This window comes from Oncorhynchus gorbuscha, linkage group LG10 (genome assembly GCF_021184085.1).
Source record: "Oncorhynchus gorbuscha isolate QuinsamMale2020 ecotype Even-year linkage group LG10, OgorEven_v1.0, whole genome shotgun sequence".
Classification (NCBI taxonomy): Eukaryota; Metazoa; Chordata; class Actinopteri; order Salmoniformes; family Salmonidae; genus Oncorhynchus; species Oncorhynchus gorbuscha.
This window is the reverse complement of record NC_060182.1, coordinates 24,245,985-24,306,932: the sequence shown is the minus strand read 5'-3', so window position 1 is coordinate 24,306,932 and position 60,948 is coordinate 24,245,985. Positions and strand designations below refer to the sequence as shown.

Here is a 60,948-nt window from a genome sequence, read left to right as displayed (position 1 = left end):
TACTTTTGTAGCTAGAGTCAAGTACTTTCTGTGGCACACATCAGAGTCAAATACTTTCTGTGGCACACATCAGAGTCAAGTACTTTCTGTGGCACACATCAGAGTCAAATACTTTCTATAGAACAAACTTCACGTAGGCAACCGAAATGAATAATGAATGTATGTGTTATATTAAACATAGAAGAGGGAGTAAAATATAGGCAAGCAATAAACCTTGCAGAACAACTACTAGTCGAATAAGAGATGGGAGAGGTGACACATTTTGGCAAAGAGATTTATTTATAGACTAATACACTTGAAACAAATAGCCAAACCGAAAACTGCAGACATTACTTGTGCCTGCCCGCGATCAAAATTACATCAAAAATAAAATGAAACGGAGCCTACGGTGATCAGACATCTCAACTAGCATGCAAGTTGCAACAATGAAGAATTGATGTGTGCGCGTTCACGTGAAGGGGGGAAGGGGGGGGGGATTCTGTCAGGGGGGATCTTTTCGATACCACACCTGAACTAAATAAATCAAATCTGAGAGGTGCTTGGGGGACTACATGTTTACTGTAGCCTTGTAAACCTTGCCATAGCGAACACTTCAAGAAAACAGAAATTCACTTTTAGTAAAACAATCATTTTTCAGTGTATTAATGTGGTGTTTCATTGTATTGCATCACACAGCTTTATTGTCCAGAGTTGCAATCAGGTTTATTGTGAGCTGCAATCAGTTGTTTTTAGCAGCGTTACAGTACAAGTTGTCTTGTTCCTCTCTTTAATCAGTGAGTTATCCAAAATGGAGCAATGCTCAAATGTAATTTCAGGTGAAGCAGTACATTTCATGTGATACTTGTGATAATTGATTAACTGAAAACTAGGCAAAGCTGAAAATTGTCTCTTGAATAATAGGTTTTAAAATCTATAACAATCGTCTGGTGTTTTAGGTGCAAAAATGTAACCATTAATTAGTAATTAGTTACTGTGTAGCTACTTGCAGTTCTACATTAAGAAATTAGTAATGTATCATTTTTTTCTGGGATAATAATGAATGATATTAGCAGGCACCACCTAGAGTCTGTAATGGTAAATCCCTTCAGAAAGACTCTCCCTTGCCAGATTTAACATCAAGGTCTGATGCAATGGACACAAATCCCTGTGGGAGAAAAAAACATCTGAATGAACCCAAAATACTGTCTTTTTTATACCTTTATTTAACTAGGAAGTCAGTTAAGAACTAATTCTTATTTTCATTGATGGCCTAGGAACAGTGGGTTAACTGCCTTGTTCAGGGACAGAACAACAGATTTTCACCTTGTCAGCTCGGGATTCAATCTTGCAACCTTTCAGTTACTAGTCCAATGCTCTAACCACTAGGCTACCTGCCGCCCCTAGTTCTGGCGTATCTCCCAGAACTACTTTGGTGAAAGTAAAGATACACATACACACTGTTAAATAGTTCATTAATGGTACCCAAACTATCTACACTGACCCTATCTGCACTGACCTTATGCACACTCACTAGACTATATACAGTGCCTTGCGAAAGTATTCGGCCCCCTTGAACTTTGCAACCTTTTGCCACATTTCAGGCTAAATGTCGTTCCACTTCATGATTGTGTCCCACTTGTTGTTGATTCTTTACAAAAAAATACAGTTTTATATCTTTATGTTTGAAGCCTGAAATGTGGCAAAAGGTCGCAAAGTTCAAGGGGGCTGAATACTTTCGCAAGGCACTGTATACACACACACACACACACACACACACACACACACACACACACACACACACACACACACACACACACACACACACACACACACACACACACACACACACACACACACACACACACACACACACACACACACACACACACACACACACACACACACACACACACACACACACACACACACTTTTACACTCATCATTTGCTGCTGCTACTCTGTTCTTTATTTTACTTTTATTATTATCTATCCTGATAACTAGTCACTTTACCCTGCTTTCAGGTACATATCTACCTCAAATACCTCGCACCTCTACACATTGATCTGGTACTGGTACTCTCTTTAAAAAAATGTTTTATTCCTCTTGTGTTACTATTTTATTTTTAAACTCTGCATTGTTGGGAAGGCAGCGTAAGCAAGTATTTCACAGTAAAGTCTACACCATTTGTATTCGGGGCATGTAACATAACATTTGATTTGACACACACTTACATACCCAAAATAATGTAGCCATAACTGGCAAATTAAACACATTTACAGATTTCCAACCTATACTAATTGAGGCTGGTTTAAAAGATACACTAATAGATCAAATCCAATCAAATTGTATTTGTTACATGCGCCGAATACAACAGGTGTAGTAGACCTTACCGTAAAAATGCTTATTTACAAGCCAACAATGCGGTCTTAAGAAAAATAAGAGTTAAGAATTTTTTTTCAAGTTTCTAAAAAATGATTAAAAGTAAACACAATAAAATAATACATGGTATCAGACCTGCTGGATCTTCAGCGCAGGGTTAACCAGATGGATGTGGTGCATGGTGGGTAAAACAATGCCCTCCTCCAGTTTGGCTGCAACAAACAAAAACCAGTAGTTTAGGGTAACTATTTCAGCCGTCCAGTCATTAGGTCTACACACAATGGTTTTGTACGTTAAAAAGTAATACCATGATGAAGTGTGGTTTGACAATGTGTATATGGTCAATATGAACATGAATAGGCCTACTGTAGTACTACTCTAGGATTGTATGCTCTTCTTCCCGCATACATTTCAGAACTTACCGTTCAGTTTAGCTAACACTGAAATCTTCATCCCCAGCTTCATAAACTTTTCCAGGGCTGCAGTCTGGAAAATAGTGATCGTTGTCAACATTTGGTAGTTCTTTATTTATCCATACAGTTTCCCAGATACAGATTCATCTTAGTCCTGGACTAACAAGCATGCCTAATGGAGAAACCGTCCCACAGCGTACTGAGGTTAAGCAGTGCACCATATCATTGTAAAGGTAATGCAGTGTCTTTGCATCCTACCTGGAATGTTCCCACTTCACTTGATGCAAGTGTCAGGGTAAAACTAGTAAATGGAGAGTTGTATTAATCAATTAATTTACAAATCAAATATATTTATTTAATTAAAGTGGAAGTGAAACTCCTCTTACTTGCTTAGTTCCACCACGCCTTTGAGTTTCTCTTCTGAAATGCGTATCATCCCACTACAAATGGAGTCCTGGAAGAGAAGAATTGATTGGAATTAACCCTGCACAGAATGCATTCTGAAAGTACATAATAACTGAAAAGGATTTACATGAACCCTGAATCAAAAAAGCTAACTCACAACATTGAGCTTGAACAGTGGGGTCCGTGAAGCATTTGGCTGGATGGCAAAGGCCTTAACAGCACCTGGAAATTCCATTGTCACCTTATCAGCCTGGAAGGAAAACATTGGAACGTCCCTGGCATACACCTGTAGTTCCATCAGCATGTTGGGGAAGAGCTTGGGAAGCTGAGGGGAATGAAATAGTGCATTTAGAAAGATTTTGTTCAAGGGCAAAACTACACTGTCCATACACACTCATTGACAGTTTATTAAGTACACCACCCCGTACACGAAAATGGATCGCTCCTACAGATAGTGATTCACGTGGCCTTGGCTTGCTATATAAAGCAGGCAGACAGGCATTGAGGCATTCAGTTACTGTTCGATTGAACGTTAGAATGGGCAAAACTAGTGACCTAAGCGACTTTGAGCGAGGTATGATCATGGGTTCCAGGCATGTCGGATCCAGTATTTCAGAAACGGCTGCTCTCCTGGGCTTTTTTCATGCACGACAGTGTCTAGGGTTTACAGAGAATGGTGCGACAAACAAAAAACATCCAGTCAGCAGCAGTCCTGTGGGTGAAAACAGCTCATTGATAAGAGAGGTCGAAGGAAAATGGCAAGAATGTGTGCAAGTTAACAGGCGGTATACAAACAGACATATAACGGCGCAGTACAACAGTGGTGTGCAGAACGGCATCTCGGAACGCAACAATCCATCGATCTTTGTCACAGATGGGCTATTAAATCAGACGACCACACAGGGTTCCACTCCTATCAGTTAAAAACAAGAAGAAGCAACTCCAGTGGGCACGCGATCACCAATGGACAGTTAAGAAGTGGAAAAACATTGCCTGATCTGACAAATCCCGGTTCCTTTTGCATCATGCTGATAGCAGTCAAGATTTGGCATAAGTTGCATGAGTCCATTGATCCATTTTGCCTGGTGTCAACGGTACAGGCTGGTGACGGTCGTTACTGATGTGGGGAATGTTTTCCTGGCACATGTTAGGTCCCTTCATACCAACTGAGCAACGATTGAATGCCACTGTGTATCTGAACATTGTTGCCTGACAAACCCAATAGAGCATCTTTGGGATGAGATGGAATGGGCCGTTTGCAGTATGAATGTACCGCTGTCCAGTCTGCAGCAACTGTGTGATGCCATCGCATCAGCATGGACCAACATCTCTGTGGAATGTTTCCGACAAGAATTCAGGCTGTTCTGGAGGCGAATGTGGGTCCGATCCGGTACTAAATTGGTGTAGCTAATAAACTGGCCACTGAATTCATTTTACCTTTGGCAACGGCCAAGGACTTTCTGGATGTTACCTGAGGGATGAGAGGCCCGAAGGAGGTTGTGTTGAGACGGAAAGGAGAGGTCTTGGGGATCTGAGATAAATAGAGGAAGTAAGGGGAAGGGTTAAATACGAAGGTTTCTCAACACTTTGCATACTTAGATTAAAAGGAGCGAAATGACTGTAGTTGACAGAAAAACAGACAGACAGACAGACAGACATGAACATTTGCACGCAAGCACACACACACACACACACACACACACACACACACACACACACACACACACACACACACACACACACACACACACACACACACACACACACACACACACACACACACACACACACACACACACACACACACACACACACACACACACACACCCCGAAGGAGGTTGTGTTGAGACGGAAAGGAGAGGTCTTGGGGATCTGAGATAAATAGAGGAAGTAAGGGGAAGGGTTGAATACGAAGGTTTCTCAAAAGTTTTCATACTTAGATTAAAAGGAGCGAAATGACTGTAGTTGACAGAAAAACAGACAGACAGGGGGCTGAATACTTTCGCAAGGCACTGTATATACACACACACACACACACACACACACACACACACACACACACACACACACACACACACACACACACACACACACACACACACACACACACACACACACACACACACACACACACACACACACACACACACACACACACACACACACACACACACACACACACACACACACACACACACACACACACACGTTTGTTTTACTGTCCTTGTGGGGACCAAACAATTGATTCCCATTAAATATCATATTTTCTCTAACCCCTAACCCTTAACCTAACCCCTAACCTTTACCATAATTCTAAACCTAACCCTAATTGTAACCCTAAACCTAACTTCTAAACCTAAAATAGCAATTTTCCTTCTTTTACTATCCTTGTAAGGACTTCTGTTCCCCACACACACACACCATGCTGTCGTTTATTTGGGCCTGCAGGAGTCCAGCGGAGAAGTAAGCATAGGAGGCGGAGTTGACAGTGAATTCAGACAGGCCCAGGGAGAGCATGTGGCCTTTGTCCTCTGCCAGATGAAAAGGCTCGGCCTTAAAAGGAGGATCTGTGTGACTCTGAACACTGTAGAATTCACCCTGGAACACAGAAATCAGTCAATCTGAGCAAGGATCTTGAGTTTAAAAAAAGACACCATTTATTACTGATGCAAAGTATGATACCCCCAGTCCCCACCCTATTTTCTTCATGTAACACAATCATATTGGGTTATGTTGTATCCATTCACATCAGGTAAAGCTACCTTCAAATCCAGACCAAGGCTAATAGAATCGACGAGGGGTGAGTTAGTGAGGGGGACGTCCAAAACTAGAGCAGAATTGACCTTGAAGGACACTGTAGTGAAAAAACAACACCATGAGCACCACAATACTGGTAGAAAGAATATTTGTGAAGCCTATTTTCTATCTTTGTCCTCCCTACTGCAATACCTTGCATTTCTGCTAGATGTCCCTCCAAATCGGTAACATGCTCTTCAACCAATGGGCAGATCTGGGTGCAGTGATATATATACATTATATGGTCATGCAGTCAGTTGAAAAACACCCCACATCATTTTAACATTTACTGGTATAAGGAATACAAATCATGAGTGAATCAATTTACTCACTCTTTCCTCAATTATAGCTTTAATGCGATGGTGGAAAAGGCTCACAAATGGCTGGAAGATCAAACTGTTAACAAAATGGTTACCAAATTATAATGATGATTATAAATCTCTTTCTTTCTCTCTCTCTCTCTAAATACATTTTGAAACATACCTGGCGCCTCCATGGAAATTGATTGATGCCTCGCCGACGTTGGCATCACAGTTTTTGCTGGAGATAGAAATGTGTCCACTCTGATCACTTCCTATCTGCACCACAGAAGTCACATCCACATTGAACACTGCCAGGTCAAATGAGCCACCATCGGTTCTGCAAACACAGAGAGTGGAACAAGACATAATGTTATTAGAAATTTGATTCGTTTTGAAGTCATTACAAAAGGAACAGGCTTCAAAGCTCAAATATTCTGATGTTAAAACAGGATGAGCCATTGAGAGAACTACTGTACTCATTCTTATCTGACTGGTCCCAGATATAATATGTTTGTTCTCTGTACAGATTTAGTGTATCAGTGTATCAGTTCCTGTTATACTGTCATCAGCAGTTGTGTTACCAGTAGTTGTGTTACCTTGTGTCACCAGTAGTTGTGTTACCAGTACATTTAACAAAGATTCTCCCTTTTCAGGAGACAGACATCAATAATGTACCTGACCCTCATAATCCAATAGCATGGAAAGATTAAAAGATGGAAAAATAGAAAAACAGGCACCAATCAGACAACAGAAACTGATCGCTGTCACTCACATGATGCCAAAACGTGTGTGCCAATTTCCACTCATTGAAATGCTGAGGCCACTGATCACAGCCTTGAGTCCCACGCCCTCATAGAAGTCCACTGAAGGCTCTGGAACATCACACCCAGACACTGAGATTCTAGAGAGAAGGATGGTGGAGACAGTCAATGTTGTGCACATTGTGTCAATAGCACTGTTTTAAATCATAGAACATCTTCGGAGACCATGTTATAATATTAGACCCAAACTCATTCTTGGTACTTTGCCACCAAAGGACAAAGCACAAAATGTCTGTAACAGGTTCTTTGACTAATGATGATTAAGTTAAACGTTATTCTGAGATTCTAAACAGTAATGGTTTACTTTAATTTCATAAATAAAAGCCACAACATGTACCCGTCAAGGACGTAGTGCACCGTTCCTATACCAATGTCAACACCACCTCTGACATCTGGTATGATCACACTACCTATCTTCTCCTGCATCCAATCAGCCCCAATGTGTGACCCTGGAGGATACAAGAATAAAGTAGCTGTTGAAATGCAATTTCTCTGGTTTGGTATTTTAACTCAAGACAATTGAGGAAATAGCATTTTCTTACCATATTGAAGTCCTTTATTTGTCAATATGGCCTTTATTGCAGGATTTTGTCCAAAAGCATGATTGGTAAGATTCAGCAGCAGTATTAGGAGGGATAACATGCTTAACACCCTATATGGAGAGACATACAGTGTTGTTCCTCTGAAATAGTACTGCTTTTATAAAATACCATAAACAACTTTTTTTCAACTATATCCAGCAAATCAGCAAATAAAGATAATTTTGTCAACATGATTTGCATAAGAGATACATACATACAGAGACTATAGATGTATGCATGTACAATAAAAGGAAGAATTTTACCTAGGTTGATTATTAGCTCTAGTGTAGATAGATGGCTGTAGGTCTGATTTGGGACTGTGCTCAAATCATGTGATATTTATATATAGTCTATTAGCTTCCTGTTTCATTGTAAAGTGAAACTGCCGAACACCTATCCCCTTTGGTGAGTGGTGCTGAGATATACTGTTGCTAAGTAGAGTGTGAAAAACAGGAAACATACTCTCCATGTCTGATGACTGTTAAACTTTTCTTTTGGTCTGCTTTATAATCTCCACGTTTTAATAGCAGTGCTTAGTAGAATCAGGAGAAGGCTCATAGCAAATACATTTTCCATGAAATAAGGCCTCCCTCTTTACTTGTTGTCTTCCTCCAGCTTGGAGTAAGCTAGCGCACTCCAGTCGAGATACAGTAGCAGATAGTTATCCAAATAATAACTGAACAAAATAATAGTGCGTCAACCCAGCGTCTAAATTGTGACATTTATTAGTCTTATTTATTAGGCTTCCAAAGAATATTATTTTTTAAACTATTTTTTTCCTCAACAGTCCCCGAAGGTTCCCATGGACCGGCTCCCAACCAACAAGACATGAAATATGAGTGATGAGTCTTTACTAATTAACGAAATGTTGTTTTATGTTTTTTTGTACATTATACCTTGAAGCTATTTCATCGCCCCCAGAAACCTCCTTTTACTCTCTGTTCCGGATGTTCTAAACGACCAATTCTCATAGCTTTTAGCCATACCCTTATCCTACTCCTCCTCTGTTCCTCTGGTGATATAGAGGTGAATCCAGGCCCTGCAGTGCCTAGCTCCACTCCTATTCCCGAGGCGCTCTCTTTTGATGACTTCTGTAACAGTAATAGCCTTGGCTTCATGCATGTCAACATTAGAAGCCTCCTCCCTAAGCTTGTTTTATTCACTGCTTTAGCACACTCTGCCAACCCGGATGTTCTAGCCATGTCTGAATCCTGGCTTAGGAAGACCACCAAAAATTCTGAAATCTCCATTCCGAACGACAACATTTTCAGACAAGATAGAACGGCCAAAGGGGGCGGTGTTGCAATCTACTGCAGAGATAGCCTGCAGAGTTCTGTCCTACTATCCAGGTCTGTACCAATTTTGAACTTCTAGTTTTAAAAATCCACTTCTCTAAAAACAAGTCTCTCACTGTTGCCACCTGCTATAGACCACCCTCTGCCCCCAGCTGTGCTCTGGACACCATATCTGAACTGATTGCCACGCATCTACCTTCAGAACCCCAGCCATCCTGCAATCTAAGCTTGATGCCCTCAATCTCACACAAATTATCAATGAACCTACCAGGTACCACCCCAAAGCCGTAAACACGGGCACCCTCATAGATATCATCCTAACCAACTTGGCCTCTAAATACACCTCTGCTGTTTTCAACCAAAATCTCTGCTATCACTGCCTCATTGCCTGCATCCGTAATGGGTCAGCGGTCAAACGACCTCCACTCATCACTGTCAAACGCTCTCTGAAACACTTCAGCGAGCAGGCCTTTCTAATCGACGTGGCCAGGGTATCCTGGAAGGACATTGACCTCATCCCATCAGTAGTGGATGCCTGTTTTTTTTTTTTAAATGCCTTCCTCACCATTTTAAATAAGCATGCCCCATCCAAGAAATTTAGAAACAGGAACAGGTATAGCCCCTGGTTCTCTCCAGACCTGACGACCCTTAACCAACACAAAAACATCCTATGGCATTCTGCATTAGCATCAAACAGCCCCCGTGATATGCAACTTTTCAGGGAAGCTAGAAACCAATACACACAGGCAGTTAGAAAAGCCAAGGCTAGCTTTTTCAAGCAGATATTTGCTTCCTGCAACACAAACTCAATAAAGTTCTGGGACACTGAAAAGTCCTTGGAGAATATGACCACCTCCTCGCAGCTGCCCACTGCACTGAGGATAGGAAACACTGTCACTACCGATAAATCCACTATAATTGAGAATTTCAATAAGCATTTTTCTACGGCTGGCCAAACTTTCCACCTGGCTACCCCTACCCCAGTCAACAGCACTGCACCCCCCACAGCAACTCGCCCAAGCCTTCCCCATTTCTCCTTCTCCCAAATCCAGTCAGCTGATGTTCTGAAAGAGCTGCAAAATCTGGACCCGTACAAATCAGCCGGGCTAGACAATCTGGACCCTTTCTTTCTAAAATGATCTGCCGAAATTATTGCAACCCCTATTACTAGCCTGTTCAACCTCTCTTTTTTGTCTTCTGAGATTCCCAAAGATTGGAAAGCAGCTGTGGTCATCCCCCTCTTCAAAGGGGGGGACACTCTTGACCCAAACTGCTACAGACCTATATCTATCCTACCCTGCCTTTCTAACGTCTTTGAAAGCCAAGTCAACAAACAGATTACCGACCATTTCGAATCCCACCATACCTTCTCCACTATGCAATCTGGTTTCAGAGCTGAATAGCCTCCAATACCCTACTCAATAAATTGGATGCAGTCTATCACAGTGCCATCCGTTTTGTCACCAAAGCCCCATATACTACCCACCACTGCGACCTGTACGCTCTCGTGGCTGGCTCTCGCTTCATACTCGTCGCCAAACCCTGCTAGTTAAAGTCCCCCCCTTATCTCACATCGCTGGTCACCATAGCAGCACCCACCTGTAGCACGCGCTCCAGCAGGTACAGTATATCTCTCTGGTCACCCCCAAAACCAATTCTTACTTTGACCGCCTCTCCTTCCAGTTCTCTGCTGCCAATGACTGGAACAAACTGCAAAAATCTCTGAAACTGGAAACACTTATTCCCCTCACTAGCTTTAAGCACCAGCTGTCAGAGCAGCTCACAGATTACTGCACCTGTACATAACCCATCTATAATTTAGCCCAAACAACTACCTCTCCCCCTACTGTATTTATTTATTTATTTTGCTCCTTTGCCCCCATTATTTCTATCTCTACTTTGTACATTCTTCCACTGCAAATCTACCATTCCAGTGTTTTACTTGCTATATTGTATTTACTTCGTAACCATTGCCTTTTTTGCCTTTACCTCCCTTATCTTACCTCATTTGCTCACATTGTATATAGACTCATTTTGCTGCTGTATTATTGACTGTATGTTTGTTTCACTCCATGTGTAACTCTGTTGTTGTACGTGTCGAACTGTTTTGCTTTATCTTGGCCAGGTCACAGTTGTAAATGAGAACTCATTCTCAACTTGCCTACCTGTTTAAATAAAAGTGAAATAAAAAACTCCTTGGAATGACTCCTTGGAATGACTCCTTGGGTATCCACTGCTGGCCCCTTATGAGAGCATCAGAAGTCCACTTTAACAAGCAACATGTGGGATCCATATCAAAACATCGGCATTCTGAGAAGAATTGTTATTTACTAGAACTTGAAAATCAGGAACTGAAAGAGGTGGGGAAGAATAATGCTATGATATATTTCAAAGAATATGAATTATGTTTGTGTTGTGATATTATGTTTGTATTGTTATATACACTGAGTGTACAAAACATTAAGAACACCTACTCTTTCCATGACATAGACTGACTAGGTGAATCCAGGTGAAAGATATGATCCCTTATTGATGTCACCTGCTAAATCCACTTCAATCAGTGTAGGTGAAGGGGAGGATTAAGCCTTGAGGCAATTGAGACATGGATTGTGTATGTGTGAAATGCAGAGGGTGAATGGGCAAGACAAAATATTTAAGTGCGTTTGAACGGGATATGGTAGTAGGGGCGCCTGGGGTATGGCACACAGTTGTGAGTGTGTCAAAAACGGCATTTGCTTTTTTTCATGCTCAACAGTTTCCTTGTGTATCAAGAATGGTCCACCACCCAAAGGATATCCAGCCAACTTTTCACAACTGTGGGAAGCATTGGAGTCAACATGGGATAGCATCCCTGTGGAAAGATTTCCATGCCTTGTAGAGTCCATTCCCAATGAATTGAGGCTGTTCTGAGGGCAAAAGGGGGTGCAACGCAATAGTAGGAAGGTGTTCCTAATGTTTTGTGCACTCAGTGTGTGTTTTATATATACACACACACATATATATCTATATACACACATATATATATACACATACATATATATATATATACACATACAATTAATATATATATATATATACACATACAATTAATATATATATATACATACATATATATATATATATACATATATATATATACATATATATATATATTAATTGTATGTATATATATATATATATATACACATATATGTATATATATACACATATGTGTATATATAAACATAAATTGTTTGTGTATATATATATATGTATATATGTATATGTATTTGCATATATATATATGTGTATGTATATGTATGTATATGTATGCATGTATATATATACACATACAATTAATATATATATATATACACATATATGTATATATATACACATATGTGTATATATAAACATATATATATATATATATATATATATATATATATATATATATATATATATATATATATAAATAAACTGTGGGAGCAATTATTAGGAAATGGAAGACATACAAGACCAATGATAATCTCCCTCGATCTGGGGCTCCACGCAAGATCTCACCCTGTGGTCACAATGATCACAAGAACGGTGAGCAAAAATTCCAGAACCACACGGGGGGACCTAGTGAATGACCTGCAGAGAGCTGGGACCAAAGTAACAAAGCCTACCATCAGTAACATACTACGCAGCCAGGGACTCAAATCCTGCAGTGCCAGACGTGTCCCTATGCTTAGGCCAGTACATGTCCAGGCCCGTCTGAAGTTTGCTGGAGAGCATTTGGATGATCCAGAAGAAGATTGGGAGAATGTCATATGGTCAGATGAAACCAAAATATAACTTTTTGGTAAAAACTCAACTCGTCGTGTTTGGAGGACAAAGAATGCTGAGTTGCATCCAAAGAACACCATACCTACTGTGAAGCATGGGGGTGGAAACATCATGCTTTGGGGCTGTTTTTCTGCAAAGGGACCAGGACGAATGATCCGTGTAAAGGAAAGAATGAATGGGGCCATGTATCGTGAGATTTTGAGTGAAAACCTCCTTCAATCATCAAGGGCATTGAAGATGAAATGTGGCTGGGTCTTTCAGCATGACAATGACAATGATCCCAAACACACTGCCCGGGCAACAAAGGAGTGGCTTCGTAAGAAGCATTTCAAGGTTACAAATCCTACATTGTGATTTTCTGGATTTTTTTTCTCATTTTGTCTGTCATAGTTGAAGTGTACCTATGATGAAAATTACAGGCCTCTCTCATCTTTTTAAGTGGGAGAACTTGCACAATTGGTGGCTGACTAAGTACTTTTTTTGCCCCACTGTATATACACATACAGAAATATATATACACTGCTCAAAAGGGAACACTAAAATAACACATCCTAGATCTGAATGAATGAAATATTCTTATTAAATACTTTTTTCTTTACATAGTTGAATGTGCTGACAACAGAATCACACAAAAATTATCAATGGAAATCAAATTTATCAACCCATGGAGGTCTGGATTTGGAGTCACACTCAAAATTAAAGTGAAAAACCACACTACAGGCTGATCCAACTTTGATGTAATGTCCTTAAAACAAGTCAAAATGAGGCTCAGTAGTGTGTGTGGCCTCCACACATGCACATTTGTGGCCTGCTGGAGGTCATTTTGCAGGGCTCTGGCAGTGCTCCTCCTGCTCCTCCTTGCACAAAGGCGGAAGTAGTGGTCCTGCTGCTGGGTTGTTGCCCTCCTACGGCCTCCTCCACTTCTCCTGATGTACTGGCCTGTCTCCTGGTAGCGCCTCCATGCTCTTGACACTACACTGACAGACACAGCAAACCTTCTTGCCACAGCTCGCATTAATGTGCCATCCTGGATGAGCTGCACTACCTGAGCCACTTGTGTGGGTTGTAGACTCCGTCTCATGCTACCACTAGAGTGAAAGCACCGCCAGCATTCAAAAGTGACTAAAACATCAGCCAGGAAGCATAGGAACTGAGAAGTGGTCTGTGGTCCCCACCTGCAGAACCACTCCTTTATTGGGGGTGTTTGCTAATTGCCTATAATTTCCACCTGTTGTCTATTCCATTTGCACAACAGCATGTGAAATGTATTGTCAGTTTGATTTCACAGAAGTGTAATTGACTTAAGTGTTGTTTAAGTGTTCCCTTTATTTTTTTGAGCAGTGATATATATATATATATATATATACACACACACACACACACACACATACACATATATATATATATATATACACACATACACATACATACACACACACAGTACCAGTCAAAAGTTTGGACACACCTACTCATTTCTCAATTTTTACTATTTTCTACATTCTATGAAATAACACATATGGAATCATATAGTAAACAAAATAGTGTTAAACAAATAAAAATCCTTTGCCTTGATAACAGCTTTGCACACTTGGCATTCTCTCAACCAGCTTCATGGAGAATGCTTTTCCAACAGACTTGCAGAAGTTCCCACATATACTGAGCACTTGTTGTCTGCTTTTCCTTCACTCTGCAGTCCAACTCATCCCAAACCTCATTTGAGGTGACAGGTGAGGGTGGAGGTCAGGTCATCTGATGCAGTACTCCGTCCCTCTCCTTGGTCAAATAGCCCTTACAAATCAAATCAAAATGTTATTTGTAACATGCGCCGAATACAACAGGTGTAGGTAGACCTTACATTGAAATGCTTACTTACAAGCCCTTAACCAACAATGCAGTTTTAAGAAAAATACCCAAAAATATAGGAACAAAAGCAACAAATAATTAAAGAGCAGCAGTAAAATACCAATAGAGGCTTTATACAGGGCAATGCAAATAGTCTGGGTAGCCATTTGATGAGACATTCAGGAGTCTTATGGCTTTGGGGTAGAACCTGTTAACCTCTATCGTCGAGCAATCCCATATCCGGGAGCGTAATCATTTAAACGTTTCCTATTCATGAAAATCGCAAATGAAATGAAATAAATATATTGAAACACAAGCTTAGGCTTTTGTTAACAACACTGTCATCTCAGATTTTCAAAATATTCTTGAACCAAAGCTACACAAGCATTTGTGTAAGAGTATTGATAGCCTAGCATAGCATTAAGCCTAGCATTCAGCAGGCAACATTTTCACTAAAACAAGAAAAGCATTGAAATAAAACTATTTACCTTTGAAGAACTTCGGATGTTTTCAATGACGAGACTCTCAGTTAGATAGCAAATGTTCATTTTTTCCAAAAAGATTATTTGTGTAAGAGAAATAGCTCCGTTTTGTTCATCACATTTGGCTAAGAAAGAAAAAACGAAGATGCAGTCACTTACAACGCCAAACTTTTTTCCAAATTAGCTCCATAATGTCGACAGAAACATGGCAAACGTTGTTTAGAATCAATCCTCAAGGTGTTTTTCACAATTCTATTCGATGAAAAATCATTCCTGGCAGTCGGTTTCTCATCAGAGGCAAACGGAAATATACTGCAGCTGGAGATTACGCAATAATTGCGACGGAGGACACCAAGCGACCACCTGGTAAATGTAGTCTCTTATGGTCAATCTTCCTATGATATGCCTACAAATACGTCACAATGCTGCAGACACCTTGTGGAAAAGGTAAGCCGACTCCTAGCTCCTCCACAGCCATATAAGGAGTCATTGCCATGAGGCGGTTTCAAAAAATGTGGCACTTCCTGATTGTATTTTTATCTGGGTTTTTTCTGTAACATCAGTTCTGTGGCACTCACAGACAATATCTTTGCAGTTTTGGAAACGTCAGAGTGTTTTCTTTCCAAAGCTGTAAATTATATGCATAGTTGAGCATCTTTTCATGACAAAATATCTTGTTTAAAACGGGAATGTTCTTCATCCAAAAATTAAAATAGCACCCCCTATATCCAAGAAATTAAGAAGCCTCTTGAACCTAGCCTTGGCGCTCTGGTACCGCTTGCCATGCGGTAGCAGAGAGAACAGTCTATTACTAGGGTTGGAGTCTTTGACAATTTTTAGAGCCGTCCTCTGACACTGCCTGGTATAGAGGTCCTGTATGGCAGGAAGCTTGGCCCAGTGATGTACTGGGCAGTACACACTACCCTCTGTAGTGCCTTGCGGTCGGAGGCCGAGCAGTTGCCATACCAGGCAGTGATGCAAACCGTCAGGATGCTTTCGATGGTGCAGCTGTAGAACCTTTTGGGGATCTGAGGACCCATGCCAAATCTTTTTAGTCTCCTGAGGGGAATAGGTTTTGTTGTGCCCTTTTCACGACTGTCTTGGTGTGCTTGGACCATGTTAATTTGTTGGTGATGTGGAAGGCAAGGAACTTGAAGCTCTCATCCTGCTCCACTACAGCCCAATTGAATGGGGGCGTGCTTGGTCCTCCTTTTCCTGTAGTCCACAATCATCTCCTTTGTCTTGATCACATTGAGGGAGAGGCATCCACAGCCGCGCCCTCAGAGCATGCGCAGACCAGCTGGCTGGTGTGTTTACGGACATATTAAAATCAATCCCTATCCCAGTCTGTTGTTCCCACATGCTTCAAGAGGGCCACCATTGTTCCTGTTCCCAAGAAAGCTAAGGTAACTGAGCTAAACGACTACCGCCCCGTAGCACTCACTTCTGTCATCATTAAGTGCTTTGAGAGACTAGTCAAGGACCATATCACCTAGTGGTGTGGGGGCTGTGCTTTGGCAAAGTGGGTATCCTTATATCCTTCCTATTTGGCCCTGTCCGGGGGTGTCCTTGGATGGGGCCACAGTGTCTCCTGACCCCTCCTGTCTCAGCCTCCAGTATTTATGCTGCAGTAGTTAGTGTCGGGGGGCTAGGGTCAGTTTGTTATATCTGGAGTACTTCTCCTGTCCTATTCGGTGTCCTGTGTGAATCTAAGTGTGCGTTCTCTAATTCTCTCCTTCTTTCTTTCTCTCTCTCGGAGGACCTGAGCCCTAGGACCATGCCCCAGGACTACCTGACATGATGACTCCTTGCTGTCCCCAGTCCACCTGGCCATGCTGCTGCTCCAGTTTCAACTGACCTGAGCCCTAGGACCATGCCCCGGGACTACCTGACATGATGACTCCTTGCTGTCCCCAGTCGACCTGGCCATGCTGCTGCTCCAGTTTCAACTGTTCTGCCTTACTATTATTCGACCATGCTGGTCATTTATGAACATTTGAACATCTTGGCCATGTTCTGTTATAATCTCCACCCGGCACAGCCAGAAGAGTACGGGCCACAGCACATATGCTCTCTCTAATTCTCTCTTTCTTTCTCTCTCTCGGAGGACCTGAGCCCTAGGACCGTGCCCCAGGACTACCTGACATGATGACTCCTTGCTGTCCCCGGTCCACCTGACTGTGCTGCTGCTCCAGTTTCAACTGTTCTGCCTTGTTATCATTCGACCATGCTGGTCATTTATGAACATTTGAACATCTTGGCCATGTTCTGTTATAATCTCCACCCGGCACAGCCAGAAGAGGACTGGCCACCCCTCATAGCCTGGTTCCTCTCTAGGTTTCTTCCTAGGTTTTGGCCTTTCTAGGGAGTTTTTCCTAGCCACCGTGCTTCTACACCTGCATTGCTTGCTGTTTGGGGTTTTAGACTGGGTTTCTGTACAGCACTTTGAGATATCAGCTGATGTACGAAGGGCTATATAAATAAATTTGATTTGATTGATTTGATCACCTCCACCCTACCTGACACCCTAGACCCACTCCAATTTGCTTACCGCCCAAATATGTCCACAGACGATGCAATCTCAACCACACTGCACACTGCCCTAACCCATCTGGACAAGAGGAATACCTATGTGAGAATGCTGTTAATCGACTACAGCTCTGCATTTAACACCATAGTGCCCTCCAAGCTCGTCATCAAGCTCGAGACCCTGGGTCTCGACCCCGCCCTGTGCAACAAGGTACTGGACTTCCTGACGGGCTGTCCCAGGTGGTGAGGGTAGGCAACAACATCTCCTCCCCGCTGATCCTCAACACTGGGGCCCCACAAGGGTGCGTTCTGAGCCCTCTCCTGTACTCCCTGTTCACCCACGACTGCGTGGCCACGCACGCCTCCAACTCAATCATCAAGTTTGCGGACGACACAACAGTGGTAGGCTTGATTACCAACAACGACGAGACGGCCTACAGGGAGGAGGTGAGGGCCCTCGGAGTGTGGTGTCAGGAAAATAACCTCACACTCAACGTCAACAAAACTAAGGAGATGATTGTGGACTTCAGGAAACAGCAGAGGGAACACCCCCCTATCCACATCGATGGAACAGTGGTGGAGAGGGTAGTAAGTTTTAAGTTCCTCGGCGTATACATCACAGACAAACTGAATTGGTCAACCCACACAGACAGCATCGTGAAGAAGGCAACTGCTCCGCCCACAACTGTAAGGCTCTCCAGAGGGTAGTGAGGTCTGCACAACGCATCACCGGGGGCAAACTACCTGCCCTCCAGGACACCTACACCACCCGATGTCACAGGAAGGCCATAAAGATCATCAAGGACAGAAACCACCCGAGCCACTGCCTGTTCACCCCGCTATCATCCAGAAGGCGAGGTCAGTACAGGTGCATCAAAGCTGGGACAGAGAGACTGAAAAACAGCTTCTATCTCAAGGCCATCAGACTGTTAAACAGCCACCACTAACATTGAGTGGCTGCTGCCAACACACTGACTCAACTCCAGCCACTTTAATAATGGGAATTGATGGGAAATGATGTAAAATATATCACTAGCCACTTTAAACAATGCTACCTAATATAATGTTCCCTACATTATTCATCTCATATGTATACGTATATACTGTACTCTATAATATCTACTGCATCCTTATGTAATACATGTATCACTAGCCACTTTAACTATGCCACTTTGTTTACATACTCATCTCATATGTATATACTGCACTCAATACCATCTACTGTATCTTGCCTATGCCGCTCTGTACCATCACTCATTCATATATCTTTATGTACACATTCTTTATCCCCTTACACTTGTAAGGGGTAGTAGTTAAGGTAGTAGTTTTGGAATTGTTAGCTAGATTACTTGTTGGTTATTACTGCATTGTCGGAACTAGAAGCACAAGCATTTCGCTACACTCGCACTAACATCTGCTAACCATGTGTATGTGACAAATAACATTTGATATGATTATTTGATTTGATAGGTTGCTGTCCTTGCACAACACGGTCAGGTGTCTGACCTCCTCCCTATAGGCTGTCTCAGCATTGTCAATGATCAGGCCTACCACTGTTGTGTCATCAGCAAACTTAATGATGGTGTTGGATTCGAGCCTGGCCGTGCAGTCATGAGTGAACAGGGAGTACAAGAGGGGACTGAGTACGCACCCCTGAGGGGCCCCCGTGATGAGGATCAGCATGGCGGTTGTGTTATTACCTACCCTTACCACCTGGGGGAGGCCCGTCAGGAAGTCCAGGATCCAGTTGCAGAGGGATGAGTTTAGTCCCAGGGTTCTTAGCTTAGTGATGAGCTGTAGTCAATGAATAGCATTCTCACATAGGTGTTCCTTTTGTCCAGGTGTGAAAGGGCAGTGTGGCGTGCAATAGAGATTGCATCATCTGTGGATCTGTTGGGGCGGTATGCAAATGGGGTTGGGTCTAGGGTTTCTGGGATAATGGTGTTGATGTGAGCCAAGACCAGCCTTTTCAAAGCACTTCATGGCTACATACGTGAGTGCTACGGGTCGGTAGTCAGTTAGGCAGGTTACCTTAGGGTTCTTGGGCACAGGGACTATGGTGGTCTGCTTGAAACATGTTGGTATTACAGACTCAGACAGGGAGAGGTTGAAAATGTCAGTGAAGACACTTGCTATTTGGTCAGCGCATGTTCAGACTACACGTCCTGGTAATCTGTCTGGTCCTGCGGCCTTGTCAATGTTGACCTGTTTAAAAGGTCTTACTCACATCGGCTGCGAAAAGTGTGACCACACATTAGTCCGGAACAGCTGATGCTCTCATGCATGTTTCAGTGTTACTTGCCTCGAAGCAAACATAGAAGTAATTTAGCTCGTCTGGTAGGCTTGTGTCACTGGGCAGCTCTCGGCAGTGTTTCCCTTTGTAGTCTGTAATAGTTTGCAAGCCCTGCCACATCCGACGAGCGTTGGAGCCGGTGTAGTACGATTTGATCTTAGTCCTGTTTTGACACTTTGCCTATTTGATTGATCATTGGAGGGCATAGCGGGATTTCCTATAAACTTCCGGGTTAGAGTCCCGTTCCTTGAAAGTGGAAGCTCTACCCTTTAGCTCAGTGCGGATGTTGCTGCCTGGAGGTGTGTTTTAGGTCCTTTTCCTGTTGACAAACAAATTATACTCCCACTAAGCGCAAACCAGATGGGATGGTGTATCGCTACAGATTGTTGTGGTAGCCATGTTGGTTAAGTGTGCTTTGAATTCTAAATAAATCACAGACAGTGTCACCAGCAAAGCACCGCCACACCATCACACCTCCTCCTCCATGTTTCACGTTGGGAACCAAACATGCGGAGATCATCCGTTCATCTACTCGGCATCTCACAAAGACACGGCAGTTGGAACCAAAAATCTCAAATTTGGACTCATCAGACCAATGGACAGATTTCCACCAGTCTAATGTCCATTGCTCTTGTTTCTTGACCCAAACAAGTCTCTTCTTTTTATTGGTATCCTTTAGTAGTGGATTATTTGCAGCAATTTGACCATGAAGGCCTGATTCACGCATTCTCCTCTTAACAGTTGATGTTGAGATGTGTCTGTTACTTGAACCCTGTGAAGCATTTATTTGGGTTGCAATCTGAGGTGCAGTTAACTATAATGACCTTATCCTCTGCAGCAGAGGTAACTCTGGGTCTTCCTTTCCTGTGGCAGTTCTCATGAGAGACAGTTTTTTCGACTGCACTTTTATATATATTTTTTAATTTAACTAGGCAAGTCAGTTAAGAACAAATTCTTATTTATAATAAACAGCCTACCCCGGCCAAACCCTAACCCTGACGACATTGGGCCAATTGGGCACCGCCCCACTTGAAGGAACTTTCAAAGGTCTTAATTTTTCGGATTGACTGACCTTCACGTCTTAAAGTGATGATGGACTGTCATTTCTATTTGCTTATTACAGCTGTTCTTGATATAATATGGACTTAGCCCTATTTGTAAAATACTATCTTGTCACAATACAACTGATTGGCTCAAACACATTAAGAAGGAGAGAAATTCCACAAATGAACTTTTAACAAGGCATACCTGTTAATTGAAATGCATTCCAGGTGACTACCTCATGACGCTGGTTGAGAGAATGCCAAGAGTGTGCAAAGCTGTCATCAAGGCAAAGGGTGGCTACTTTCAGGAATCTCAAATATATATAAAATATATTTTATTTAACACATTTTTGGTTACTACATGATTCCATATGTTTAATTTCATAGTTAAGATATATTCACTATTATTCTACAACGTAGAAAATAGTATAATAAAGAAAAACCCTGGAATGAGTGTGTGTCCAAACTTTTGACTGATACTGTATATATGTATATATTATTTGTACCTTTATTTTTGACAGTGCTCATATGTCTCTTGGGCTGGCTATATAATTATTAAGATAATTGGGAATTAGAATGTATGTGGAGTCTAAATTTATAGGCAGATAATTCGGATGTGCAGGTGAGGTGAGTAAATCTATGATAATTTGCATAATACTTGCACACCACATCCGCATTCCTCATCCAGATTTCTGCTTCCATTTTTCCCGAAAGACCCCCAAACAACCACTGACTATATATTCATCCATAAAAACCTACATTTTATTCACCCATAGATTATTTTTTTCGCACATACATGAGCGTTCACAAATTCCAGATAAACATTTATTCCTTGGACAATGATATGTACATAATGCATAAAATATTCGATTTTTTAAATCTATTAATTCAACACATACTCGTTTCTTACACGTCATGATTAATTCCATAAAAGCACAATTAATACGTTCAACAGGTAGGGAGACTATACAGAAGACAGATGGTTTCATATGAACACATAGGAGCCACTTGCTTGCACGGCAATAATTCACATCATCCATAATGACACTTGAAACACCAAAAACCAAATGTGTCGACAAGGAGTACGGTTGAAAACGGATCGAAATGTTCTGATTCATCCACTATATATGAGTTTCTTGTATGTTTACCCTATAGCACCAACCAACGTGGTTGCCCGAAGCGTGATTTATCTGGTATGTCGACAGAACCTGCATGAGATTATCTAATTCTATAGCAGCTCGATAATAAAACACTCACTTACGTATTTAAAAAAAATCTCCATAAGGAAGCCAATTATCAATGCAGCTATCAAGACATCCACACACTAAATTAGGCCTTATACACAGCTCATTTTCACATGCCTGACTTTGCCTGATCAGACCATGCATAATATTCAACGCTTCAGAGATGATCCTTTTTCAAAGGACACTGCATTGCCCACTTCCTAATTAACATAACATTTCATTACTAAATACTGTACACTATGATTGTAAAGTCTATTATTGCACATTATCACGAAGGCAAAAAACAAAGTACAGTTACACAGTCTCCCTTTTGCTCTGTCAATCAGTCTGTCATTCAGCGCCAATGATTGATGAGATGATAACCTATGGGCTACAGAGGTAGAATGTATACATTCTTATTCCTCGACTCCATATTTGAATGCCTCAATGAGCCCCTCTACTGAGTGAATAAACCCAGAAATGCTGCATATGCCTCCTATAACGAATATGGCGACGTCGAAGAACACGTGGTGCCATAAGAGTTTCCTCCACATCAGTTTTAGATGAAAGAGAGCCGGGAGAAGGAAGCACAACCCGGCGCCGGTAAGACTCCCGGTTAGGCCCATGAGGAGTGCGAAGTGCGGGACAAAGATGGCCATGATCAACGTGAACACCACCAGGAGGCACCGGAGACCCAGTCCCCAGGACTTAATCCGTCCTCCCGGCCCGTAACAGTCAGGGAAGATAGCGCGCCCTCCATCCTGGAAAAAAGACTTCTCCAGGACCTCTACAGCAGCGAAGAACGGCAGCGGATACGAAAGCAAGGCCTTGGCCACCAGGAACAGGTTTACCACCGCTCTGATGGTGGACGGCAGGTTGTCCGTGATAACCTCTTTGGTGGCATCTGCCCAAGTCAAGTAGGCCACCAGAGCGAACAGGCCCTTCAGGACGCAGGCTCCGATGTGAGTCCAGTCCATCATGCAGTGGAACTCGCTTGGCCTCTGCATGTTCCCCTCCAGCGAGGGCAGGAAGATCTGGGACGTGTAGCTGAAGACGATGATGCCGATGGAGATGGGAAACTTCTTGACATCGATATAGAACTTGACTTTATCCCAGGCCCAGTCGCGGGCTCTGGAGAGGCAGTAGGCTATCACCAGGATGTTGATGACAAAGTGCGCGATGGTGCAGAGCAAGCTGAACTTGGACACGGCCTTGAGGCTCTTGAGGAACGCGCAAGGCAGGAGGGCAGCCGTGGCGACTACAGACCAGGCCTTCTGAGAGACCGGCAGATTGGGGAAACTGTTGACCATCAGGTTGCCGCTGACCACCACGTACAGGATACAGGTCATGACCAACTCAATGATCTGAGCAACGTTAACGATATGCCCGCCCAGAGACGGGAACCGTGGCTGGCAGCACGCGTTGGCGATGTCCACGTAGGAGTCCCTCACGCGCACCAGAATTCCATCCTCATTCTCTTCATACAGACACGCAATAAGAATCTTTCCGGTGTAACAACATACAACGGCGGCAAATATGATAAGAAAGAGTCCGAGGTATCCTCCGTGAAGAATGGCGTATGGTAACCCAAGGACGAACATCCCCTGTGGATACACAAGCACAGTTGAGTCGTAATGGAAATGGTCTTATAAAAGTGGCATGCCTCCCCACACCACACATGCAATAAATGTATCATATTTAAAGTTGTATAATAATAGCAAACGACATTCACATTTTCATAATCATACATGTGTGAAACCCCATATTTAACGACTGGGGATGAGAAAAAAAGGCATAGGCTCTGTTCTTCTGTCAGGTGACTAGCGTCCAGGCACAGAATCTAATATTTCTAACATATTTCCTCATCAATACTGGATTTATTTTGTACAATCCACTGTAATAATAACATATACCATTTAGGAGATGCTGATATCCAAATCGATTTACAGACATTCATGCATACATTTTAAGTATGGGTGGTCCCGGGAATCGAACATGCTACCCTGGGTTACAAGCTCCATGCTCTACCAACTACAAAGGACCACTGTGAAATGTTATCAAGAATAAAGATGTAGGCCTAATGGTGCCTGAGGCTAATCCAAACCATTTTAGCCGTGATTCATTCCAGACGGAGAGACAACCGGGGGTCTGTTTTTTGCTGATAAGAAATAGGCTATCTTGCATAAACCCCCATTTTTCTCTAAAATCTCAAATTATTATTATACACATGCTTAAAAATTAAATTGACATTATCTTCTGATTAAATGAAGGCACATATATGCATTTGTTTTTAAATAAAATATTTAGGTCACACTTGTTCTAAATTAAGGATTGTGAAATATGAAACCATACAATGCCTATTCAAAGTCTATTTTTACATGTCAATTAAAACATTTCTAAAGTCATTTTAAGGTCTGTTTCGGTATTTTTGTAGGATGCAAATCGGTGTCCCTGAATGGGCGTATATTGCAAGCCTATCTTGACAATAGGCTTACATTGACATAGTGCCAATATGTTTGTGTGTTTCTTTAAATTATTTCTACCTGAATGGCATTGGTGACGTTCCACCCCGCATCCCAAGTGGTAATTTTGGGTTTGTCCTCTAATGCCAACTCGTTACACGCCCCAGTGTTCTTGAGGGAGGAAGAGGATGGTGGACCGGTTCCGTCTCTCTGGTAGTGGCTGTCCCCCACCATCAACTCGTCTCCTCCGTCCATATCTCCCCCTTCTTCGTCACCCTGCATGATGTCCATCTGCATCCCCTGCCTATAGTCAAAATCCAAGTCATCGCAGTCCACGAACCCCAGACCCTCTTCATCCGTAGCGGCCTGGAAGCCAAGCCTGGCAAACACTCCGCTTACCTTGGCCTGAGACTTATTGGACACTGTGTTGGCCGCATTGGTCAGCTTGTTGCCGATCTTGTGTCGAATTAAGTGAGCCATTGTTGTGAAATAAATGTGGATCTTCAGATATCAATTGGATCAAATATGGTTATTAGTTATTTTGGCTGTTGCTGCTGCTGTGAGAGAAAAATAACCATGCCTGTTGCCAATACGTTTTGACGTTTCTCTCAACGGCTGTCCAACCGTTACATCCACATAGGCTCCCCTTAAAATCCCGTCTGTTGGTCTTGATTATCCATGTCACTCTCAAACCCCCCCTGACACGTTCTTGGCTTCAGAAGAAATTATGCAAAACAATTCCTCCTCAAGTTGGTTCTTCTAAACTGCTGAATGTGATCGAATGTCCCTGTTTATGACCTTTCCATTAAGTTGTCCGTTTTGGTTCGGATGTTGCAGTCAACTGTGGCGCAGCTGTGACAAGTGCAAACCACGAGCGATGGAATCTGTGTGTCACAGTCGGACTAGGCACGTGTCCTCGTATACTGCCAATGCAATGACTTGCTCAGCAGGCAAAAACCTCTCACGGTTCTGAAGCGGGCGTGTGTGCGTGTGTGAGAGCGAGAGAGACGCAGCCTACGACATAAGTAAGACCCCCTCACTGGCGCAAATTCTCTGCAGTAGCCTAAGACCAAGGACAAACTTGTCAATTTATTACGTTTAGCAAATTTTTTGAGATTTTAGAGGGAGAAAGGTGTGTAGTATTTCGTTACCAGAGGCATGGATGCTAGCTTTTACGCTTTATTTATACAAAAATATTTATGCTTTATTCGATTAAGATAATTTTGCATATTGAATTAGACCTAATTCTATTTTTATTTTTGATCGATCATTTGTTACAATAGTTTTCGTTATGATATGATGACACTAAACATATTCAGATCGTGTTGATCTTGCCGATGTATGATCAGTTTCATGAAGGTGTAGTTTATAATTGCAGACGCACATGTTCGTTGAAAAATGTGATTTAGACTGCCTACCATTCATAGGCCTATACCAATGTTTTGTCTTTGTCTTTTTATTCCTGATGCAAAAATACATAGAGGTGTAAAATTGATAAATAAGTATGACATATTTGAATATCAAAATCGAACCTAGCTGTGACATCAATAGCATATTATTTTGATTATTTCCGTTTTTTAAAAGTTTTTTAAAATTCGCTATAAGAATTAGGAGACAATGTTTTGTTTTATGGCCCTTTGAGTATAGCCAGCATTTACACGTTTTTTTATGTGGTATAATATATATCAAAACAATCTTTTATTTTTTTTTATTCTTGTCTAATTTGTTTTCCGATTATTTTAATTGATTAGCGGATCTCTGTAGCCGAAGTCATTTTTGTTCTGCTCATGGGAGCAGATACTTTAAATTCAGCTGATAAATTAGAGACCACAGGCCGCATTCATCTTCATGAGAAAATTCGACTAATTTCAGCATTGCAGAACCTGGGACAGCGACTTGAATTTGCGCATGTTGGCCATAACCTTCAGTAACTGCCAAGTCATTTTTTAAAATGCCCCCTGTTGTTTGAAAAGCTATTTCCAATGTAGATCTTCACAGCATTAGCAAATTCCTCATGATTTGATCAACTATACATCTGGCATGGAAACCACATGTAGGCCTAAATAGTATAATATATTATGTTGGTTGTCCTTGAAAAGGCATGGCATTCTCGTCCTCATTAAACACATGCCCATGTCATGTGCGTCTGCTTTAGAACTCCCAAATTACGATATGACATTAAAGAGCAGGAATGTGTTCGAAAATGCAGAATAAAAAAATCACGGTAACATTTGATGCCTCCAACTGTAATCCCTCTGATGATAAGAGGCACCTTATCCTTTCTCTTCTAATCGGTTCCGACATGTCACGACGCATTACAGTATTACTGTCATCAGGTTTTGGTGGTTTTGGTCGAAGACTAAATGAGACAAAAACGTGAAAGAAGACGAGAACTCAACATTTTGCATCAACCCAGAGAGAAAGTTCCTATATTTTCATGCTGGGCTTAGGTTGCTTTGCCAGCTGCCATTTGTGTTGAGGCATGCACAGTGTGCGTGTATGTGTATGCATGTGTGCTGGCATGAGGGTGTGTGTGTGAGTGTGTGAGGACAGTGAGGAAAGAATGTTCCCGGGAGAGTCCTTGGGGCATCTCAGTGACTAAACCTCCCTCCCCCATCGTGTGCAAAACCCTGGTCTTGGACAGAGGATAGGCTGAAAATGTTACACAACCCCCCCCTGGATTAAAATGAACAGCACTGCACCTTCATCGTGAAACGGGGTTTTGAATTCCAGTGAAATGTACTTACTAATCTTCTGGACACAAAGATATGTTGTTCTCCATCTGTATTTGCACATTTGGAGCTTCACAAGAAATTGATTTTCAGACATATTATTATTGAGATGGCATCAAATTGCCTGCTGTGGTGACCAATTTAGCTTTGGGTTACAGAGGCAAAGATTTATTCAGCAAAGATGAAAGAGGGATGTCTGAAGGGGGAGAGATACTGAAGGCCTATAACCTGCTAACATGCACCAACTGGGGGCAATAGACTCAGATAGTTGCCATGGCCACAATAATTGGTTGGCAAGACTCAAAGGAACACAGGTTGTCTGTCTGAAAGCCTCACTAGATGAAAAGGGAAGCCACTCAAGCCAATCTAGAGCCCTAACAATGGGAAGGGATCTAAGAAAATATAGCATCCTGGATTGAGAAAAAACAGAGCATTTTGGTTTAGAATAGAGAAATGTAATATGCTGCTTATACTAAATGGTCCACAAGGACATGCAATTTACATAGGAATAGATAAATAAATACACACACAATTTTGAAATCTTTCCTTGGATCCCCTATGAAACATGAACAGAACTTACACATACACATACACACAGACACTACACACCCAGGGATTCATGCAAAGTGACAGGTGCACAAACACATTAATAACTCTATGGCCCAAAAATATCGTTATGCTTACAGGGCTTAAGACTGAAGAGAGTGGTAGTGACAGTCTCTGTGTGTGAGGGGGCGGGGTAGTGTTTAGGGGTTGCAGGGCGTTTGGTTTGCTGCTGTGGCTCTGGTATCAGGCAGTCTAGCGGTTAAGAGCCTTGGGCCAGTAACTAAAAGGTCGCTGGTTTGAATCCCGAGCCAACTAGGTGAAAAATCTGTCGATATGCCCTTGAGCAAGGCACTTAACCCTAGTTGCTCTGGTAAGAGCATCTGCTAAATTACTCAAATGTTAATATCAGAGGCAGCAGTAGGAATCTCAATGCATACCTCAGCCTGTTATGTAAACGGTGTTCCCTTCCCCTCATTCATTTATGTCACAGATAGTTGGAGGTTCTCTTTTTATTTCACCAGTCCTGCATGCAAAGATTCAAACGGACATTTCACCATTTCATCTCATGATCAGCACAGAGAGAGCTGCAGCAGGAAAGATCAGTCTTTTAGGTACTGACAACCATAAAACATTGCTATTCTACTACCTCAACTAAATTCTAAGATTGATAATATTAACAGAGTAGTAACATGACAATAACCCAATAAATGTCTTAAGAGTCTTGCAGGAATACTTGAATATGACAGCTGATGACAAGCTAATTAGGATCTCTCTACCCTGCTTCTACAAAATGGAGGAGCTACATCAAGGCAGTCCCAAAGCGCTTGTAGCCTAATTGTTCCTCTGTGGCTCGTCACGGTATGACATGCACAACAAGCAAAGATTCCCAGTGTTAGGGACAGAGGTACAATGTCACGTCTTGCCTTCTGGGAGCCTATGTCGGAGATGACCTAGATCTGCTTATTAACATTAGAGGAGGTCCCCTGACTAGAGCTTTGTGCCTGAGCAGTGAACTGTGCCTCCGATTCAATGACACAGCATCAAGCTACAACATTTCCTGCACCCAAATCTGTGCTAACCCGCCAATCAAGTCCCTGGACTGAAATAAATATGGAATGTATCCACCATTTGTTTGATTACACATGGCATATATATGCCTGTTGTCTCGAAATTATTATTTTTTTACGATGCATGAATGATCTGATATGTAAGACCCTTGAGCTTAATTCTGTGGTTTTGTAACAATGGTGGCACAGAAAATGCATAGGTGAATGCCAAGTACTCCTCTTATTGACTAGCTCTTGATACACTATTGATGAAAGAATGCAGCATAATAATAATAATAATAATATATGCCATTTAGCAGACGCTTTTATCCAAAGCGACTTACAGTCATGTGTGCATACATTCTACGTATGGGTGGTCCCGGGGATCGAACCCACTACCCTGGCGTTACAAGCGCCATGCTCTACCAACTGAGCTACAGAAGGACCAAGCATGGAGGGCTATGGAGGGCTATGTTTTTGGAGGGCTATGTTTTTTGGACAATCATGTCACATGACCTGGATTTGAACCTTTATTTAAACCTTTTCCATCAAACTGTCATTATTTATTTTTATGTCAGATGGTCCAGCACCATCCTCAGATAATTATAGCTTTAATTTTGTGTAATTCTAATTTCTGGAAAGGCATAAAATAAAAAGGTTAATGGTGAAATATGCAGAAATTGCTCTGCAATTTCCTGGTTACTAACTTTCTAATAGTTCACCTAATTTTAGTTTATGTGTCACAAATCCTGCTTCCTGAGTCTGTGTTTGCCTGTGTTTCTGTCCTGGAGTGTGTTTCCGGTGTCCTGGAACGCACCCTGTCTGGTTGCCGGGCGAATTAGCTTGTTCGGAGATCGATGTTCACCCGCACCTGTATCCCATCAGTAATCTGCACACCTGTCCTGATCATCACCTCTCCCCTTCAAAAGCTCTGACCTGACATCCATTCCCTGCCGGATCGTTAGCCATGAACAGTATGTTGTGCCAACGAACCAGCCTCCAGTTTATAGAGTTTGTTTTGTTTTGTTTTATTGTTTTGTACGTCTTGCTTGCCTTTAACTTACCACCGTTTGTTTTGTCTACAGCCATTCACCCGGAACCCATACCCCATCCCTGTCTGCTCGTCGCCAGTGTGTTGTTATCCATTGGATCTGCCTATCCACTCCCATCAACCCACCTCCGCTGCCCGCTCCTCCACCCGGAACTATCTACCTCCACGTTCTCATTGATTAATAAATACTCACCATCTTTATACTCACCTTGTCCTGGTCTGCTTCTGGGTCCAATTCTGGTAAACCCTGACAGAACGATCCGGCCAGTGATGAACCCAGCGGACCTGGACTCCGTTTGCCATACAATTACCCAGCAGGAGAAGATGTTGGGACAACACAACACGGCGCTACACGAGATAGCGGGTTCAATCCGGAACTTATCGGATAGATTAACGAGTATCCAGGATCAGCTCAGGTTGCCGGCGGATCATCCACCACCTGTTTCCCCCATATCACCTGCCGATTCGGGAGCGGGTTCCTTCCGTGAGCCCAAGGTTCCGACACCGGAGAAGTACGAGGGAGATCTGGGAGGATGCCCTTAATTTCTTTTACAGTGTGGGTTAGTTTTTCATCTGCAGCCCTACTCTTACGCCACAGATAAGGCTAGGATAGCTTTTGTTATTGAGCTGCTGCGTGGTAGAGCTTTGGAATGGGCTTCAGCTGTTTGGGAACGACGGGACACATGCATGACGTCATACCAGGGTTTCATGGCAGAGATGAGAAAGCTTTTTTACCATCCAGTCCGAGGTAAGGACGCAGCTAAACGTTTGTTCTCTCTTCGCCAAGGAGCTCGCAGTGTGGCAGACTTTGTGATAGAATTCAGGACATTGTCTGTGGAGAGTGGTTGGAATGAGGAATCACTACAAGTGGTTTTTTACCAGGGGTTGTCGGAGCAACTCAAGGACGAGCTGATCTCCTATCCAGAGCCTAGTGACCTAGATAGTTTGGTCACCTTAGCTATTCGGGTAGATAATAGAGTCCGAGCGAGAAGGAGGGAGAAGCAGTGGGGTCCATCTAATCAATCTGAGACTCGGTTACCATTTGGGTCAGGAAGTGGACCAGAACGGGTTGGTCATTTTCCCTCACACGGGATTAGTGGAGGAGTCCTGCCGCCAGATCCTGAACCTCTGCAAGTGGGGCGGCACGGGTTAACTAAGGACGAGTGCCAACGTAGACGTGAGACCAACAGCTGCCTCTACTGTGGTAGCTCGGGGCATTACATCTCCGTTTGTCCTCAGCGCCCGTTAAACTGCTCGGCTCGTTAAGTTTGGGAGGTTTGTTAGCGAGCCAGTTTCAACCTCTCAAGAGCCCTGTCAGACCTTGTTTTCCTGCTACCCTCATAAATAAGAATCAGAGTTTAGCGATAAACGCTTTCATCGATTCAGGTGCCGATGACAGCTTCATTGATGCCGACTTAGTGGAACAGCTGGGGCTTTCCAAGGAGCAATTACCGGAAGCCATTGAAGCAACCACTCTGAACGGCAGTAGTCTGGCACGGATCACTATGAGGACTGAACCGGTTAAGATGTTGTTGTCGGGGAATCATTCAGAGGTTCTTTTTTAATTTTGCCTCCCCCCCATGTTCCTCTGGTTCTTGGATACCCCTGGCTAAGAGAACACAATCCTTCGTTCGATTGGGTGACTGGTAAGGTAACTAGTTGGAGCATTGAGTGCCATGCTAACTGCCTCAGGACTGCCTGTTCTCATGCTGTCCCCAGTCGGGTCAGTGAGTCTGCTCCTCCTGATTTGTCCCTGGTTCCTGAAACATATCATGAGTTGGGTGAGGTGTTCAGTAAGCAGAAAGCTCAGTCACTTCCTCCCCACCGACCTTATGATTGTACAATTAAGCTGTTCCCTGGAGCTGCCTTTCCCAAGGGACGGTTATACAGTATTTCTCGACCTGAGCGGGAAGCCCTGGAGACTTAAATAAAGGAGTTGCTGCAGGTCTCATTCGTCCCTCGCCATCACCCCTGGGAGCTGGATTTTTTTTGTGAGTAAGAAGGATGGCTCTCTTCGACCGTGTATTGATTATCGGGGGTTGAATGATATTACGGTCAAGAACAAGTACCGTTTCTTTGACCAGCTGAGAGAAACTACGATGTGGTTAACCGGGATCTTCTCGCTGTGAAGCTTGCCTTTGAGGAGTGGCGTCACTGGTTGGAGGGAGCGGAGCAACCGTTTGTGGTCTGGACTGACTACAAGAATCTGGCTTATGTGCAATCAGCTAAACGTCTCAACTCCCGTCAGGCCAAGTGGGCTTTGTTTTTTGGACGCTTCAATTTTTCCCTGACGTTCCGACCTGGGTCGAAGAACGGCAAAGCGGACACCTTGTCCCGGATGTTCTCCAAGACGGATGAGAGTGGGGCCAAGACTGAGACGATTCTTCCCCAGAACCTTGTCGTGGGAGCCGTTACATGGAGGATTGAGGAGGATGTGATGGCGGCCCTTCGGACGCAGCCCGGCCCTGGTAACGGTCCACCCGGTCGGTTGTTCGTGCCTGAGTCGGTCCGTTCTGCTGTTCTTCAGTGGTCCCACGCCAGCAAGATAGCTTGTCACCCTGGCGTTGCTCGGACTATGGCGCTACTGTGCAGACGATTTTGGTGGCCTGCCATGGGAGAAGATACCCGGAGGTTTGTTGCCGCATGTCCTGTTTGTGCTCAGAACAAAAGTACCAATCGGCCAGCTCTGGGCTTCTTTACCCCCTACCTATTCCTCGGCGACCTTGGTCGCATCTGGCCCTGGATTTTGTCACGGGATTGCCCCCTTCTGTTGGGAACACGGTCATTGTGGCGGCAGGGTAGCCTAGTGGTTAGAGCATTGGAATAGTAACTGAAAGGTTGTAAGTTCAAATCCCCGAGCTGACAAGGTACACAATCTGTCGTTCTGCCCCTGAACAGGCAGTTAACCCACTGTTCCTAGGCCGTCATTGAAAATAAGAATTTGTCCTTAACTGACTTGCCTAGTAAAATTAAAATTAAATTCTGACCACTGTGGACAGATTCAGCAAGTTCTCATTTTGTCCCTCTCTCCAAGCTTCCATCTGCCATGGAGACGTCCGAGATCCTGGTTAGGGAGGTTTTCAGGGTCCACGGATTGCCCAGTGACATTGTTTCTGACCATGGTCCTCAGTTTACCTCTGCTGTCTGGAGATCCTTCTGTTTGGCCATTGGAGCTACAGTCAGTCTCACTTCTGGATTTCACCCACAATCTAATGGTCAGGCGGAGAGAGCCAACCAGAAGATGGAGTCCACGCTGCGTTGTCTTGTCTCCTCTGATCCCACCTCTTGGTCATCTCAATTACCCTGGGTTGAGTATGCCCATAATACCCTTCCTTCATCTGCCACTGGGATGTCCCCCTTCCAATGCCTGTACGGATACCAACCTCCCTTGTTTCCTTCTCAGGAGAGGGATCTTTTGGTTCCTTCTGTCCAGGCCCACATTCGTCGTTGCCACCGGACCTGGCATCGGGCCAGGAAGGTCCTCCCTTAGAGTTTCTGACCGGTATCAGATCCAGGCGAATCGTCGCCGTATTCCTGCTCCCGCTTATACCATCGGAGATAAGGTTTGGTTGGCTACACGGGATCTTCCTCTACGGACTGAGTCGAGGAAACTGTCACCGAAGTTCATTGGTCCGTTTGTGGTGGAGAGAATCATTAACCCTGTTGTGGTCCGACTCAAATTGCCGGCAACGCTTCGAGTACACCCCACCTTTCATGTCTCCTGCCTCAAGCCGGTTCTCCTCAGTCCTCTGTTGCCCCCTCCTCCTCGTCCTCCTCCTCGTCCTCCTCCTCCTCGGATGATCGGAGGTGGTTCTGCCTACACGGTGCGCCGCATAATGGATTCCAGACGGCGGGGTGGAGTTTTCCAATAACTCGTGGATTGGGAAGGATATGGTCCAGAGGAGAGGAGTTGGATTCCTCGGCGTCAGATCCTTGATGACGACCTGCTTCGTGACTTCTACCGCCTCCACCCTGGCGCTCCAGGTAGTCCGCCCGGTGGCGTTCGTCGGAGGGGGGGTTACTGTCACAAATCCCGCTTCCTGAGTCTGTGTTTGCCTGTGTTTCTGTCCTGGAGTGTGTTTCCGGTGTCCTGGAGCGCACCCTGTCTGGTTGCCGGGCGAATTAGCTTGTTGGGAGATCGATGTTCACCCGCACCTGTATCCCATCAGTAATCTGCACACCTGTCCTGATCATCACCTCTCCCCTTCAAAAGCTCTGACCTGACATCCATTCCCTGCCGGATCATTAGCCATGAACAGCATGTTGTGCCCACGAACCAGCCTCCAGTTTATAGAGTTTGTTTTGTTTTATTGTTTTGTACGTTTGTTTTGTCTACAGCCATTCACCCGGAACCCATACCCCATCCCTGTCTGCTCGTCGCCAGTGTGTTGTTATCCATTGGATCTGACTATCCACTTCCATCAACCCACCTCCGCTGCCCACTCCTCCACCCGGAACTATCTACCTCCACATTCTCATTGATTAATAAAAACTCACCATCTTTATACTCACCTTGTCCTGGTCTGCTTCAAGGGTCCAATTCTGGTAAACCCTGACATTATGTGACAAAAAACAAAACAATACATTGTGTAGAGAATTATTGTACCGTCTAAACCACTGTGAAATATATTTTCAATAACCAAAAATATTGTATTTTCAGCTGTTTGAAGTTGGTGTACAAAAGTAAAAGACAAAAAAAAGCAGAACAGGAAGCATAGATATAGTGCACGTCAGAGGAGGCTGGTGGGATGAGCTATAGGAAGATGGGCTCATTGTAATAGCTGGAATGGTATAAATGGAATGGTATCAAACACATCAAACATATGGAAACCACGTTTGGCTCCGTTCCATTTATTCCACTCCAGCCATTACAATGAGCCCAACCTCCTATAGATCCTCCATTGCCACACATAGAACAGATATACCGCTTCTTAGATTTACTTTCAATGAGAATGACAGATCTATAACTCACATTTCTATGTGAATTTGGTTGTGGCACCCAGAAAGTTTAAAAATCTTGGTCCTGTGACATGGTAGCCCAAAACACAGGATCTTAAAGGGTGTTTCTGGTTATGGGCTGATACTCATATCAGAGGCGAAGAATGATAGATCATCTTCATTTGACCCCTTACCGACAGAGTGATAGGGGACAGACCGTTTGGTGGTGGAGTGTCTATTGTCAGTACTATATATCACCAGCTGAGGCTCCACTTTGCCCAGTCAATTGACAGTAATACTGTAAGTGCCAGACCAGAATAAATCGAGACCTTTTCAGATAATAGGGGTGGATTGGGATAGGATATCATATAACCATAAAAATAGATTGATAGGAGTAGCTCATCATTTCTTCCAGGACTTAATTCAGAATACCCAAAAGATGAGTTCATGCTTTGTTTGATGCATATTCATCTCAAATGCATGAGACCAGCTTTCATTGCCCCCTCTGTTGGCAAACACTCATTCATGGATGTCTTTAATGCATTAGTCCTACTTTTAAAGGGTTCTGGGTCATACAGTAGGTTATCACACCCAGTCTGTACTCACATTAACATGTTCATTGAGGAAACAAAAAATATTGTAGATAAAGCCATGCATCCGTATAAAAACAATAATGGTAGTAAATGACACTGACAGATGCCAGTAAATAGACTACAGAATGTATAAATACATATTCATAAAACAAGAGTTGTTTGGGGATCTACTATAATAGAGGATGTAATATATACATATTTTAACATTGAACCACCTTCACCTTAATAAAATGATTGTTACCTTGTAAAAATGTTCTGAGCATCCCGGAACTTTTGGATGCTCACACAAGCCTTCGAGTCGCCCGTATTTTGTAGTAACACCCTTTCAAAATGACTTCCAAAACAGACACAATTTGCAAAATATTTTCATTTCAAGACTACAAATCATCTCCCGAGATGATTGTTTAAATTGCTGCCGAATGCTTACAACCAACACCGGTCCCGATGGTAATAGATATTACGGCTATTTTCAAAGGAGGGCCGGTTGAGCATGCAAATGGGACTAACTACAGTCGGCGCTCCACGGCTTCTGTTCAAATCCTTGGCGGCGAGGAACAGAGGGACAGCGCGCAGTGAATCCCAAATCCGCAATGACATCTCCAACCTCGAGCCCTTGCGATGGCTCATAAAAAGCTGGTTCGACCGAAATGTGGTTGTAAACTTCGAGATACAGGAGCTGATGTTTCATACAACCACCTCGGAGATGGCGCTGATGTGAGGTGTTTAAGTTGTGTTCCACATTTACTTTGTTGCTTGTCCTGTTGACTGTTGTACCTTCTCACTCTTGAATACAATTTAGCTAACTAGATAGCTGCTCGTTCAGGCACATCTGATGTGGTTTCTCTGTTTCCCTGTTTTAGGGCAGTGAAGAACATCCGATAGTTCTCACAGAGGCGCCCTGCAACCCGCTGCACAGTAGCCAGATGATGTCAGTGCTGCTCTTTGAGTGCTACAGAGTCCCAAATGCAGTGGTGGGGGACTCAAGTAAAAGTCACCCAGTAAAATACTACTTCAATAAAAGTATTTGGCTTTAAATATACTTAAGTATCAAAAGTAAATATAATTGCTAAAATATACTTAAGTATTAAAAGTAAAAGTATAAATAATTTAAAATGCATTATAAAGCAAACCAGACGGCATAATGATTTATTTTTTATTTACAGATAGCCAGGGGCATGCTCTAACTCTCAGACATAATTTACAAACAAAGCATGTGTTGAGTGAGTCCACCAGATCAGAGGCAGTAGGGATGACCAGGGATGTTCTCTTGATAAGTGTGTGAATTACACAATTTTCCTGTCCTGCTAAGCATTCAAAATGGAGCGAGTACATTTGGGTGTCAAGGAAAATGTATGGAGTAAAAAGTAGAAGTTGTCAAAAATATAAAGAGTAAACTAAAGTACAGATACCCCAAAAACAACTTAAGTAGTACTTTCAAGTATTTTTACACCACTGCCCTCATGTATCCTATGGGGGGATAGCCTTATATTACCCCCCCCCCCCCCCCCACACACACACGGGCATTGTCCTGTCCTCCAGCTACCACTGCGCTCATATACTACCTGTTATCAATGGAAGGTAGACACAGTAACATGAGGTTTTAGGTGACTCCACTCATACTCAATCAGGTAGCCAGATCTGTCTATTATTTTGCCAAATCCTCTATTGTTTGTTTTCATGCTAGAGGAGTTGGGAAAAGAACCAACAGATGTCGCTGCCATCTCACCAGATGTAACATGCTGTCCTCTGGTGTTTCCCCAGGCTGGATGCATGTGAACGTGGGCAGGAGCCAGGCGGTGTCCTACCTCCAGCGTCTGCTCCAGCTGAAGTACACTGGTCACCTGGCGGCCGTCACCCTCTGCCTCATAGAGAGCTGCTCCAAAAACACAGCTACACAGCCAATGACTACCACCAAGGTCTGTCTGCCATGGGGCCAGAGAGGTCTATTGAGATTGTATGAAACAGTTTGTGGTGCTTTGCTTTATATGTGATTCATTGCCTGACTCCCTCTCTCCTTCAGAGCTGGAGAAGTGGCACAGTGCAGAGTTCTATGAGCAGAAGGTGCACCGCATGTAGCTGCCCTTCTCTGCCAAGGTTCTGGGCGGCGTGGTGATTGTGGAGGAGATGCAGGAGAGACGCGCCCAGCAGCTGTGCAGGCTACAGGAGATAAACGCCTGGCGCAGGGAGGAGATGCTGCAGTAGGACCAAGAGCGTCTGGATAAACTATTGGCCCTGCAGGCAACAACCATTATCTTTTAACCACTTCGTCAACCATGACCCTTAACTGCTGTGCAATTCCAAGGTCTTGGAATTACGCAGAGAGTCCAATTTCTCACTTAAAATGTACTCCAAACAAAAAACATTGAATCCAAAGTTTACTAAACCGTACAACCGTATGCACAAGGACTATGTTTAACAATTTACACTGAACATTGTACAAAAACACAGAATTTCGTTAAAATATCCCTCAGTTTTTTTTATGTGTCCGCGTTTTCCAAAAGCTCTTATATATCCGCTCCAAATTAGGATTCAATACTTCCTGAGGAAAGAATGAGGTGTCAGCTATGGCATGACACAATGACTTTGAAATAATATCTGTTGGTAAGTGAGGTGGACTTACACCTGGTAATGGAATTGCAGTATCACGGGTCCCTGATCTGTACTCCACATAAATTGATATGAATGTCACTCTCTTCATAGTGATGTATCCTGAATAAGTACACAAAGGTATAAATATGCAATATCCTATTTTGCATATTTGGGTATTATTGTACACAATTACTATTATTTTAAACAAACAAAACCAAATTTGGTTGGTCAGGACCAAACAAAATCTGTACTAATAGCAGTCTGTTTCACAATTTTGAACATTAAAGTACAGCACAATAGAGCTCAGTAGAGTAGAGTTCAGAACATTATACAACGGGTGGGTCTAATCCTGAATGCTGATTAGTTAAAGGCGCATTTCAGCCGGTGTCTATTCCACAAATTACTACCGGCTAAATCTATGACGTCAAAATGCCTATTCATTCTGTTCCATCTGGCTGCGCAATCCACTGTCTCCGTAACCCAGACAGGGAAGTTATAAACTTGATCTGCACTATAAAAATAATCGAGACATTATCTCATATTTTTGTATAAGATTTGTATAAACCCGTCTGTCTCTCCGACATTTGTAACATTGTTTCAATTTTCAAATTCGATTTCCAACTGTCCCATAGTAATGAACGTGTAATGGTCGAGAATCAGGACGAGAGAGAGGCAAGCAGCGTTACTCAGCCATTAGAAATCATGAATCAGCTGGATATATACAAAGAAATCTCAATTGGAAAAAGGTGAAACGAAGTGCAGCTAGTTTGCAGTCTTTCCAGCTTCAGTTTGAAGTTAATGTTAACGGTGATTGTTGGATAGCTCCTCTGAACAAGTGTCCTAATGAGGGAGGACATTTTCTATGTCAGGTGAAATCGTGTCTCATTAGCTCATTGTTATGGATGTATCCAAATAAATGTCACTAGAAAACAGCTTAATCAAATGCATCTCCTGTTCTTATTCTGTCTGCACTGTTTGGGGTGACTGTAAATTAACAGTTGTTGGCTAGCAGGCAAGGGATCAGAACGTTGCCATTATGGCAATGGAACATTTAGAATGAATGACTGGGTCGCGTCCATAGATACAGAACAAAAAGACTGAACAACTGGGTCGAGTCTCTGGCAACTGAACCAATAGAACGAAAGACCAGCCGGCTTGGGTAGTAACCCTAGATATTTATAGACTAATAAAAATCCGTAACGGATTTAGACATGGGCAGCCGCCCAGGGCGGAATCTTGCTGGGGGTGGTTCGCCAAGGGCGCCATACTAGCTAGAACCGCCAATTACACTTGAAACAAATAGCCAAACTGAGAACTGCAAACAAAAATGCGGTCTGCTACTAAGATCAGTGAAATGTAGCCTGACCACCGTGCGAAGAGCAGAAACCTACACTAAGGGGGGAGATTCTGGTTCCAAACACCGGCTTCTCGGGCATGATCACATTCATATAACGGGATACCAATATATTCAAATAATGATTGACATATTGTCATTAACTTTATTTAAATTAATTTATTCATACTATTTCATCCTTCCACAATATATAGTCACAAAAATATATAGGGTTACTATCCAAGCCGCCTGGTCTTTCGTTCTATTGGTGCAGTTGCCAGAGACTCGACCCAGTTGTTCAATAAGAACAAATTCTTATTTTCAATAACAGCCTAGCAACAGTGGGTTAACTGCCTTGTGCAGAGGCAGAACGACAGATTTTTACCTTGTCAGCTCGGAGATTCGATCTTGCAACCTTTCAGTTACTAGTCCAACACTAGGCTACCCTGCAGACCCTATATACCATGGCTGTCAGCCAAACAGCATTCAGGCCTCGAACCATCCAGTTTATAACAGACCATATGACAAAACATTTATTTGTACTGCTCTAATTATGTTGGTAACCAGTTTATAATAGCAATAAGGCACCTCTGGGGTTTGTGGTATATGGCCAATATGCCACGGCTAAGGGCTGTGTCCCCTTAGCCGTGGTATATTGGCCATACACCAGACATCTTTGTCCTTCGTCTTGTCGTGTCCCATGTATATCTTTTTATATATTTTTCTTCGCATATCTTTTCAAATATTTTTTCTAAACCTCAACTTCAAAATACTCTCCTGAAACACGCCTCACCCAATGTGGTGTGGATCTGTTTTTTCTAAAGTATTTTTATTTACCTCGGAACCGCAATCCCCCAACAGAATGCTAGCCAGCTCACTAGCTACTAGCTAGTATTCAGCTAACCACTACTAGTAGTCATCAGTTAACCTTTAGCTCGGAAAGCTCTTGCCAGTTTGTACAATGCGACTCAAACCACAGCATACTGAACCTATTTTCTCTCCATATCCCCGGATTCCTACCGAAAGCTCTGAACCTTTTCACCTGGATCATCGCAGCTAGCTAGCTCCTGGCTAACGTCTGTCCCAAAGCAAGCACCAATTAGCCTGGAGCCAGCTCACGCTAGGCCCATTCTCCGGCTAGCTGAAGTGGCACATCAGCCACTCCCGAACCCATTCTACTGCCAGTACACGGCACGGAACCCCGCCGATCCTTCAAGACTGGACTACCGACGTAATCTCCTTGAGGGGGTACTCAACTGGCCCCTACGTCGTGACGTCCCCCTGAATGCCCATCTGCTAGCCGCGGCCCGCTAGCTGTCTAGAGCATATTGGACTGTTAGCTGAATAGATCAATTGGCCAATTTCTTGGGCCACTATACCTATTTTGCCAATTGGACTTGGACCCCTCTGCTATTCGGAACCCTACTAATCCATCACGACTGGTCTATCAACGTCGCCGCACGCCGAGCCTAAAACAGACTTTCCTCCATTGCGACGTCCCTCTAAGGCCCTTATGCTAGCTTGCTAGCCTCGGTCTGCTAGCTGTCTGAATCGCCATGTATCCAGCCAGCCCAACCACTCACTGGACCCCTATGATCACTCGGCTACGCATGCCTCTCCCTAATATCAATATGCCTTGTCCATTACTGTCCTGGTTAGTGATTCTTGTCTTATTTCACTGTAGAGCCTCTAGCCCTGCTCAATATGCCTTAACCAACCACTCAGTTCCACCTCCCACATATGCGGTGACATCACCTGGTTTAAATGTCTCTAGAGGCAATCTCTCATCATTACTCAATGCCTAGGTTTACCTCCAATGTACTCGCATCCTACCATACCTTTGTCTGTACATTATGTATTGAATCTATTCTATCTCGCCAAGAAACCTGCTCCTTTTACTCTCTGTTCCGAATGTACTAGACGACCAGTTCTGATAGCCTTAAGCCGTACCCTTATCCTACTCCTCCTCTGTTCCTCTGGTGATGTAGAGGTTAATCCAGGCCCTGCAGTGCCTAGCTCCACTCCCACTCCCCAGGTGCTGTCATTTGTAGACTTCTGTAACTGTAAAAGCCTTGGTTTCATGCATGTTAACATTAGAAGCCTCCTCCCTAAGTTTGTTTTATTCACTGCTTTAGCACACTCTGCCAACCTGGATGTCCTAGCTGTGTCTGAATCCTGGCTGAGGAAGACCACCAAAAACTCTGAAATTTCCATCCCTAACTAGTAATATTTTCAGACAAGATAGAACTGCCAAAAGGGGCGGTGTTGCAATCTACTGCAGAGATAGCCTGCAGAGGTCTGTCTTACTATCCAGGTCTGTACCCAAACAATTTGAGCTTCTACTTTTAAAAATCCACCTTTCTAGAAACAAATTTCTCACCATTGCCGCTTGCTATAAGACCCCCCCTCTGCCCCCAGTTGTGCACTGGACACCATATGTGAATTGATTGCCCCCCCATCTATCTTCATAGCTCTTGCTGCTAGGTGACCTAAACTGGGACATGCTTAACACCCTGGCCATCCTACAATCTAAGCTTGATGCCCTCAATCTCACACAAATGATCAATGAACCAACCAGGTACAACCCCAAATCTGTAAACACGGGCACCCTCATAGATATCATCCTAACCAACTTGCCCTCTAAATACACCTCTGCTGTTTTCAACCAAGATCTCAGCGATCACTGCCTCATTGCCTGCATCCGTAATGGGTCTGCGTTCAAATGACCATCACTGTCAAACGCTCCCTAAAACACTTCAGCGGGCAGGCCTTTCTAATCTACGTGGTCCGGGTATCCCGGAAGGATATTGACCTCATCCCGTCAGTAGAGGATGCCCGGTTATTCTTTAAAAGTGCCTTCCTCACCATCTTAAATAAGCATGCCCCGTTCAAGAAATTCAGAACCAGGAACAGATATAGCCCTTGGTTCTCTCCAGATCTGTCTGCCCTTGACCAGCACAAAAACATCCTGTGACGTACTGCATTAGCATCGAATAGCCCCCGTGATATGCAACTTTTCAAGGAAGTTAGGAACCAATATACACAAGCAGTTAGGAAAGCTAAGGCTAGCTTTTTCAAGCAGAAATGTGCATCCTGTTGCACTAACTCAAAAAAGTTCTGGGACACTAAAGTCCATGGAGAATAAGAGCACCTCCTCCCAGCTGCCCACTGCACTGAGGCTAGGAAACACTGTCACCACCGATAAATCCACTATAATTGAGAATTTCAATAAGCATTTTCTACAGCTGGCCTATGCTTTCCACCTGGCTACCCCGATCAACAGCCCTCCACCCCCCCACAGCAACTCACCCAAGCCTCCCCATTTCTCCTTCACCCAAATAGCTGATGTTCTGAAAGAACTGCAAAATCTGGACCCGTACAAATCAGCCGGGCTAGACAATCTGGACTCTTCTCTTTCTAAAATGATCTGCCGAAATTGTTGCAACCCCTATTACTAGCCTGTTCAACCTCTTTCGTATTTTCTGAGATCGTATTTTCTGAGATTGGAAAACTGCGCTCTGGCTTGTAGCTACAACCAAACTGACATTTCCCACAATGCGAACGGTTTGAGCCACTTTCCCAGCTGCCAGACCATTTCAATTTTTCATGATACCCATCGCAAAAATGGCAAAAGGTAGTGGACACTGAGAACCGGGGTTTCAAACAAGGTGGGATTTGCTGACTTTGTTCGTCTGGATTTGTCTTCTGTGTGGAAAAGTGTGGGGTTGAAGAGTATAATCTGATGCACGAACAGGGACAAAAACAAGAATATGGACATGGAACAAAGGCTACAAAAGGCAGAGGAATTAAAACGAGGCCTCAAATCTCGACAGGCTTGTTCAGGGGAGACACTCTAGACCCAAACTGCTACAGACCTATATCCTACCCTGCCTTTCTAAGGTCTTTGAAAGCCAAGTTAACAAACAGATTTACCGACCATTTCAAATCCCACTGTACCTTCTCCGCTATGCAATCTGGTTTCAGAGCTGGTCATGGGTGCACCTCAGTCTCGCTCAAGGTCCTAAACAATATCATAACCGCCATCGATAAGAGACATTACTGTGCAGCCGTATTCATCGATCTGGCCACGGCTTTCGACTCTGTCAAACATCACATTCTTATCGGCAGACTCGACAGCCTTGGTTTCTCAAATGATTGCCTCGCCTGGTTCACCATATACTTCTCAGATAGAGTTCAGTGTGTCAAATCGGATGGCCTGTTGTTCGGACCTCTGGCACTCTCTATGGGGGTGCCACAGGGTTCAATTCTTGCTGCTGGTGATTCTCTGATCCGCCTCTTCGCAGATGACACCATTCTGTATACTTCTGGCCCTTCTTTGGACACTGTGTTAACTAACCTCCAGACAAGCTTCAATGCCATACAACTCTCCTTCCGTGGCCTCCAACTGCTCTCAAATGCAAGTAAAACTAAATGCATGCTCTTCTACCGATCGCTGCCCGCACCTGCCCGCCCGTCCAGCACTACAAATACCTAGGTGTCTGGTTAGACTAAACTCTCCTTCCAGACTCAGATTAAGTATCTCCAATTCAAAATGAAATCTAGAGTTGGCTTCCTATTTTGCAACAAAGCATCCTTCACTCATGCTGCCAAACATACCCTCGTAAAACTGACCATCCTACAGATCTTCGACTTCGGTGATGTCATTTTCAAAATAGCCTCCAATACCCCACTCAACAAATTGGATGCAGTCTATCACAGTGCCATACGTTTGTCACCAAAGCCCCATATACGACCCACCACTGCCACCTTTACGCTCTCGTTGGCTGGCCCTCGCGTCATACTCGTCGCCAAACCCACAAGCTCCAGGTCATCTGCAAGTCTCTGCTAGGTAAAGCCCCGCCTTATCTTAGCTCACTGGTCACCATAGCAGCACCCACCCGTAGCACGCACTCCAGCAGGTATGTCTCACTGGTCACCCCCAAAGCCAATTCCTACTTTGGCCGCCTTTCCTTCCAGTTCTCTGCTGTCCATTACTGGAACAAACTGAAAAAAAAATTTTTTAAAAAAATATGTAAAAAAATAAATAAAAATAGCTGGAGACTCATATCTCCCACAGATCACTGCACCTGTACATAGCCCATCTGTAATATAGCCCATCCAACTACCTCATCCACATACTGTATTTATTTAATTATCTTACTCCTTTCCACCCCAGTATCTCTACTTGCACATTCATCTTCTGCACATCTATCACTCCAGTGTTTAATTGCTAAATAGTAATTACTTCACCACTTCGGCCTATTTATTGCCTTACCTCCCTTATCTTACCTCATTTCCACACACTGTATATAGACTTTTCTATTGTGTTATTGACTTTGTTTATTCCACGTGTAACTCTGTGTTGTTGTTTGTGTCACACTGCTTTATCTTGGCCAGGTTGCAGTTGTAAATGAGAACTTGTTCTCAACTGGCCTACCTGGTTAAATAAAGGTTAAATAAAATACAAATTTAAAGTGACTCCAAAATGACACACTACATTATTTACCATTAATTTCTATTGCACACAAAATAATCTCAAACACAACCAAAACAAAGAGAGAATGCAGCCAACAAATTTGTAGAGTCACAAGCTTGCGTGTTAGGAATTTGACTCATTTCATATACATAAGTGAATTTGTCCCAATACTTTTGATCTCCTAAAAGTCCTGTAATTTCTAACATGTCATTGTATGTTGTGTGTGGCCGTGTGAATAGGAGATGTTGGAGGACGGGTACATGGAGCAGTTCCATAAGAACCTGGTACAGCTGAACATGGACTCTGCTGAGGAGCTGCAGTCCTACATCAACAAGCTGAGCCTGGTGGTGGGTCAGGGCAGAGAGTGACTCTTACAGGTCATCATAGGGTCTAGCTACAATGAACGGAGCAAAGAGATCCTTGACAAAAACCTGCTCCAGAGCGCTCGGGACCTCAGACTGGGACAAAGGTTCACCTTCCAACAGGACAGCGACCCTAAGCACACAGCCAAGACAACGCAGAAGTTGATTCGGGACAAGTGTCTTAATGTCCTTGAGTGCCCCAGCCAGAGCTCGGACTTGAACCCGATCGAACATCTATGGAGAGACCTGAAAATAGCTGTACAGCGATGCTCCCCATCCAACCTGTCAGAACTTGAGAAGATCTGCAGAGAAGAATGGGAGAAACTCCCCAAATACAGGTGTGCCAAGCTTGTAGCGTCATACCCAAGAAGACTCGAGGCTGTAATTGCTGCCAAAGGTGCTTCAACAAAGCACTGAGTAAAGGGTCTGAAAACTTATGTAAATGTAATATTACATTTTTTTTTAAAATAAATTTGCTAAAAATGTCTAAAAACCTATTTTTGTTTTGTAATTATGGGGTATTGTGTGTAGATTAATGATGTAAAATAACTATTTAATCAATTTTCAAATAAGGCTGTAACGTAACAAAATCTGGAAAAAGTCAAGGGGTCTGAATACTTTACAAATACACTATATACAGAAGTATGTGGACACCCCTTCAAATTAGTGGATATGGCTATGTTAGCCACACTCGTGGCGGACAGGTGTATAGAATCATGCATAGAGCCATGCAATCCCCTTAGAAAAACATTGGCAGTAGAATGTCCTTACTGAAGAGCTCCATGACTTTCAACGTGGCACCGACATAGGATGCCACCTTTACAACAAGTCAGTCAGCCGTGAAGTGGTAGGCCAAACAAGTACACAGAACGGGACTCCTGAAGCGCGTAGAGCGTTAAAATCAGCTGTCCTCAGTTGTAACACTCACTACAGAGATTCAAACGGCCTCTGGAAACAACGTCAGCACAAGAACTGTTTGTCAGGAATTTTATGAAATGGGTTTCCATGGCCAAGCAGCCGCGCACACAAGCCTAAGATCACCATGCACAATGCCAAGCGTCGGCTGGAGTGGTGTAAAGCTCGCCGCCATTGGACTTTGGGGCAGTGGAAACGCGTTCTCTGGAGTGATGAATCATGCTTCACCATCTGGCAGTCCGATGGACAAATCTGGGTTTGGCAAATACCAGGACAACACTACCTGCCTGAATGCATAGTGCCAAACGTAAAGTATGGTGGAGGAGGAATAATGGTCTGGGGTTGTTTTTCGTGGTTTGGGCTAGGTCCCTATGTTCCAGTGAAGGGAAATCTTTATGCTACAGCATACAATGACATTCTAGACAATTCTTTGCTTCCAACTTTGTGGCAACAGTTTGGGGAAGGCCCTTTCCTGTTTCAGCATGACAATGCCCCCGTGCACAAAGCGAGGTCCATACAGAAATGGTTTGTCGAGATCGGTGTGGGAGAACTTGACTGGCCTGCAGAGCCCTGACCTCAACCCCATCGAACACTTCTGGGATGAATTAGAACGCCGACTGCGAGCCAGGCCTAATCGCTCAACATCAGTGCCCGACCTCACTAATGCTCGTGGCTGAATGGAAGCAAGTCCCTGCAGCAATGTTCCAACATCTAGTGTAAAGTCTTCCCAGAAGAGCAGAGACTGTTACAGCAGAAAAGGGTGAACAAACTCCATATTAATGCCCATGATTTTGGAATGAGATGTTCGACAAGCAGGTGTCCATATACTTTTGGTCATGTAGTGGTTAAGGTTGGGATGAAGGTAGTGCAATAAAATCATATACCAGCAGTATAAATACTCAGTGACTTGTACAAGTTTTAATTTAAACAATATGGTGCTAAGGAGAGGGCCATATTACACTTACTTGAGCAGCATAGTAAACCCCTGTTCTGACTCTCTCCTCTCCTTCTGACTCTCTCCTCCAAATGTTGGTACCCTTCCCCAGATCTGTAGCTCAACACAATCCTGTCTCAGCGCTTTACAGATGATTCCTTTGACCTCATGGCTTTGGTTTTTGCTCTGACGTGCACTGTCAACTGTGGGACTTTATGTAGACTGGTGTGTGCCTTTCCAAATCATGTCCAATCAATTGAATTTACCACAGGTGGACTCTAATCAAGTTGTAGAAACATCTCAAGGATGATCAATGGAAACAGGATGCACCTGAGCTCAATTTCGAGTCTCATCGCAAAAGTTCGGGAATACTTATGTAAATAAGGTATTTGTTAAAAATGTAAATAAAAAAAATCTTTGTCATGATGGGGTATTGTGTGTAGATTGACGAGGATTTTTATTTATTTAATCAAATGTAGAATAAGGCTGTAACATAACAAAAGGTGGAAAAAGCCAAGGGGTATGAATACTTTCCGAATGCACCGTATATCATGGTGCTGTGCATTTTGGGATTTCATAGCAGCACAGATGATGATGGACCAATGGACCACTCTTATTGAATGGTTACTACAATAGACCAGTCTGAAGGCATTGGGCTGTTTGATTGTGTTAGTCCTTTTTATACTTCATCACAAGTAAAATTTGTGGTTTTACTTGTGGAGTTTTTATAATGCAATCAAGCTTTGTTCAAGATTCATTCAAGGATATGTTGTAAAAAAAAACATCTAGATGCCACAAGCAGGCATTTGCTGTCAAATATCACAAAAACACACTGTATATATAGGGACAATGTTCTGTGTAAGACTTTCAAGTTCTTCTTTATTGTATGTGCTATCTAGATTAAAGAGGTGCAGTACACCATTATGCCACAAGGTGGTATTACTCCACAGCTTTTTTGTTATAGAGATAAACACAGCAGTGCTAGTCTGCCCCAGCAGGTTTGGAACCTGTCGAAGGAGGAGAATAACGGAGATACGATTGATTGAATGGTTGTGTAAACTTTTGTGGTTATTGTACATCTGGCAGCATCATAGGGCAACTCCATCTGTAAATACACTCACCACACAGGAGTGGCAGGAGGGCACAGCCAGCCATACATCTGTCTCAGCACAGGATTTACAGGCATTTGCAGACACCGAGTCTGACTTGGATGAACCCAACCCAATAAAGTGTCTAAATTATGATCAGATGCATTAACAAGCCCTCATAATTATCCCAGAGGACTGATCTACGGTGGAGAGGAACAAGTGCAATCACATGTATATCTTCTCAGAACACACAATGAACAACCTCAGAACCAAAGACGATGCTTAACTAGTTGTTCAACAGGAAGTATTATGACCTTTGCAGCCGTAGAACGACAAGTCAAATAAATGGTTATTACAGCATGATAAACATCCAGTGATCCTTTACTGTACAAAGCTTTCAGCCAGATCCAAAGGGGACGACAGGGAGCATTTTTTACCCCACAGATAGACAATGGAGCCGTTCCAAAGGGGACGGCAGGGAGCATTTTTTACCCCACAGATAGACAATGGAGCCGTTCCAAAGGGGACGACAGGGAGCATTTTTTACCCCACAGATAGACAATGGAGCCGTTCCAAAGGGGACGACAGGGAGCATTTTTTACCCCACAGATAAACAATGGAGCCGTTCCAAAGGGGACGACAGGGAGCATTTTTTACCCCACAGATAGACAATGGAGCAGTTCCAAAGGGGACGACAGGGAGCATTTTTTACCCCACAGATAGACAATGGAGCAGTTCCAAAGGGGACGACAGGGAGCATTTTTTACCCCACAGATAGACAATGGAGCCGTTCCAAAGGGGACGACAGGGAGCATTTTTTACCCCACAGATAGACAATGGAGCCGTTCCAAAGGGGACGACAGGGAACATTTTTTACCCCACAGATAGACAATGGAGCCGTTCCAAAGGGGACGACAGGGAGCATTTTTTACCCCACAGATAAACAATGGAGCCGTTCCAAAGGGGACGACAGGGAGCATTTTTTACCCCACAGATAGACAATGGAGCAGTTCCAAAGGGGACGACAGGGAGCATTTTTTACCCCACAGATAGACAATGGAGCAGTTCCAAAGGGGACGACAGGGAACATTTTTACCCCACAGATAGACAATGGAGCAGTTCCAAAGGGGACGACAGGGAACATTTTTACCCCACAGATAGACAATGGAGCAGTTCCAAAGGGGACGACAGGGAACATTTTTTACCCCACAGATAGACAATGGAGCCGTTCCAAAGGGGACGACAGGGAGCATTTTTTACCCCACAGATAGACAATGGAGCAGCTCCAAAGGCAAACAAGACAATAATCACATAAACAGAAGTGTATGATGCAGCGCATTAAAACAAAACACTTATTTCACTAAACTACTTGATATGACACAATCAAAAAATCTAATGTATAAAAGAGAGGGCATTCATTCTATTTTCCAGTCAAGTGGGGAACACCACAGGCTTTTAACCAAATACAATTATCATATTTGACCACCTGACAAATGCACCATCATCACAATTGAGAGAAAACATGCTTTTGTCCAACACCACTCCAGCATGTCCTGCTGTGATCCGGAGGACAAAAATCCATATTAAATAGTGCAGAGGCAATGAACGAAGGCTTCACCTTCAGGTCTGTGTGGGAGGATGGTGAAGTGATGTTCTCATGAGGATTTATGAGGAATAAAAGGAAGGAATGACTTATTCAGTATGCTGTTATTCTTCCATGTTTTATTTCTGTGATTTGCAGTACTAGTATAATGAGGGCAGCTTCACCTTTTTAAAGGGGAAATTCACCCCAAAACATTTCTGAGCCCTTCATAACACTTGCCTGGCTGTTTTGTCAGTACTCCAGACAGTTTAGGTCCATTGTTTTGAGTAATGCTGACTTTCCGAAATTACCTAAAATGCATTAAAAACGGTGTATTTATTGTTACGTTAACAGTGATTGGTGTCTCTGCATTGAATTGTCAAATACATGTGTTGTTTAATAAAAAACAAAGACCTACTTTGGGATAGCGCAAAGATATTCCATAAAGTCTGTAATCTGGTAGATATTGTTCTTTGTGGCTCTAAAGTGGATAATTACAGGAGGCGGGACGAAGGAGTGTCTTATACTACTGGTCTTCAAGGTAAGGAAATCAGAACGACAGGAAGAAAACAAAGAGATGGTAGCTAGCCATTAGTAATCTCTGAAGTAAAGTAAGGCAAATAACGTTAATAGTCGAGTAGCTGAGTGACATTGGCCAAAATGAAGTGCAATAATGTTTGGGTCAGATACCAATACACTACATATTTCAACTCTTTTCATGACTGCGATGGAGCTTTGTGTCCGGCATGGCTGCAAGCTATCCGAAATCCTGTTTATGGTTTCGATACGACGCCTGAAGTAATTTACCAGCTGCGGTTGACCGTGTCCAGTGATCACTTTATGGCCACTGACTGCAATGGGGACACCTGCTTGTCAAATAGCTCATTCCAAAATCATGGGCATTAATACTGAGTTGGTCCTTTCTTTGCTGCTATAACATCCCCCACTCTTCTGGGAAGACTTTCCACCACAGTACTGCGAGGACTTGCTTCCATTCAGCCACAAGAGCGTTAGTGAGTTCGGGCACTGATGTTGGGCGATTAGGCCTGGCTCGCACTCAGCGTTCCGATTCATCTCAAAGGTCAGGGCTCTGTGCAGGCCAGCGAAGTTCTTCCACACTGATATCAACAAACTATTTCTGTATGAGCCTCGCTTTGTGCACGGGGGCATTGTCATGCTGAAACAGGAAAGGGCCTTCCCCAAACTGGCCACAAAGTTGGAAGCACAGAATTGTCTAGCATGTCATTGTATGTTGTAGCATTAAGATTGGTGCCTAGCCCAAGCCATGAAAAACAGCCCCAGACCATTATTCCTCCTCCACCATACTTTACGTTTGGCACTATGCATTGGGTCAGGAAGCGTTCTCCTGGCTTTCGCCAAACCCAGATTCATCTGTCGGACTTCCAGATGGTGAAGCATGATTCATCACTCCAGAGAATGCGTTTCCACTGCTCCATTGTCCAATGGCGGTGAGCTTTACACCACTCCAGCAGACGCTTGGCATTGTGCATGGTGATCTTAAGCTTGTGTGCAGCTGCTCAGACATGGAAACCCATTTCACGAAGCTACCGAAGAACAGTGCTGATGTTGCTTCCAGATGATTTTTACGCGCTTCAACACTCGGAGGTCCCATGAGCTTGTGTGGCCTACCACTTCCCTTCTGAGCCGTTGTTGCTTCATAATAACAGCACTTACAGTTGACCGGAGCAGTTCTTGCAGGGCAGACATTCGACGAACTGACTTGTTGGAAAGGTGGCATCCTATGACTGTGCCACCTTGAAAGTCATTGAGCTCTTCGGTAATGCCATTCTACAGGTAATGTTTGTCTATAGAGATTGCATTGCTGTTTGCTTGATTTTAAACACCCATCAGCAACGAGTGTGGCTGAAATAGCCGAATCCACTAATTTGAAGGGGTGGTCACATACTTATGTATATATAGTGTATGTTGCTAGCTAGCTAAGTTGCTAACATGTGTGTTGCTATTCACCACAAAGTAATATATTATTTGTTTGCCATTCCTGGAACTAGATGGTGTTTTTAGCTTAGCTACTACTGTAATTGTTATGTTATCCTGTCCTACTGTTTTGCTTGTTTTGCAATTCTGTTTTTCATTATAACATTATGATGAGAAATAGTATATTTTCACACTTTTTTATAGTGCTATTGATTGCATAAAATGACTTGCCCTAGTTAAGGTCCATAAGTTGGACACAGCCCCAGCCAGAGCCATATATATACATATATGTCTCTGGCCCTAGCTGGTGCATGAGTTGTAATGACAACAAACTGGCCCAACCTTTACATTATTTACATGAAAACATTTAGAATATCAGATCTTGCCCTGAATTGACATGTAATGACTGACCCTTTTATTCCAGCCAACATCACCAATCACTCTCTGTTTATACAGTACCTGCCTGGGAGGGAATGGAAGAAAGTAAGGGGTGGTGGAACAGACATGAGGATAGGACAATCAACCATACTGTCACGGATTTTTATCCTCATTCAATTTCTCACATCTTTTATCTTTGTACCCTTTTCACACTCTTTTCAATGTTCCTCCACTCATGCCTCCTACAATGATACAAGGAGAGACTAAATTAGGACTAATTTAAATGTTTTGTTTTGTTATTCTGTTACACATCTTCCAGGAGCTCCACGAAGCCATGTGGAGGATTCCAAACAGGCCAAGGACCGGGTAGAGAAGAGTGTCCAAACAGAAGACATTCAACTTTAGAACCCAACGGGTCCAGCAGACTGTCAAGCGGCGTGAAGAGAAACAGATCCTATACAAAGACTCAGACATCGAGGAGGTAGCGCCAAAACTTCTCAGCCTAACTTTGCAACGAACTTTAGCTAGCCCTAATGATGGCATTGTTATGTTGTGGAATGCCATCGATAACATGTCATGCAACCATGACTATTCTATTAATAGGGCGCGTGTTCACTCGTTCTAGACACTGTTTACCTAGCCAGCAAGTCATCATTGTCAGACAAACTAGAAGGGGACTGCAATAGCCAGTTGCATTAGGGGGTGTAGGCAGGCTATTCAGATACAGTTGGTAGGCTATAGAGTACCACAGTATGAGTCATAATACCCATAAAACCTAGCAGTCAAACAGGGAAATGGGTCCAATCATTTTTCCATCATTCATTTTTCCCATAAGTGATTTTATAAACACTTAAAATCAGGCTGTGTTTTGTGTAGGCTTACCTTGGTGTGACGTTTTAATAACCATGTAACTCTCTCTAGGACAAGCCCGGACTAGAACCCGATCGAACATCTATGGAGAGACCTGACAATAGCTGTGCGTGCGGTGACACTCCCCATCCAACCTGACAGAGCTTGAGAAGGTCTGCAGAGAAGAATGGGAGAAACTCCCCAAATACAGGTCTACCAATCTTGTAGCATCATACCCAAGAAGACTCGAGGCTGTAAACCAGGGGTGGGCAGCTCCAGCCCTTGAGGGCCTGATTGGTGTCACACTTTTTCTCCACCCCTAGCAAACACAGCTGATTAATCCAATTGCATTCTAAACTGAAGATCATGATTAGTTGATTATTGGAGTCAGGTGTGTTAGCTGGAGCTGGGGCAAAACTGTGACACCAATCAGGCCCTCGAGGACTGGAATTGCCCACCCTCGCTGTAAACGCTGCCAAAGGTTCTTCAACAAAGTACTGAGTAAAGGGTCTGAATACTTATGTAAATGTGATATTTCAGTTAAAAACATTTAATACATTTGCAAAAATGTCTAAAAACCTGTTTTTGCTTCGTCATTATGGGGTATGTGTGTAGATTCATGAAGAAAAAAATACAATTTGATCTATTTTAGAATAAGGCTGTAACTGTGGAAAAAGTCAAGGGGTCTGAATACTTTCCAAATGTCTAAGAAGTCCAAGAAGCTGGATATCATATCTGCAGCTGAGAAATGTTTTGGGCTCCCAAGACTTCACGGCAGAAGCACTACAAGGCCTAATGTATCTAGGAAATGTTCTGCCCTCACAGGAGGCTTCTGATCCTGTTTTGAGACCTGATTATAATTAGGTTCTTACAGCATATTGAATATGTTTAGTTAATTTCCTTTTTGGTAGTTTGTATGAATTGTTATTTATTTTTACCCAAACGGGGTCCTTATTATCCACCCGCACAGTAGGTGGTGGAATGCACATCTAATTGTTGCGAACGCCATTAAACCATAGAGGACGAAAAGCTTCCCATTTGGACCATCAGGTGTGGCACATTGTTTCCAGTTGATCCTGGGGATTCTGAAGAAAGTCTCCAACACCAGGATGTGATGACAGACAAGAAATCGGAGTGTTTAGTTATATACATACACGCCATCTTCTGCTGCATCATATCGAAGCAAGCTGGTCCCATTGTCGACAGCTGAGACATTCACTGTCTGTCGGTAGAGGTTGCCATCTCCTGCAACTGCACCACCAGTCACAGCGCATTCTGGGAAGAACCTGTGTTTCCTCAACATCTGGCCGTTCTCGTCTCTCGAGCTTTTTTCTCTCTGTCAGCCCGCAAATGTGTACAGAGAAAGTCATTACGAGGACTATTGTGGTCATGGGAGGCCAGAGCAGTGTGTTTGGGAGGTATTTACGATGGATTTTAACGTTGCATGGGGTTTCTATGGGGAAGGCGCGGGTCTAAATACTCAAGCCATGGACCTAAAAAACTGTCTGGGGTACTGACAAATGACCAGGCTAGTGTTTTATAATTTTATAAAGGGCCCAGAAGTGTTAAGGAAATCGTTCTTCTTGCAAATCATGTAAATGTTTTGAACAAACTATTATATTAATCTGACTATCCACAATACTCATATTATTGTGTGCGTGTAACCGTGTTCATTGATAGCAGTACTATTCTCACTGTCAGTTACTTTTCCGCTACTAATACTATCACTACTACAGCTACTAGAACATCTACTATCTGTAGTACTAACAGAGATGGAGCCTCCCTGTATGTAAGAATATTACAGCACCTACCAAGCAGTCTGGATCTTTATATCACAGAAAGTACCCTTGTTGTGTAAATGCAGGGTTGCTGGTTCAAGTCCCATTTCAGCTGTCCCTTCTCAATTTGTGTAATACTTCTAATACCCTGTGAACAAAACGTTGTCTAGGTTGTCCACAGCGTCAGGTCCCCTGTTTGCTGGGTACTACCACACGTTTTTGATTATTTTATTACATTTAGTAAAGAAACACAATTTAGACAATATAAGAAAACATTTGTTCCCTTCAAACATTTTGTCAGACCCATACCCTTCACAAACACGTAAGCTCTGAGGTTGCATGTCTATTATACACTGAGTGCACAAAACATTAGGAACACCTTCCTAATATTGAGCTACATCTCTCAGAACAGCCTCAATTCATTGCGGCATGGACTCTACAAGGTGTCAAAAGCATTCCACAGGGATGCTGGCCCATGTTGACTCCAATGCTTCCCACAGTTTTGTCAAGTTGGCTGGGTGTCCATTGGGTGGTGGACACGGAAAACTATTGCGTCTGAAAAACCCAGCAGCGGTGCGTGTGGCACCCATTACCATAACCTGTTCAAAGGCACTTGCATTTTTTGTCTTGCACATCACCCTCTGAATGGAACACACACAATCCATATCTAAATTGTCTCAAGTCTTAAATATCCCTCTTTAACCTCTCCTCCCCTTCATCTACACTGATTGAAGCGTTACACAGGTGATATCAATAAGAGATCAAAGCTTTCATCTGGATTCACCTGGTCAGTCTGTCGTTTAAAGAGCAGATGTTCCTAATGTTTTGTACACTCAGTGTACAGTCTCACTGGAGATGCATTTTTCAAAAGCTTTTAATGCTTAACAATATCACCATACCTATCATGAGTCACATCTTACACTACACTAGAATTGTTGCTGTATTGTCTTGTACAGCGATATGGTCACAGCAGGCTATTTCTAATCTATACTTTATACATCAAAATATTGTGTGACCCTCCAAACAAAGAAGACATTGTTTTTAAATTCAGCTCAGTAGGATTACAGCGACCCAGTAGGAGCCCTGGGAAACTGGATAAGAGGATAAGAATGTACTTTCTTGTGTTCAGGTTCTGGGTTTGTTGACTGTGCTATAGGTTGCAGATGGATCTTCAGCTGCGTGTGCTGCAGGATGGGGGGCAACACCTAGGCGATTGAATTTCAATAAAGCATACTGGACTTTGTCCTGTTTCTCAGGGTTAGGCAGTTGGACAGTGGAGTAAAGAGGTTCTTCATGGTTTCTGGAGTGAGAGAGGTGGACATTGGCATAGATCCTGACGTCCTCATCTGTGTCCGCATTCTGTGCTGCAGTTGGGGCTGTCCTCAGGATGGTTTCGTACAGGTGACTAGAGCCTCCCTGTCCATCCTCTGCTGTGTCCCGTGTGTCAGTTGATTTGGGAGCCCTCTTTCTGAACCACAGATAGCTAAATAGGAGAATGAGAACCAGAGCAACAACTGTGATTCCTACAGCTATGTTAATACTAGTTTTTTTCCCTGATACTATGATCAATCTAACTGTGGAGTTCTTAGCTCCCATTTCATTCTGTGCCTCACAATAATATTCTCCACTGTCCTCCGATCTGATGTTGATGATGCGATAGATCTGACCGGATTCTTTTGATGTGTTAATGGTCCTCTTGTACCAGGTGTATTTCTGAACTGGTGGGTTGGCATCACTGCTGCAGGTCAGAATAACTGAACTGCCCTCCACTATTTCACCAGAGGGACCGATTGACACTGAGATGTTCTTTGGTTTGTATCTGACAGTTAGAGTCACTTCAGGAGAGTGGAGATTCTCATGGCCTTCTACAGCACAGGAGTAGCTGCCTGCATCCTCACTGCTGACTTGGCACAGGTGCAGGCTGTTGGAGTAGTTGTGGCTGTTTGGTATAGCCTGTCTGTTCTTATACCAAATGAAGGCTGTGTTGTCACCCAGTCTACAGTTGGCTGTACATGTCAGTTTGGCCATTTCCCTCTCAGAGACATACATAGGGTTAATCTCCAACAGGACATATGTGACAGTCAGGTATACACCGGGTGAACTGATATATTTCCCTTCAGCAGTTACTAATCTGAATTTGTACTCAGCTGAGTCACTGTCTTTAAGGTCTTTGATTCTCAGGGTGCAATCACCGTCCTCATTTCCATGGTACTCCAGACGATCCAAATAGTTTGGGTCCTTCTTCAGATCTGTAGGCTCCTTTGTAGACTTTCCTTGAGTAAACCAGAATGTGTCTTTGGGTATATGACCATGGGGATATGTGTAAGTGCAGAATATGTCCACTGATGACCCCTTCAAGGCACAGATACTCCTTTTGGCGTAAATCACTCTCCAACATTTCTGGCCCACGGCACACACTGCAGGAGAGCGGTGGTCCTCGTAACCTTTTACAGCACAGGAATAACTGTCTTCATCAGAACTCAAGACACTGTAATTTTGTGACACATATTCATGTTGAGGCTTTCCATTTTTGTACCAGATGTAGTCAGGATTGGGGTTGTCACTCAGAGTACAGGTGGTGCTGCAATTCAGTATCACCCATGATCCCTTTGTCACATAGGTAGTCACCTTCAGGTCTGTCACGGAAATGAATACATCTTTCTGATATATCCAGCCGTGTATGTTGGTTTTAAATCCGAAGCAATACTCCGCTGTGTCATTCTCTCTCAGGTCTGTGATTTTCAGAGTGCAGTCATTGTGATTATTCCCAAGGTACTCAACACGACCTGCAAACGCTTGTTGTTCCATGATGTTATAAGTATACCCCACTGTGACGTTCCACCATTTATACCATTCTGTTTCTATGATCTCATGCCCACTGGGATATCTGTAAGTGCAGGAAACATCTACTGATAATCCCTTCAACGCACATATTCTTGTCCTGGTGAAAGTCACACCCCAGCCATACTGTCCCAGTACTCCTGAGAAACAAACACAGGAAAACTATCAAAATGAGCATGAAAATGTACCACATACACCAGAACAACCTTCAAACGCTTCTTGTCCTGATCATCTTTTATGACATTTTAGATGTTTCTCAAAAGTGAAACCCGAAAATTATACTTTTGAGAAGTACTTTAGAGAAAAGTGAACGAGTATTGATAAAAATCTGTACCTGCCACAGATAACAGGAAAACCCCAAACACACTTCCTGCTGCTCTCAGGGCCATTGCTGCATTTCCCTCCCTGAGGTATCAAAAACATTGAAATAGTTTAAAAAACACTCTTTAGCTGTTCAATACCTAAATGGTGGTGTAAATAATATCTAATTGAACATATAATAACCACTGTAATATTGCACAATATTGCTCTAAGCCTGTTTTTTTCTCACAGAAGCCAAATACATTGGGCGGCAACATACACATTTTACTGAATCATATAAATATTTTTCAAATGTTCTTGACATTTTAAGAAATGTTAAGAAATAAACTAAACTAAATTAATTAAACTACAGTCCAGATGTATGTCTTACAATCAGATACCAAAACATACTAACAGAAAACTTTAAGTGAAAGAATGTATCTCATCAAATAGCATGACTGTGTCCAGAAGAATATGGTTAAAAACGCATGACGAGATCATTGGGAGAAAAATATATTTGAAGATATATTCAATCATACTTACAGAGTTGGAGAGGTCTGGTGAATGTAGAGCTCTCTGGCAGTGCATGGAATGAAATGGAAGAGTAGGCGTGGGGTGTGTGGTTATATTAATTACCAAGATAAAAAATAGACTAAACGACGATGCAAAACTGACTCAACTTTGATGCATTTCTTGTTTTCAAATCAAATCAAATTTTATTTGTCACATACACATGGTTAGCAGATGTTAATGTGAGTGTAGACAAATGCTTGTGCTTCTAGTTCCGACAATGCAGTAATAACCAACGAGTAAACTAACCTAACAATTCCACAACTACTACCTTATACACACAAGTGTAAAGGGATAAAGATTATGTACATAAAGATATATGAATGAGTGATGGTACAGAACGGCATAGGCAAGATGCAGTAGTTGGTATAGAGTACAGTATATACATATGAGATGAGTAATGTAGGGTATATAAACATAAAGTGGCATAGTTTAAAGTGGCTAGTGATACATGTATTACATGAAGATGGCAAGATGCAGTAGATGATAGAGTACAGTATATGGTCCTGTGTAGCTCAGTTGGTAGAGCATGGCGCTTGTAACGCCAGGGTAGTGGGTTCGATCCCCGGGACCACCCATACGTAGAATGTATGCACACATGACTGTAAGTCGCTTTGGTTGGATAAAAGCGTCTGCTAAATGGCATATATTATTATTATTATTATTATATATGAGATAAGTAATGTAGGGTATGTAAACATTATATTAAGTGGCATTGTTTAAAGTGGCTAGTGATACATTTCCATAAATTTCCATTATTAAAGTGGCTGGAGTTGAGTCAGTATGTTGGCAGCAGCCACTCAATGTTAGTGGTGGCTGTTTAACAGTCTGATGACCTTGAGATAGAAGCTGTTTTTCAGTCTCTCGGTCCCAGCTTTGATGCACCTGCACTGACCTCGCCTTCGGATGATAGCGGGGTGAACAGGCAATGGCTCAGGTGGTTGTTCTCCTTGATGATCTTTATGGCCTTCCTGTGACATCGGGTGGTGTAGGTGTACTGGGGGGCAGGTAGTTTGCCCCCGGTGATGCATTGTGCAGACCTCACTACCCTCTGGAGAGCCTTGCGGTTGTGGGCGGAGCAGTTGCCGTACCAGGCGGCGATACAGCCTGACAGGATGCTCTATATTGTGCATCTGTAGAAGTTTGTGAATGCTTTTGGTGACAAGCCGAATTTCTTCAGCCTCCTGAGGTTGAAGAGGCGCTGCTGTGCCTTCTTCACAACGCTGTCTGTGTAGGTGGACCAATTCAGTTTGTCCATGATGTGTACGCTGAGGAACTTAAAACTCACTACCCTCTCCACTACTGTCCCATCGATGTGGATAGGGGGGTTCTCCCTCTGCTGTTTCCTGAAGTTCACAATCATCTCCTTTGTTTTGTTGACGTTGAGTGTGAGGTTATTTTCCTGACACCACACTCTGAGGTCTCTCACCTCCTCCCTGTAGGCCGTCTCGTCGTTGTTGGTAATCAAGCCTACTACTGTAGTGTCATCCACAAACTTGATGATTGAGTTGGAGGTGTGCATGGCCACGCAGTCGTGGGTGAACAGGGAGTACAGGAGAGGGCTCAGAACACACCCTTGTGGGGCCCCAGTGTTGAGGATCAGCGGGGTAGAGATGTTGTTACCTACCCTCACCACCTGGGGGCGGCCTGTCAGGAAGTCCAGTACCCAGTTGCACAGGGCGGGGTCGAGACCCAGGGTCTCAAACTTGATGACGAGTTTCGAGGGTACTATGGTGTTAAATGCTGAGCTGTAGTCGATGAACAGCATTCTCACATATTCCTCTTGTCCAGATGGGTTAGGGCAGTGTGCAGTGTGATTGCGATTGCGTCGTCTGTGGACCTATTGGGGCGGTAAGCAAATTGGAGTGGGTCTAGGGTGTCAGGTAGGGGGAGGTGATATGGTCCTTGACTAGTCTCTCAAAGCACTTCATGATGACGGAAGTGAGTGCTACGGGGCGGTAGTCGTTTTCTCAGTTACCTTAGCTTTTTTGGGAACAGGAACAATGGTGGCCCTCTTAAAGCATGTGGGAACAGCAGACTGGGATAAGAATTGATTGAATATGTCCGTAAACACACCAGCCAGCTGGTCTGCGCATTCTCTGAGGACGCGGCTGGGGATGTCGTCTGGGACGGCAGCCTTGCGAGGGTTAACATGTTTAAATGTTTTACTCATGTTGGCTGCAGTGAATGACAGCCCGCAGGTTTTGGTAGCGGGCCGTGTCAGTGGTACTGTATTGTCCTCAAAGTGAGCAAAAAAGTTATTTAGTCTGTCTGGGAGCAAGACATCCTGGTCCGCGACGGGGCTGGTTTTCGTTTTGTAATCTGTGATTGACTGTAGACCCTGCCACATAGCTCTTGTGTCTGAGCCGTTGAATTGCGACTCTACTTTGTCTCTATACTGACACTTAGCTTGTTTGATTGCCTTGCGGAGGGAA

General features: G+C 43.3%; 3 protein-coding genes across 7 annotated transcripts; 1 reads left to right on the top strand and 2 right to left on the bottom strand.

Moving 5' to 3' along the window:
* Positions 1 to 256: 256 nt before the first annotated feature.
* On the bottom strand, positions 257 to 8,060 carry LOC124045725 (lipopolysaccharide-binding protein-like). Its single transcript, XM_046365282.1, has 16 exons — positions 7,941 to 8,060; positions 7,639 to 7,748; positions 7,434 to 7,545; positions 7,048 to 7,176; positions 6,457 to 6,612; positions 6,306 to 6,369; positions 6,127 to 6,187; positions 5,940 to 6,031; positions 5,599 to 5,775; positions 4,649 to 4,708; positions 3,335 to 3,502; positions 3,159 to 3,226; positions 3,031 to 3,073; positions 2,782 to 2,845; positions 2,495 to 2,571; positions 257 to 1,144 (listed from the first exon to the last, which is right to left on the bottom strand). The coding sequence occupies exons 2-16, from the start codon at positions 7,736 to 7,738 to the stop codon at positions 1,085 to 1,087; spliced, it is 1,431 nt and encodes a 476-aa protein (XP_046221238.1). The 5' UTR covers positions 7,739 to 7,748; positions 7,941 to 8,060; the 3' UTR covers positions 257 to 1,084.
* Positions 8,061 to 21,719: 13,659 nt separating this feature from the next.
* LOC124045049 (vesicular inhibitory amino acid transporter-like) lies at positions 21,720 to 25,791 on the bottom strand. Its single transcript, XM_046364265.1, has 2 exons — positions 24,738 to 25,791; positions 21,720 to 23,798 (listed from the first exon to the last, which is right to left on the bottom strand). The coding sequence occupies exons 1-2, from the start codon at positions 25,134 to 25,136 to the stop codon at positions 22,611 to 22,613; spliced, it is 1,587 nt and encodes a 528-aa protein (XP_046220221.1). The 5' UTR covers positions 25,137 to 25,791; the 3' UTR covers positions 21,720 to 22,610.
* Positions 25,792 to 35,861: 10,070 nt separating this feature from the next.
* Positions 35,862 to 39,083, top strand: LOC124045048 (actin-related protein 5-like). Of its 5 annotated transcripts, none has more exons than XM_046364264.1 (4): positions 35,862 to 36,276; positions 36,423 to 36,490; positions 37,324 to 37,478; positions 37,583 to 39,083. In XM_046364264.1, exons 1-4 carry the CDS (start codon positions 36,181 to 36,183, stop codon positions 37,636 to 37,638), a joined length of 375 nt encoding a protein of 124 aa, XP_046220220.1. In that variant the 5' UTR covers positions 35,862 to 36,180; the 3' UTR covers positions 37,639 to 39,083. The 5 variants fall into 5 exon arrangements, 4 of the variants coding, with proteins under 4 accessions (XP_046220220.1, XP_046220218.1, XP_046220217.1 ...); XM_046364262.1 differs by having other exon boundaries at positions 36,423 to 36,546; XM_046364261.1 differs by having other exon boundaries at positions 36,423 to 36,582.
* Positions 39,084 to 60,948: the final 21,865 nt, after the last annotated feature.

Excerpts from the sequence above, each read along its gene's own strand:
- LOC124045725 (XM_046365282.1), bottom strand. The coding sequence starts at position 7,738 with ATGTTATCCCTCCTAATACTGCTGCTGAATCTTACCAATCATGCTTTT. Across the intron at positions 4,709-5,598 it reads CCCAAATAAACGACAGCATG|ATCCCCAAGACCTCTCCTTT; the intron begins GTGTGTGTGTGT and ends TATTTATCTCAG. Across the intron at positions 2,572-2,781 it reads AGTGTTAGCTAAACTGAACG|CCAAACTGGAGGAGGGCATT; the intron begins GTAAGTTCTGAA and ends TGTTTGTTGCAG.
- LOC124045049 (XM_046364265.1), bottom strand. The coding sequence starts at position 25,136 with ATGGCTCACTTAATTCGACACAAGATCGGCAACAAGCTGACCAATGCG. Across the intron at positions 23,799-24,737 it reads ACGTCACCAATGCCATTCAG|GGGATGTTCGTCCTTGGGTT; the intron begins GTAGAAATAATT and ends GTGTATCCACAG.
- LOC124045048 (XM_046364261.1), top strand. The coding sequence starts at position 36,181 with ATGGCTCATAAAAAGCTGGTTCGACCGAAATGTGGTTGTAAACTTCGA. Across the intron at positions 36,583-37,323 it reads AAAATACTACTTCAATAAAA|GCTGGATGCATGTGAACGTG; the intron begins GTATTTGGCTTT and ends GTGTTTCCCCAG. Across the intron at positions 37,479-37,582 it reads AGCCAATGACTACCACCAAG|AGCTGGAGAAGTGGCACAGT; the intron begins GTCTGTCTGCCA and ends TCTCTCCTTCAG.